Below are 72,089 nucleotides of genomic sequence, written 5' to 3'. Positions count from 1 at the left end.
AGATGCAGAAGTGGGGCAGATCACCCTGATGGAGTGATCTCAGATCAAGGACCTATGCACCCTTCTGCACAGTTTCGACATGGCGACGAATATGTTTAGCGCTGACAATGCCATTATCAGCATGACGATTACAGTCATTTACATGCTGGAGCACACGCTAAACACTATTCGTAGTCAGGGGGTGGGACAACAGGAAGGGGAGGAACTACAGGAGGATTCATATGCGCAAGACACAACAACATCACCAAGGTCCAGACGTTCATCATCACCAACGCGGCAGGCATGGGACCATGGGGGACAGGGATCAACAAGGGCGCATGGTAGCAGGTGAGATGTTGAGGAAGGTGCAGGAGGACATGAAGATATGGAGGACGAACTGTCCATGGACATGGAAGACTCAGCAGATGAGGGGGACCTTGGTCAAATTTCAGTTGAAAGAGGTTGGGGGGAGATGACAGAGGAAGAAAGAACGGTTAGCACCTCTATGCCACAAACACAGCGTGGACTTGGTGCGCATGGCTGCGCAAGACACATGAGTGCCTTCTTGTTGCACTACCTCCAACATGACCCTCGTATTGTCAAAATTAGAAGTGATGATGACTACTGGCTTGCCACACTATTAGATCCCCGGGACAAGTCCAAATTTTGTGACATAATTCCACCCATAGAAAGGGACGCACGTATGCAGGAGTATCAGCAGAAGCTGTTACTCGATCTTAGCTCGGCTTTTCCACCAAACAACCGTGCAGGTGAAGGGAGTGATTCTCCCAGTTGTAACTTGACAAACATGGGACGGCCTCGTCATCTTCAACAGTCTACCCGTACCAGTAGGACCGTATCTGGTGCTGGTAACAGCAATTTTATGGAATCTTTTCATAATTTTTTTAGACCCTCCTTTGCAAGGCCACCAGAGACAACAAGTCTGACACATAGTCAACGGATGGAGAGGATGATACAGGAGTATCTCCAAATGAACATCGATGCAATGACTTTGCAAATGGAGCCTTGCTCCTTTTGTGCTTCAAATCTAGAAAAATGTCAAGAGCTCTCCAGTTACGCCTCGAAGATTTTGTCGTGTCCAGCTGCCAGCGTTGTCTCTGAACGTGTCTTCAGTGCTGCTGGGTGTGTGCTGACAGATAAGCGCACGCGTCTGTCCAGTGACAATGTGGACAGACTGACGTTCATCAAAATGAACAAGTCATGGATCCAGAAGGAATTTACTACCCCTGTGTCATCCTGGGGAGAGTAAATGCTTGTGGATTTGGAATGTGCTTGATGCAAATCAAAACATCCTGTTTGCAACTAGGGCACAAGTGCTGCCACTGATAAGGTGTCTGTGTGGGGCCCAATTTTTGGAAAAAAAGGGAGACTCCGCTTGGAGTAACCCTTGCTTGCTGTGTTTTTTAAAAATGATACAAGATGAACAGATCTGAAGGCAAGATGAAGCCAACATCATGTCTCCGCCTGCACTTTTCTCACAAACCTGCATTTTTCCAGGGACACCCTACTCAACACCGTCTACAGACAGCAGCCAGATCTCTGTCCCTCAGATGTGGTCAAATAAAAGGCCACTTACTGCGACCCATGACAAAGCTAAGTGGTTGACTCTATCCCTCTGTAAGCTGTTGGCTACCGAAATGCTGCCTTTACGCGTAGTGGACACACAGGATTTTACAGACCTTATGTCTGTCGCTGTGCCCCAGTACCAGATGCCCAATCACCACTGCTTCTCCAAGAAAAGCATGCCCGCGCTACACCGGCATGTCGCACACAACATCACCACTTCCTTGAGAAAATCTGTGTGCGACAGGGTGCATTTCAACACAGATACTTTGACCAGTAAGCATAGACAGGGTCATTACATGTCACTGACTGGGCACTGGCAAACTATGGTGAGAGATGGAGAAGGGTCTGCTGTACAAGTCTTGCCGTCCCCACGAGTTGTTTCAATCCTTGTTCTGTATGTAGAAGCGGCTGCTTCTGCCTCTTCAACCTCGTGTGGGTCCTCTACCTTTGCGCAAACCCTGTGTGGTCAGGCCACCCTTCCTTGCAACTGCGCACAAGGACTACCACACACCTCCTTACTATGCTGGCAGCAGAGCTCAATGCCATCAGGCGGTCAAAGTTTTACTTTGAAATGTATGGGAAATGTGAGTCACACCGCTATTACAGAGAATAGTAGTCAGGCAGGGTCAAAACATTAATTGAGGAACAGGAACAGAATGGGACGGCCAGGACTTAATCAGAAAACAAGCAGAGGTGAAATGCGTATCGGCCAACAAGGTACATAAACAGCAAGCAGGAAAAGTAGTCAGGTAACAAGCACACAAAATCATAAAACTGAACTGGGGGTAAAATTAACCAGAGGTTCATAGCTATGTCTGGCAGTGGTCTGCAGACAGGATGGGCATAAAAAAGGGTGTGGTGTCTTCCCATTGGTTGTAGCTGAATGATGGTATTTCATCTGTGAGATACCCACCAGCTACATTCAGCCAGAGATTCTGCATCTGTCAAGGTAATGCAGCCCAGTGGGTGAGCATAACCTGCGTCCACCTGCGCCGCTGGCATCGACTACTCTCCCATCATCAGCACTATTCATGAAAGGAACACGTTGTCACCTGGCGACCGGAGTACAAATTGACGGAGCGGACTCCGTTGGTGACTTAACAGCCGTGTGCGGCAATGATGCAAACCTGGCTGCGGGCCATCCTCAGGGCAATGTGACACACGTGCCTTTTATGGCTCACGTGTTGATCCGAATTCTCCAGCAATTTTTAAAACACCATCACGGCCTACATGGCCTTGTGCAGCGGGCACGCTCGCTATGTGCTCACTTCCATCGTGCGCACACAGCAGCTCAACAACTTTCATCACTCCGGAAGTCTTAGGGTCTGGCAGTTAAACGCCGGAAATGCGATGTTCCGACACGCAGGAATTGGAATCTGCACATGTTGCAGCGTGTGTGGCAGCACCGCAGAGCCCTGCTGAAATACGGTAAGACATATAGCCTGGGATAAGTTGATCCAGAGGTGGTGCAGATCACGCTGCTGGAGTGGTGTCAGATCAAGGACCTATGCACCCTGCTACACAGTTTTGAAATGTCGACGAAGATGTTTAGCACTGGCAATGTCATTCTCAGCGTGACAATTCTGGTCATCTACATGATGGAGCACACTGTAATTATTATTCGGAGTCAGGTGTTGGGACAAGAGGAAGGGGAGGAAGTACAGGAGGAGTCATATGCGGAAGGGATAACAAGATCTACGAGGTCCAGATGGTCAGCGGCACCTATGCGGCAGTCATGGTGAGGGAGAGGGATTAACAAGGGCGCATAGTATCAGCAAAAAGTGTTGATGAAAGTGCAGGAGCCCATGAAGAAATGGAGGACGAACTGGCGATGGGCATGGAAGACTCAGCAGATGAGTGAGAGCTTGCTCACATTTCGGTTGTGCGAGGTTGTGGGTAGAGGGCAGAGGAAGGATGCACGATTCTCACCTCTCTGCCACCAACACACCAAGGACTTGGTCCTCCTGGATGCACAAGACACATGAGCGCCTTCTTGCTGCACTACCTACATGACCCTCGGATTGTATGAATTTGAAGTAATCCTGAATACTGGGTTGCCACACTGTTAGATCCCCGGTACAAGACAAAATTTGGCGAACTAATTCCTGCCATAGAAATAGACGCACGTATACAGGAGTATCTGCAGAATGTGGTACGCAATCTTAGATCTACTTTTCCACTAAACACCAGTGCTGCACAGAGTGAATCTCAACACTTTGTCATGGATAGGAGGAAATGGTCTTTTACTTGTCCACATCGGAGGGACCGAGGGATGGCTGCTGTGCTGAGATGGCGTTGAGTACGGTGTCCCTGCACAGTTGCACTTTTGGTCATATCCCAAAATGAGTTGAAAAAGGACAGATGCTGTTGGAAAGGGGAACAGGTGTGTTGGAAAGGGGAAAAAAATTTTGGTCCGTGGATTTGGTGGTTAAACAACTGTAACATTTGCTGAAGAAACAACATCTGTTACAGTGGGACTGGCAGATTTGGATAAAGTGGTATATAATCTGTGACCGCTATATAACAAAAATTAATAAGAAAAGAAAGAGAAAGGTATATATCACCTTCAGCAGTCAGTGTCCACCGTGCTCCCAGTTGGAAAAGGAGAGGTTGGCAACTTGAAGGTTTGGTGGAGGATACAGAGCTGTGTGGCTATGAAACTAATAGTAGCCTGAACCGAGTTAGACGCCATTCGGATCTGGAGACTGTGAGCCCTGTTAGCGTCACAGGGTCCACATGCCCACCCAGCCCAGGAACTCCCTGTTAACAACACAGGGGCCATTGAGTACGCTGACCGTGTGCGTAGGGGCCACACCTGTGGACAGCAGGCGCATCAGCAGCAGCAGGCCTGTTAATGCCACTGGGCTGCACAAGCAGGACTGTTAGGACAGGAGCTGGTCTTAACCGTTCTGCGTTACCAACTGTGGTGGTGGCCTGCATCCACCACCCTATCCCTGCCTACCTCTGGCCTAAAGCCGCAATGGGTTCAACACATGGAGGTGTGCTCTTTCGGAGCATAATAGAAGACTGCGCACCTCCTTGTTGGCTCCAGCCCCTTTTATAACCTGGGTCCGCCCCAAACCAGGGTGAACCACAATGCACCTCCTGGAGACAAAAGCAGAGTGACACGTCATGAGTGGCATAACTAGCGTCCTATTTGGAAACGCAACTTCAATGATGACCTCATGGCTGCCATGACCCAAACACCTCACCAGTCATCGTCTGACCATCAATAATGCGGTGACAAGTCATAGGTGTGGGCCTCTGCAAGCCATTTGGGAGGACACCTGATGCCCTGTGGTCTATATGGGACCCCCACATCAGGGCCAGGGCCAAAGAGTTCATTACCGGACCTAGTCTCTGATGCAGGAAGTGCCTGAGCATGCTCAGTAGCATGAAATACAGTCTCTGAAAAAAGACTATCAGCTTTAGCATGGTGTCTAGGCACAAAACAGGACTTAGACCCGGCACAGAATGCAAGCACCTGTGCAAAGAGGCTTTTCACACTTAGTGTGGGAGCATGCGCTGTATCCCGAAATGAAGACTTAGCGTCAGGAATGGCACAGTCAGGCTGAGCATACTCACTAGGCGAAACACTGTAATTATGCTGCAGCTGGGGTACATCGGCACACGCATGCGCACTAGCTGCCTCTCCACACTTAGACGTGGAGGGGAAATTTGTCTTGGAGATGCTGTCTATGAACAGAAGGAAAAGCTAAAGGAAGCCTGACTTTCTATCCCTCCGAATTATGAAATGCAGCAATGAATTCCATGAGTTTGCTATAACATTAGCGTAGCTAAATGTGCATGAGGGTGTGATGTAGAGGTGCTAGAAATAGCTTGTCACCAGTGGGGCACTAATGGAATACAACAGCCAGTTCTATGATGCCACAAAATGGCAGTATTTTGTGCTATCATTATAGCTTATTAAAAACAGAGCACGAGGTTGTCATGCAGAGGTGCTGCACATAGATTTGCAGTAGTGTGAATAGACAAAAGTACAATAGCCACGTTTAGGATACAACTAGGTACACTGAGTGTTTGCTACTATAAATGGCTGAGTTTAAAAAAGTTTGAGTGTGCAATGCAGGCAGACGTGCTGCAAATAACGTTCCAATACTGTGAATTGACAAAAGTACAATAGCCACGTTTAGGATACAACTAGGTACACTGAGTGTTTGCTACTATAAATGGCTGAGTTTAAAAAAGTTTGAGTGTGCAATGCAGGCAGACGTGCTGCAAATAACGTTCCAATACTGTGAATTGACAAAAGTACAATAGCCACGTTTAGGATACAACTAGGTACAGTGAGTGTTTGCTAGTATAATGGCTGAGTTTAAAAAAGTTAGAGTGTGCAATGCAGGCAGACGTGCTGCAAATATCGTTCCAATACTGTGAATAGACAAAAGTAAAATAGCCACGTTTAGGATACAACTAGGTACACTGAGTGTTTGCTAGTATAATGGCTGAGTTTAAAAAAGTTAGAGTGTGCAATGCAGGCAGACGTGCTGCAAATAACGTTCCAATACTGTGAATTGACAAAAGTACAATAGCCACGTTTAGGATACAACTAGGTACACTGAGTGTTTGCTACTATAAATGGCTGAGTTTAAAAAAGTTAGAGTGTGCAATGCAGGCAGACGTGCTGCAAATATCGTTCCAATACTGTGAATAGACAAAAGTACAATAGCCACGTTTAGGATACAACTAGGTACACTGAGTGTTTGCTAGTATAATGGCTTAGTAACAATGAGTTGTAGTGTGCAATGCAGGCAGACGTGCTCTGCAAATGTCTTTGCACTAGTGGGACTATAGCAAAGTCCAATAGCCACGTTTAGGATGCCACTAGGTACACTGAGTGTTTGCTAGTAAAATTGCTTAGTTTAAAAAAGTTGGAGTGTGCAATGCAGGCAGATGTGCTCTGCTAATATCTTTGCACTAGTGGGACTATAGCAAAGTCCAATAGCCACGTATAGGATGCCACTAGGTACACTGAGTGTTTGCTAGTATAATGGCTTAGTTAAAATGAGTTTGAGTGTGCAATGCAGGCAGACGCGCTATGCAAATGTCTTTGCACTAGTGGGACTATAGCAAAGTCCAATAGCCACGTATAGGATGCCACTAGGTACACTGAGTGTTTGCTAGTATAATGGCTTGGTTTTAATGAGTTGGAGTGTGCAATGCAGGCAGACGCGCTCTGCAAATGTCTTTGCACTAGTGGGACTATAGCAAAGTCCAATAGCCACGTATAGGATGCCACTAGGTACACTGAGTGTTTGCTAGTATAATGGCTTGGTTAGAATGAGTTGTAGTGTGCAATGCAGGCAGATGTGCTCTGCTAATGTCTTTGCACTAGTGGGACTATAGCAAAGTCCAATAGCCACGTATAGGATGCCACTAGGTACACTGAGTGTTTGCTAGTATAATGGCTTAGTTAAAATGAGTTTGAGTGTGCAATGCAGGCAGACGCGCTATGCAAATGTCTTTGCACTAGTGGGACTATAGCAAAGTCCAATAGCCACGTATAGGATGCCACTAGGTACACTGAGTGTTTGCTAGTATAATGGCTTGGTTAGAATGAGTTGTAGTGTGCAATGCAGGCAGATGTGCTCTGCTAATGTCTTTGCACTAGTGGGACTATAGCAAAGTCCAATAGCCACGTATAGGATGCCACTAGGTACACTGAGTGTTTGCTAGTATAATGGCTTAGTTAAAATGAGTTTGAGTGTGCAATGCCGGCAGACGCGCTATGCAAATGTCTTTGCACTAGTGGGACTATAGCAAAGTCCAATAGCCACGTATAGGATGCCACTAGGTACACTGAGTGTTTGCTAGTATAATGGCTTGGTTAGAATGAGTTGTAGTGTGCAATGCAGGCAGACGCGCTCTGCAAATGTCTTTGCACTAGTGGGACTATAGCAAAGTCCAATAGCCACGTATAGGATGCCACTAGGTACACTGAGTGTTTGCTAGTATAATGGCTTGGTTAGAATGAGTTGTAGTGTGCAATGCAGGCAGACGCGCTCTGCAAATGTCTTTGCACTAGTGGGACTATAGCAAAGTCCAATAGCCACGTATAGGATGCCACTAGGTACACTGAGTGTTTGCTAGTATAATGGCTTAGTTATCAGTTGGAGTGTGCAGAGGACAAGAGGGTACAGTGGCAGGATTGTGGTGCTCTGGGTAGAGGAATGGAAGCCTGCCTTTCTATTCCCTCCTAATGGTGAAATGCAGGTAGGAAATCCCTGACCTGGGCTACACAGACGCTGTTGCTGTTTGCAGGACCTGTCACCTATGGCTCTCTGACCCTGCCGGTTGGAGCCCTTAAAAGGACTGCTATAAAGTGCTCTCCCTAAGCTGTCTAACGCTGTGTATGCAGCGCATACAGCTGTATCGGCTATAGGACTCAGGAAGACGGAGCTGCGACAGTGATGTCTGACACCAAAGACGCAGAAGGCAGATAATGGCGTCCGTGAAGAAAATGTCCGGTTTTATAATGCAGGGACATGTGACATGCAGATCCTATCACACATGCCGTTGCTTCTCTGGCTCAAAGTCCACTTAGCTGTGTGTGTGTCTGGGATTGGCTGACATGCTGGCCCGCCCCACAAGACGCGCGCACTTAGGGAAGGAAGACAAGAAAAAAAAAAAAAAAAAATGGCGATCGCCATTATAGAAACAGCAGTGATCTGAAGGCGCTGTTCACGCACACTATACACTGAAATGTGATAATAGTTTGATTCACAGAGTGACTTACACTATTACAGCAGAAACCAAGCTATGATTTAGCTGTTTTTTGGCTGCTAGAACCGTTCTCGAACGTTTCTAGAACTACCGAGCTTTTGCAAAAAGCTCGAGTTCTAGTTCGATCTAGAACATGCCCCAAAATCACTCGAGCCGCGAACTGGAGAACCACGAACCACGAACCGCGCTCAACTCTAGTAATAATCAGTGTATTGTATATTATCAAATACTCTGTCTTGAAACAAGGATAGCAAAAAATTTTTTATTTGTGGTCTATTAATAAAATTATAAAAACCCATCTAGCGCTGGTTTATTGTGGATTTTTACTTAAAATCCTTTACACAGTTTATTAAAGGCTACTTTACACACTGCGATATCGGTCCCGATATCGCTAGTGTGGATACCCGCCCCCATCTGTTGCGCGACACGGGCAAATCGCTGCCCATGCTGCACAACACCGACCAGACCCGTCACACATACTTACCTGCCCGGCGACGTCGCTGTGACCGGCGAACCGCCTCCTTTCTAAGGGGGCGGTCCGTGCGGCGTCACAGCGACGTCACTGAGCGACCGCCCAATAGCAGCGGAGGGGCGGAGATGAGTGGCCGGAACATCCCGCCCACCTCCTTCCTTCCTCATAGCGGCTGGGAGGCAGGTAAGGAGAGGTTCCTCGTTTCTGCGGTGTCACACGGAGCGATGTGTGCTGCCGCAGGAGCGACGAACTACATCGTTACTGCTGCAGTAACGATAATCGAGAATGGAGACCCATGTCACCGATGAGCGATTTTGCACGTTTTTGCAGCGATGCAAAATCGCTCATCGGTGTCACACGCAGCAACATCGCTAATGCGGCCGGATGTGCGTCACAAATTCCGTGACCCCAACGACTCCGCATTAGCGATGTCGCAGCGTGTAAAGCCCCCTTTAGTGGGAGTGGTGTACAGGGTCTTAGCAGTAAAGAGTATTCCATATTTCTGCCAGATACCCACAGAGATATTGAAATCTGAAAAAAGAGACTTCTGCTCATTGAAGGTAAGAACTGCTCACATAGCGTTCAACTCCACAGCAAACGAGTGCTCTAGCACTGGCATCTCAGCAGGGATATTCCCCTACTACACATGTGTGTCTGGGTCCCTGTGACAGTTTACAGGACATAACTCAGGGCACCTAGACAGAAGGCAGAGGGACTACTTTCTATTTCTGGTGTAGAGCTTAGTACAATATATATATATATATACTATTACATGTGACACATGTACCTTGTATTACCATTATTCGCTGTATATGAACCCCTTTTCTCCGGGCATTATTTGTCTATAGCATTTTTCACGAACCTGAGGCAACTGAGAACCCTTCAGTGAAGGAATTCCACTAACCCTCACAATACCAACCAGGGGCCTCCCTGCAGTAACTCAGGTAGTTGTACCCATTCTCTTTCCGCATTCTATGTGTTCTTCTTCTTTCTTCTTTTTTTTCTTTTTTCTTCTTTTTATTTCTATCATGTAGTTCAGGGGTTTATAGATATATGTCCTGCATCTCATATTTCCTTTAGTGGTGCTTCTTACCTATTCTCATATCATTTACCCTAGTATTTCATGATCCTGAGGCGACTGAGAACCCTTTAATAAAGGAATCCTTTTTCACTTGAATTGTCAAGTGATACTTACCAGTGACTATCACGTAATGTTACAGGTAGTTGCATTTTCTTCCTCTTCTTTCTCTCCTTTCTTCTTTGTCACACGGTCCATTGTGTTATAGCCCACGTGTCATGATAACACTTGTACCATCTTTTCATTTAGATTCCACCTACAATTATTTACCGATTCCAGTTCTGAAATAGGCTTTCATGATCTACTCACTAGAATTCTCAAGTGCATAAGGTACTGAGACATATACATGTTCACACCATTATAAAGAACAAAGTATAAACATTGAGGTTTTTCTCACACCCATGTTCCTGTGTTCTTTGATATGATATGTGTTCATTTCCTTCACTATATAGGATTGCAAGTTTTCCATTTGTACCTTAATGGCAATGACGCTATACAATTGAACACATATAATCCTGTTATCCATATAGGTGTGTATTTACCTGCTTGACTATTTTTGGTTGTTTGATCCAGAATGTTTCTCCAGATAGGTCATGTGGAAATTTTCTTTCCTCAGTACAAATGTTTTCACTATGGCTTTGGAAAAATTTTTTGTATGTGCATCATGGTCATTTGACCCATTGTACTCTCAAGTAGCAATATATTGTACTGTTATGTTGTACTATGTACTAATTACGTGTTTATATGGTTTTGTAACCCTTTATGATCTTAGATAACTTTATCCTTGATAAAGACCTAAAAACAAGGTCGAAACGTTGGATGAATTATCCTTTTGCACAAATAAAGAATTTTCAGCATTCCAAGAGTTCTTTTCTTACGTTATTGATCACTATAGTGTGCCAGAGCTATTTCTATTGAATTGACTCTTATTTTTTCTGAGCACCTGCTATATACACAGTGACCCAGACATATTCAAGTTTCATTCAGAAGGCAGAGGGAAGCCTTAGCAGCTGAGCCTATATCTTGGCTTGTGAGCATTAGAACAGGCCGGCGATTACAGGGTAACATGAAAAATGTCCAGCTTGCATTATGACTAGAACATGACAATATCCTTTTAAGTACTAACCTATGATGCGTTCCTAAGCAGTTGATGTTATATGTTCTACATTTCATTTTCTGCATACTTTACAAGTAGTAGAATTTGCTTTGATATAGGCAACTGGATTTTCACAATGAAAAGGCAAAGGATAACGCCCGAAAAAGACGCCATACATTATGTCAGTGCCATCACTGACAAACCTGGATTGACCATGAAATACATCAATCCCCTTAAAGGTGAGTTAAAACAAGTTTTAACTAAATTGCCTTAATATTGTCATGCATTAGAATGACTGTCTTAGGTAATGATAAATATTTTCTACAGGAAGAGGAGTGTTTGCTGAAACTGAAATCGAAAAAGGGAGTTTTGTTGCAGAATATCGAGGCGAGCTCACGTATGCACTTACGATGGTAGACAACTACTCGAGATTTATGGTTGTGGTACAAGTCAAAGATCTAATGGCCCATACTGCAGCGAAGGTCTTCCAAGCACACTTATGCAGACCTCATGGCTACTCAGAGAGAGTCCTCACAGATCAAGGCACAGCCTTTGAAGCGGAAATCTTCAAGGACTTCTGCAGCTTTTACCGATGCAGGAAGATGCGCACTACACCCTACCATGCTCAAACCAATGGTTATCAACCTGCTCAGGACTTTACCCCATATTCCAGATGTGGCCTTACAAGTGATTTATAGAGGGGTAACAATACGTTGGGATCACCGGATCTAATCTCCCTTTTTATACACCCTAAAATCTTGTTTGCTTTAGAATAAACAATAACATCATAAAGGTATAGCAGTACCGTTTCAAAGTTTCGGTGTCCCAAGCAGCATTCCATCAGCCTCTGGAAGGTTCCTGGCAAATTGCACAGCTCGAAGGGCATGCTTTTGAACTCGCAGAGACCCATCGGGGTGGCAAAGGCGGTCTTCTCCCGGTCTGCCTCAGCAACGGACACTTGCCAATAGCGACTAGTGAGATCAAGGGTAGAAAAATAATTTGCAGTTCTCAATGCAGCTAGCTATTCCTCAATACAGGGGAGTGGTGCTGTCCTTCTTCTTTAACAGGACCAACGGAGCTGCCCAGAGGCTACAACTGTCACGGATAACCCCAGCCTCCTTCATGTTGCTCAACATGTCCTTGGTACACTGGTAATGTGCAGGTAGTTTTGGCTTATATCTCTCTTTGATGGGTGCGTGTGCACTTGTGGGGATGTAGTGTTTGACCCCTTTTATTCTTCAAAAGTCTAGCGGATGTTTGCTGAAGACTTGCTCGTATTCTTGCACTAGCCTGTAGACCCCCTTCTTGTGATGTGAAGGTGTGGAGTCAGTGCCTACGTGTAATTCCTTACACCACTCCTCTGGCTGACTTGGTGAGCTGTCACTGAATGGGTGGGCTGAAGCAATGGTGGATGCTGCTGTTTGGATAGCATGTGTATCTACTGAGAACAGCTTATCAATGGTGGCAAATCGGAGCAGCTTAATCTCTTGCTCTCCGCAGTTCAACACTCTCATGGGCACTCTTCCCTTCCATATTAATGAATAAAACTATGATGTAAATAGCATATAGATACCCCACAAATGCAGATAAAAGTAGGTTATGGGAAAAGGGGGAAGAGAGAAACAGGAAAATAGTGGAATAAAGTATACCTTCCAGGTGGGAGAGGAAATGGCAGCACAGCCAGTGGAGGTGAAGCAAGGGGAGCCTGCAACTAAAGAGTTGAGAGCGTTATCACATGGTGACTGAGCCTGATTGTAACGGGAGCATAGAGGTGCCGATCCTGTCTTACCTGCGTTGGTGTAGAAGTGGGTGTCCTGTGGTGGAGTCAGCTATGTGCAGTGGTGGCCGTGGGTTCTTTTATGTGCGACCGTAGTAATAGCTGCGCCCACTTCCTGTATGGGAGTGGAATGCAGTGAGGGTAATGGAACGCACGCCTGCGCATTTGTGTTTAACGTCGCGCATGTGCAGAACGGAGAAAAGGCTGCGCTCACTTCCTAATGAAAGGGAGTGAGACGCATCTGGGAAGGGAAGGGAAAAGATTAGGGTTTGGGGATGATGAAAGGGCTTTCTACGGGCAAGGATGGCAAAGGGTGGCAGTGACGGAAAGTCAGGCAGCCTGTCCTGTCCTGTCCTGTCCGTCCGTCTTTTTGTATCATGAATTGGAAAGACTGCAAGGGGGAGGGGAGGTGCTTGTGTCCAAAAGGAGGAGTTATTCAGATTCATTGCAGTGGGCGGCGGCTGCAAAAAGCACCATTCTTCTTGTTTTTGCTCTGCAAAACAGCCTTTTCAAGGGTTGGCTTGGGTGACAAAATGTCTTCTGTAGGCGTGGGTTTGTCTCCCTCTCCCTAAGATGTGTCCGGTATAGGCCAGGGTGCCACTCAAGGCCGTAACCAATTCGGGTTATAGCTTCTCGGCCTTTTGGCTAAGATCAAGTGTAGTTTCGGAGGACGCTACCTTGGTCGGTACTGGAAGGTGCCTGGGATTGCACGTCTGCCGGCCTTGAGGAAGTGTGTGCGCCTTCTGGTGACACATAGCCCTCTTGTGCCTGGACGGTTCCCAGGCAACGGGAGGCGATCACCTTTGTTATTTTGAAGTCCTACTGATAAACAGAAAAAAAAAAAAATTAAATCTGTTCTTATCAGTTTAATATCTGATACGTCCCCTCTCTGGGGACCATATATTAAATGGATTTTTAGAACAAGGAGATGGAAAAAATCTTGCTCTGTCCACTGCACGCATTGACCTGGTATTGCAGTACCTCCAGGACCGGTGCACCCCTTCTTAACCCAGTTTCCAAAAGCAGAACTCAATTCACCTGATTCAAATGAGCCCCATTAGTGAATTGAAAGAAAGCAAAAACTTTATATGCACCTCAATTTGGCCAATTCACTTTTCACACTTTCACCCTTTTTTTTATCTTTCACACCTTTTACTTGCTTTATTGATGCAAAAAGCTGTGCCAAATAGCAAACTCATCTCCACTCAACTTGACCAACTCTGCTATGTCCCGTGCAGTATCTTATTCTCAGTCTTATCTAGATCATTTGCAATTGAATAGAATAGATCCCTTTTGGCTGCTTATGACTGTGTAAAATATGTAGTTTTACTGGGCTGGGATGAGAGAATCCATTGAAGCATGGTGTAGGGATTGTGGTTCCTGTGTGCTAAGAAGAGAGGCTGGCACCAGCCAGAAAGCCCCATTGCAGCCAATAATCACTTAATAACTTTTTCAACTTGTCATCATATGGGAGGCCTTCCATTCCTTGTAGTAGTCTAGTTGCCCACCTTTGAACTGACTCTAACTTCTGAATGTCCTTATTAAAATGTGGAGCCCAAAACTGGTTCCCATATTCCAGATGTAGCCTTACAAGTGATTTATAGAGGTGTAACAATACGTTGGGATCACGGGATCTAATCTCCCTTTTTATACACCCTAAAATCTTGTCCCAAGCAGCATTCCATCAGCCTCTGGAAGGTTCCTGGCGCATTGCACAGCTCGAAGGGCATGCTTTTGAACTCGCAGAGACCCATAGGGGTGGCGAAGGCGGTCTTCTCCCGGTCTGCCTCAGCAACGGACACTTGCCAATAGTGACTAGTGAGATCAAGGGTAGAAAAATAATTTGCAGTTCTCAATGCAGCTAGCGATTCCTCAATACGGGGAGTGGTGCCGTCCTTCTTTTTTAACAGGATCAACAGAGCTGCCCAAAGGCTACAACTGTCACGGATAACCCCAGCCGCCTTCATGTTGCTCAACATGTCCTTGGTACACTGGCAATGTGAAGGTGGTATTGGCTTATAGCTCTCTTTGATGGGTGGGTGTGCACCTGTGGGGATGTGGTGTTGGACCCCTTTTATTCCCCCAAAATCTAGCGGGCTTCCCACCGGTAACCCGCTCCCCAGCTTGGATGGATGCTGAGGGAGCCCCTTTTGCCCGCAGGCTCTGGCCCTGGGAACTGTAGCCTTGGCGGTGACTGTGCTTCCCTCTACGGTGTGAGCTGTTGCCTTCAATCGGGTCTTGACTGGTGGGAAACCCTGGAGGTTCCTGTCGCTAACGGATTTGACCGGTTTTACGGCGACTCCTAGCCTGGTCGGGGTCCGTAGGCCCTGCCGGATGGTGCTGGCTTCTCTTCACTCCCCGATCTGGTACCGGCGGGCCACCGCCCATCCCCGGTCCGTACGGTTCACTCCAATCAGCCTCTCCTGCAGAAGGTCACCACCGTCTGCCAACCTTGCTGAGTGCCCGGGCCACACACCCGGACACGGTCAGTCTCCTCTCCTCTTCACTTCTCTAACTCCAAAACTGATCTCTAATCTGACTCCTTTTCCCGCCTCCAGGACTGTGAACTCCTCGGTGGGTGGGATCAACCGCCTGGCCCACCCCCTGGTGTGGACATCAGCCCCTGGAGGAAGGCAACTAGGATTTGTGTTTAGCTTCGGTGTGCCTAGCCGGAGTGTAGAGTGTGTTGGTGTAGTACCTGTGACGACCTGGCTTGTCCAGGGCGCCACATTCCCCTATAGTAAAATGCAGACCGTCCGCGGGCTGCCCGTCCATCACCGGTTTTATTTTCACAACTGAAAAAGAATAAAACGGTAAAACATGTAAAAGCATCATAAACATTTTACAACGGTACAGCTTCCGCTCTTCTCCCACCCAAACAACCTGGCCCTGATGCTGCCCCTAAGAAGCGGGCAGCACCCCTTGACCCCAGTCCAGCACCAAGTTGCCCGAGCGGGTTCTGTGTCTTTCAGGGGGCCCACGTCCAAGGGGACCCCTGAACCCCCGGAGGATCGCCACCGGTTACGGTAGTGGCGGGCCTAGGCCATCCCTTTCCTCCAGGCCCATCCTCCCAAATCAGCCTCTCCGGAGGCGGTAACGGTGTCAAGCCAACAAACATTTTTATTTACATTGCACTAAGTTTGTGGTTGCCCTGCAAGTTCTCGGGCTTGTCCGTAAGCAGTTCCTTACGCAATGGTTGCACAGTCCCTACGGGGACAACAGTTGCCGGCAACGGCCGGTTTAATCACGGTTCAATCAGGTAAACTTCTTTGGTTGATCATCTTTACTTATCATTTAAAACTTTCAAACTGGTACACTCAACACATAAAGCCCCCCCCTTTTAAAGAGTAGTTTCCCTGTACCTAAGTGGGGGTCTACCTAGGTTGGGGCGAGTGGACCTTCGGGGTCCGGTGTCAGTGGTGACAGGCAGTGGGGCAGAGGGAACAGTCAGTTCCTCCTCCCTGCTATCATGTGGGGCAGGCGGAGGCGTAGGGGAGCTGGGTACAGGTACATCCCTGGGCACTGGCTCGCGGTTAACCGTTTCCATCATTTCTGCATCCACGGGTTGTGGGAACAGTATCACTGGAAGGATCACCGCACCGTTCTGTGTAGGCCAGTCTGCTGGAAAATCACCCATCATGGTGTGGATTACCTCTTTTTCCTTCTCCACTGGACTGGGAACTGGAGCCTCATCCGCTACTCTCAATGCTGGTGGGCACTTCTTCAGGTGGTCTCGGGAAACCGTGGCCAAAGTCCCCCCCTGGTCACGGCTGATCTGGTAGGCCTTCCCATTCTCCCATCCTGTGGGCTGGACTACATACGGGGTTTTTTCCCATTGATCATCCAGCTTGTGGGCCCTTCTTTTCCGCTTCAGCACTACATCCCCAGGTTGGAAGGAACCGGCAGGCGCCTTCTTGTTGAAGCACTGCTCCTGTTGTCCCCGACTCCGGCACAAGTTCTTTTCAACATACTCCTGGACCTGTCGGTACTGTGTCCTCCGCCGAGTGTCCCATTCAGCTGTCGACAGGAGTGCTTCTGAAGCTTCCAAGCCCATTTCCAGATCCACTGGTAGCCGGCCGGGACGAGCTCTCATCAGGTATGCTGGAGTGCATTTCGTAGAGCTGGAAGGGATGTTGTTGTACATATCGACCAGGTCAGGTAGCTTCTCCAGCCACAGGTTCCGCTCTTCCAGTGGTAACGTCTTGAGGAGGCCCAGGACCAAGTGGTTCATCTTTTCACAAATGCCATTGGTTTGGGCGTGGTAAGGCGTGGTCCGGATTTTCTTGCAGCCGTACAACTGGCAGAATTCCTGGAATACCTCTGCTTCAAAGGCCGGACCCTGGTCGGTAAGCACCCTCTCCGGGTACCAATGCGGTCAACAGAAATAAGCCTGGAAAGCCTTAGCAGCGGTGCGGCCGGTTAAGTCCTTAACTGGGACAACCACCAGGAACCTCGAGTAGTGGTCTACGATGGTCAGAGCGTAGGTGTACCCACTTCGGCTGGGGGTGAGCTTTACATGGTCAAGGGCAACCAGCTCCAGCGGTTGGTGTGTAATGATCGGGTGTAGGGGTGCCTTCTGGCTGGCCTCGTCCTTCCTTCTCAATGCGCAAGGGCCACATTCTCGGCACCAGGCCTCCACAGATTCCCGCATTCCACTCCAATAGAACCGCTCTCTTAACAACATCTCTAGCTTCTTCCACCCGAAGTGCACTGCACCATCATGGTATGCTTGCAGGACGGTGGGCACGTTAGCCTGGGGAATCACCAGCTGGCGGATCTTCTCGTGAGTCTTTGGATTAATCAGCTCGCGATACAACTTCCCCTGGTGTAGGTATAGCCGGGTCCGTTCTTGCCACAGACGTTGGGCTTCGGCAGGGGCAGCAGGGTCTATCCCAGCAGAACCCTGTTCCACTAGAGTCTTGACCAGGCGGACAGCAGGTGCCTGGTCCTGAGCTTCCTGCCAGTCCTGTCGGGGCAGCGGATCCAGGTTCACCCGTTGTTGGTAGACGTGCACCTTCTCAGTGAATGGCCGGTGAAATGCAGGCAACTCGATCTCTTCGAGGTCATCATCCTCTGGCCCCTCTTCCGACAGGTGGGGCATCCGGGAGAGTGCATTGGCATTGACGTTGGTACGGCCGGCCCGGTACTTGATGGTGAAATCGTAGTTGGCTAACCTGGTCACCCACCGCTGCTCCAACGCGCCCAGCTTGGCCGTATCTAGATGGGTCAGCAGGTTATTGTCTGTGTACGCGGTGAACTTGGCTGCTGCCAGGTAATGGCGGAACCGCTCGGTGATAGCCCACACCAGTGCCAAGAGCTCAAGCTTGAAGGAGATGTAGTTCTCAGGGTTCCTCTCAGTCGGTCGGAGTTTTCGGCTAGCATAAGCTATTACCTTTTCCCTTCTGTCTTGGACCTGGGATAGAACAGCCCCCAAGCCCACATTGCTGGCGTCGGTGTAGAGGATGAATGGGCGGCTGTAGTCAGGGTACGCTAGGATTTCCTCTCCGGTCAGGGCTGTTCTCAGCTGGCGGAAGGATTCCTCATGCTTTTCTTCCCACACCAATGGGGCTACTAGGGATCTACCACCCTTGGTCTGTCCTACGAGGAGGTCTTGCATGGGGGCAGCCATCTTTGTGTACCCCTTAATGAAGCGACGGTAATATCCCACCAGGCCCAGAAACTGCCTCACTTCCCTCACTGTGGTCGGTCTCGGCCAGTCTTGGATGGCGGTGATCTTCTCGGGGTTGGGGGCGACACCTTCCGCACCAACCACATGTCCTAGGTACTGCACTCTGGGTTTCAGCAGATGACACTTTGAGGGCTTCAACTTCATCCCATACTTGGCAAGGGACGCGAACACCTCGGCTAGGTGCTCCAGGTGGGCTTCATACGTCTGTGAGTACACAATCACATCATCCAAGTACAGCAAAACGGTCCCATAGGCAGTCTTCTCTCGGTCTTCCGGTGCCACGGCCACCTGCCAGTACCCGCTGGTGAGGTCAAGGGTGGAGAAGTAGTTAGCGGTTCTCAGCGAGGCCAGGGACTCTTTGATGCGGGGCAGAGGGTAAGCATCCTTATGCGTTATCTGGTTAATCTTCCGGTAATCCACACACATCCGCATGGTGCCATCCTTCTTCTTAACCAGCACCAACGGAGCGGCCCAGGGACTACAGCTGTCCCTAATAACCCCTGCCTCCTTCATGTTCCTCAACATGTCTTTGGCGCATTGGTAGTGCGCAGGGGGAATAGGCCTGTATCTCTCTTTAATAGGGGAGTGTGTACCGGTAGGGATGTGGTGTTGAACCCCTTTAATCTGCCCAAAATCTAGAGGGTGCTTGCTAAAAACCCGCTCATACTCCTGTACCACCCGGTATACCCCTTCCTTGTGGTGTATGGGGGTATCATCAGTGCCGACATGTAGCTCTCGATACCACTCGCCTAACTCCCCCAGGGATGAGTGGGAACCGGCAGCAGGCGGTGTGACCGGGGGAACGGCTTCATGGATCGTGTGGGGATCTAGAGTGAGCAATTTGGCAAGGGTAGCGTACCGGGTGGTGCATGAATGCACACATATTGGTTTTATAATCTTATTGTATTACTTTATATTCTTATTTCACTTGTGCATATCTCCACCATAATCCTGGCTAAGAAATATAGCTTTTTTTGGGGTACACAGGTAGTAAGGTCTTCTTTCTATTTCTTTAGGGGTGATATAGCCTGGTGGAACTCTAGACCTCTAACATTATATATGCACCCTTTTTCTTTATGGTTCTTGGACACCTTATAACATTCTTCCATACATATATATCTTTCTCATAAATTATAAATAATTAGGCATTTTTATATATTTTATTTACATTTTCATAAATAACTTTTTACAAAGCATGGGGGACATTCTCACATACATATAATTTTCATGTACGCATTCTGAAAATTTACGCATAAACCGTACACACTCCTTTTTGTAACAATTTCTATAACTCATTCGCTGAACTCTCATCCCGGATATTCATTCTTACACCGAATTTCCTGTTATAACACAACATTCATGATTTTTATTCAATTTATTTTTATTTTTTAGGTTTATTAGTAGTGATGAGCGAGTACTAAAAAGCTCGGGTGCTCGAAGCTCGGGCCGAGCCTCCCAAGATACTCGTGTACTCGGCCCGAGCACCGAGCCCAATGTTATCCTATGGGAGACCCGAGTATTTTTGTGAAATGACCACCGGCAGCATGTAGAAACCCTAAAAATGGCACAAAAGTCTCCGAAGAGTGCTCAAATGACATGGCAACAGCATGGGGAAGACCCCTTGAAGCATTTATCACTCAAAAGTCACAGCTGTGAATAATTTTGTCCGCGTTTTACGCCATTTTTACGGACTCACCAGAAAACCTTCCAAAATGACACCAAAATGATTTTTCATAGCGGAAATGTTAAGGGCACATACCCAATAGTGAGATAGAGCTAATGTATGTTACTTTTTGAGATCAATACATGAAAGATTTTACGTAAAACATTGTGTGGCACTCCGATGTCCCTGAGAAGAGACGTACATAAAGGCCTCTGAGTCTAATGTGCCCATTTTGAGGAACTGAGTCTTTGTAGTATTTTCCTTTGCCAGGGCAGTCCAAAATTGTGAGGTTCACCAATGCCCCTGCATACAGACGTGCATGATGGCCTGTAAACCTGAAGTGCCCATTGTAAGGAAGTGGGTCTATTGTAGTATAGCCCTTAGGCAGGGCAGCCAAAAATTGGGAGGCTCCACGTTGTCCCTGGATAGAGACGTGCATGAGGGCCTCAAAACATTAAGTGTCCAGTGTCAGGAAGTGGGTGTATTATAGTATAGCCCTTAGGCAGGGCAGCCAAAAATTGGGAGGCTCCACGTTGTCCCTGGATAGAGACGTGCATGAGGGCCTGTAAACCTGAAGTGCCCATTGGAAGGAAGTGGGTCTTTTGAGGCTCCACGTTGTCCCTGGATAGAGACGTGCATGAGGGCCTGTAAACCTGAAGTGCCCATTGGAAGGAAGTGGGTCTTTTGTAGTATAGCCCTTTGGCAGGGCAGCCAATAATTGGGAGGCTCCACGTTGTCCCTGGATAGAGACATGCATGAGGGCCTCAAAACATTAAGTGTCCATTGTCAGGAAGTGGGTGTATTATAGTATAGCCCTTAGGCAGGGCAGCCAAAAATTGGGAGGCTCCACGTTGTCCCTGGATAGAGACGTGCATGAGGGCCTGTAAACCTGAAGTGCCCATTGGAAGGAAGTGGGTCTTTTGTAGTATAGCCCTTTGGCAGGGCAGCCAAAAATTGGGAGGCTCCACGTTGTCCCTGGATAGAGACGTGCATGAGGGCCTCAAAACATTAAGTGTCCATTGTCAGGAAGTGGGTGTATTATAGTATAGCCCTTAGGCAGGGCAGCCAAAAATTGGGAGGCTCCACGTTGTCCCTGGATAGAGACGTGCATGAGGGCCTCAAAACATTAAGTGTCCATTGTCAGGAAGTGGGTCTTTTGTAGTATAGCCCTTTGGCAGGGCAGCCAAAAATTGGGAGGCTCCACGTTGTCCCTGGATAGAGACGTGCATGAGGGCCTCAAAACATTAAGTGTCCATTGTCAGGAAGTGGGTGTATTATAGTATAGCCCTTAGGCAGGGCAGCCAAAAATTGGGAGGCTCCACGTTGTCCCTGGATAGAGACGTGCATGAGGGCCTCAAAACATTAAGTGTCCATTGTCAGGAAGTGGGTCTTTTGTAGTATAGCCCTTTGGCAGGGCAGCCAAAAATTGGGAGGCTCCACGTTGTCCCTGGATAGAGACGTGCATGAGGGCCTCAAAACATTAAGTGTCCATTGTCAGGAAGTGGGTGTATTATAGTATAGCCCTTTGGCAGGGCAGCCAAAAATTGGGAGGCTCCACGTTGTCCCTGCATAGAGACGTGCATGAGGGCCTCAAAACATTGTTCCCATTGCAAAGGAGCGGGTCTCCTGTCGTTGTAATGTCCATTCTGCAAAGAATGGGCGAAAAAATTTACCACTGGGGGTATACCTGAAACAAAGGCCTAACTCTTGTAACGGTCATCATGGTGGCGCATGAGGAGAAGGAGGAGCAGTCCAGCGATTATCCAAAGTCCAGAAGTGTGTACCCATGGGTGACTGGAGGTACATGGCAAATTCCCGTTACAAACTTTAAATTCCGCTCTCATTTGCTGGTGGTGTGGTGAAGTCTGGCCCAATCCAACCCTTGTTCATCTTGATCAGAGTCAGCCTGTCAGCATTTTCAGTTGACAGGCGGGTGCGTTTATCTGTAATGATTCCACCTGCGGCACTAAAAACACGCTCTGACAAAACGCTAGCGGCAGGGCAGGCCAGGACTTCCAAGGCGTAGAGAGCCAATTCATGCCACGTGTCCACCTTGGATACCCAATAATTGTAAGGCACAGAGGAATGTCGGAGTACAGTTGTTCGATCTGCAAGGTACTCCTTGAGCATCTGGGCAAACTTAGGATTTCTTGTGGCACTACCCCGCACCTCAGGGGCTGTGGTACGTGAGGGGCTGAGAAAACTGTCCCACATCTTAAAGACTGTTCCCCTACCTCTGGCGGATTGGACTTGTGCCTCTCTCGGCTGTACGCCTTGGTTGTCCACTGATTCCTGACCTATGCCGCTAGCGTTTTGTGAGGGGAATGCTTTGCCTACTTCCGTGACTATGGCCTTCCGGAACTGCTGCATTTTGGTTGACCTCTCCGCCTCGGGAATAAGAGACATAAAGTTCTCCTTGTAGCATGGGTCTAACAGTGTTACCAACCAGTAATGATTGTCGGCCAAGATGTTCTTAACGCGAGGGTCACGAGACAGGCAGCTTACCATAAAGTCAGCCATGTGCGCCAGACTCTTAACAGCCAGGACTTCAGTAGCCTGACCAACACGTTGACTGAACATGCTGTCCTCCTCCTCCTCCTCCTCCTCCTCCTCATCTACCCTGTCCTCTGGCCAGCCACGCTGAACCGAGGATATGACTGGTGTGCATGTCATATCCTCAATTTGGCCGGAGATTTGCTCCATGTCTTCATCCTCCTCCTCGTCATAGTCCTCCACTGCACGTTGTGATGAGACGAGGCTGGGCTGTGTGTTATCACCCACACCCACTACTGTTTCTTGCTGCAACTCATCGCGCTCCGCCTGCAATGCATCATGTTTGGTTTTGAGCAGAGACCGTTTTAGAAGGCAGAGTAGCGGTATGGTGACGCTAATAATGGCGTCATCACCACTCACCATCTTGGTGGAGTCCTCAAAGTTTTGGAGGATGGTACATAGGTCGGACATCCATCTCCACTCCTCAGGTGTTATGTGTGGAGTTTGACCCATTTCCCGACGGCTTAGGTGATGCAGGTACTCAACAACTGCCCTCTTCTGCTCACATATCCTGACCAACATGTGCAGAGTTGAATTCCAACGCGTGGGGACATCACACACCAGTCTGTGAGCCGGAAGATACAAACTGCGCTGAAAGCCGGCAAGGCCGGCTGAAGCAGTAGGTGACTTTCGAAAATGTGCAGACAGGCGGCGAACTTTTACCAGCAGATCAGACAGCTCTGGGTATGACTTTAGAAACCGCTGAACCACGAGGTTGAGCACATGGGCCACGCATGGAACATGTGTCAGCTGGCCTCGCCTCAAAGCCGCCACCAGGTTCCGGCCATTGTCACACACAACCTTTCCTGGCTTTAGGTTCAGAGGTGTGAGCCAGTGATCTGCCTGCTGTTTCAGAGCTGTCCACAGCTCTTCTGCATTGTGGGGTTTGTCACCTATGCAGATTAGCTTCAGCACAGCCTGTTGCCGCTTCGCCGAGGCAGTGCTGCAGTGCTTCCAGCTTGGGACTGGTGTGGAGGGTACAGTGGATGAGGATGCGCAGGAGGAGGAGGAGGCTGAAGAGCATGACATTCCGGAGCTGTAGAGTGTGGGTGAAACACTGACTGAGGTAGGGCCTGCAAACCTTGGTGTGGGAAGGACGTGTTCCGTCCCTCGCTCAGACTGGGTCCCAGCTTCCACAATATTAACCCAGTGTGCCGTCAACGAGATGTAGCGGCCTTGCCCACAAGCACTTGTCCACGTGTCTGTGGTTAGGTGGACTTTGGGTGAAACAGCGTTGTTCAGGGCACGTGTGATGTTTTGTGACACGTGGTTATGCAACGCGGGGACGGCACACCGGGAGAAATAGTGGCGGCTGGGGACCGAGTAACGTGGGACAGCTGCCGCCATCAGGTCGCGGAATGCTTCTGTCTCCACCAGCCTAAAAGGCAACATTTCCAGCGCAAGCAGTCGCGAAATGTTAGCATTTAGAACTGTGGCATGTGGGGTGTTGGCAGTGTATTTGCGCCTGCGTTCAAAGGTTTGCTGAATGGATAACTGAACGCTGCGCTGGGACAAGGACGTGCTTGATGATGGTGTTATTTCTGAGTAGGCAACTGCAGGTGCAGGACCGGAGGAGGCTTGTTCGCAGGCAGCATGGACAGGGGATTGGCTCGCATGCACAACCAGCGAAGACGTAGCAGTGACATTAGCAAGCACTGCTCCTCGACTCTGTTGTACTTCCCACAAAGTCGGGTGCTTGGCTGACATGTGCCTGATCATGCTGGTGGTGGTCAGGCTGCTAGTTTTGGTACCCCTGCTGATGCTGGCACGGCAGGTGTTGCAAATGGCCTTTTTAGAATCATCTGGATCCAACTTAAAAAACTGCCAGACTCGGGAAGACCTAACATTTGTACAGGCACCTTGTGTCGTGTTGTTGTTCCGGGGAACGGTTGCCTGACTTCTGCCTGGAGCCACCACCCTGCTTCTTACTGCCTGTTGGGATGCTACGCCTCCCTCCCCCTGTGCACTGCTGTCCTCGCTCTGCATATCCTCCTGCCAGGTTGGGTCAGTTACTGGATCATCCACCACGTCGTCTTCCTCTTCCGCACACTGCTCCTCCTCCTGACTTCCTGACAATTGTGTCTCATCATCGTCCACCCCTTGTTGAGACACGTTGCCAACTTCGTGAGAACGTGGCTGCTCAAATATTTGGCCATCTGTACATACGATCTCCTCATGACCCACTTCAACATGAGCTGGCGAGAGGCCAGAATGTGCGAATGGAAACGTGAACAGCTCTTCCGAGTGTCCAAGTGTGGGATCATTAATGTCCGAGGACGTGTACTCAGCCTTGTGGTAGGAAGGAGGATCAGGTTCTGAAATGTGCGGTGCAGTATCACGGCTACTGACACTTGACCGTGTGGAAGACAGAGTGTTTGTGGTGGTGCCAATCTGACTGGAAGCATTATCCGCTATCCAACTAACAACCTGTTGACACTGGTCTTGGTTCAAGAGCGGTGTACTGCTGCGGTCCCCAAGAATTTGGGACAGGACGTGCGAGCGACTAGATGTGGCCCTTTGTTGTGGCAAAATTAGAGCTTGCCCACGACCTCGGCCTCTGCCTGCACCACCATCACGTCCACTTCCTTGTTCCTTGCCAACGCCCTTGCGCATTTTGCAATGCTGTGCTGACGTGTATTCACTAGACTTGGGCGTTATATCAAAGTTTGTGCAAATTGTGCACCTGTACGCTGCCACCGACAGGCACACACGTGCGGTTTTTAAATGCAAGCACGGACGCACTAAGAACCTAACAGGTTTTAGGAGCAAAAATTAATGACGAGAACTCTGACACTATCAGCCACTGCTGACTGACGTGTATTATACACTACACTTGTGCGTTATATAATAGTTTGGTAAAAACGCACACAAGTGCACCTGTACGCTGCCACCGACAGGCACACACGTGCGGTTTTTAAATGCAAGCACGGACGCACTAAGAACCTAACACAGGTTTTAGGAGCAAAAATTAATGACACTATCTGACACTATCAGGACTGTTTTAGACTGTGTACACCAGCCCCAGATATGATGAAGGCTGGTATACGGTCACCACTAGGAATGGCTATATACCCTGCCTGCCTGCCTGCCTGCCTGCCTGTATACTGCTACAATAGTCCTGACAAGGACTCTTTTGGTCACTAGCCTGTATTCCAACCTGGCTATACCCTGCCTGTATACAGCAACAATAGTCCTGAGAAGGACTCTGCTACTGTACTCCGACCTGGCTATACCCTGCCTGCCTGTATACAACTAGAATAGTCCTGAGAAGGACTTTTGGTCACACTGTTTGCAGCCCTGCTACGGAAATAGCTATAAAGGGCCGCAAACCTTTCCCTGAAGCAGCGACCCTCTCCCTGCACTGACTGTCTGGATAGCTGTGAGCAGAGCACAGCGCGCCCGCCGGTATAAAGGCTCGGTCACGCTGTGCAGGCCGGCCAATCACTGCAATTCCACAACTAACAGGGCTGTGGCATTGCAGTGGTCTGCCAGCCAATCCCTGCATGAGGGCTGGCTCTCAAAAGAGCGCCAACATGCAGGGATGAAGACCACGAGTACAGCACGAGTATCGCGAGATTACTCGGTCCCCGTCGAGTAGACCGAGTACAGTGATACTCGTGCGAGTACCGAGTAGTAACAAGCATGCTCGCTCATCACTATTTATTAGTAAAATGGCTTACACTCCCCTTTTTTCCACTTTTTTCTTCACTACTTTTATAAAGAAATTTTTCCTTTCTTTATTCTTAATGCAATTTTATATAGCAACACCACCATTTTTTGCCACGAACATAATTTTTCTTGTCCGTCATCCCGTTCACCCTTACAGGGTTGTGGACAGATGCACTTGTCACTACACTTCTAAGACTCAATACAGGGTCTGGAGCTCAATGCTCCCTTTTTGTTTTTTTTTTCTTCTTTTTTTTCTTTTTTTCATTTTGTCCTTCTTCTTCTTCTTTTTCTGATTTTTGTCTCAAAAAGCTGATGAAATTTGAAACACTATACCCCAGTGATTTTATAAATGTTTCTCAATATATCACTTGAGAACTTTTATGGCCGGTATTGTAACAGTTGACCATCCCGGCAGTATTTGAAATACAGCAGTCAGTCCTCTGACGTAGCTCCATATGTGTATATATAGAGGTTCTTCCTCCTTTGATTGCATACTGTTCTTTTTTTGCCCTGATGAAGGCGACAGTGATCTCTGAAACACATTGACCGGAAAAAAGAATAAAGAGATGAAATAATTAACATCAGTTTCCTTTGGTGACAGCGCGGCACGCACCCGATTTTCCTCCTATACGTTATTGCTCTTCTACTAGGGGCTGCGGCTGTCGCCATTTGTAACGTGCATTTAGGGGTTGTGACTGGCACAACCTTAATAGGTGAGTGCAACTACTATTAATTATTTGTTACCTTACCAGGTAAGACCCTAATTTGTGCGTCTGCTCCAGAGTTATTTCCCTGATTATTAATATCTGACAGGCAGTGATTGATCCTGCATTCTCACCTTCCTCTCTGTTGCACATTCTTATTGTTCCTATATGCTCTCTATTTCCATCAGACTTTTTTTGTCCTTCGGTGGGGCTCTAACATATGTGCACCATTTATTATTTATTTTTATGGATTCCTTTCTTTTTTCATGCTAGCGTTCATTATGCAGTAGTCATTCATGATATATCTTATATTTGTGAATCCATTAGGGCTCTATATGTCTGGTGCATCACATTGGGTCTTTTCAGTGCACAATAGGCACCTTTTTCTGTTATGCTCTGCTGCCACCTTATGGACATCCTATCAGTGATGCCAGAAAAAAATGGACATGTCTCCGTGCAGCAATCACGGACACGCGGGTACGCCGCACGGAGACACGTGCAGTGAAAAATCACTGATGTGTGAGCAGACCCATTCATTATAATGGATCTGCGTATCTCAGTGATTCTGTTATGTTTAAAAAAAAGCACAAACGTACCAGAATCACTGACGTGTGAAACAGGCCTTATAGTGTTTTGATTTATGTATGTATTATACAACTTCTGTGGATCTTGTATGAGTGACTTTTCTTCATTTTATTGGATTGTTTTAAAATATTGAAATAAAGTCACGCTTCCTATGCATCCTTTTGTATTCTGATTGGCTACTATAATACAGTTTTTAGGCACTGAGATCGATACCAGAGGCATGGTCTTCCGCTTACCAGAGGATAAGCTCAAAAGGCTAAGGGACATAATAGAAGGGTTTAGTGCTGTTAATAAGGTGGCATTAAGATAAATGAAATATATCTTCTCGGTCTTCTCGTTTTCTTGCTGAGTTGTGCCAATGGACAGAGTTTTTTCTAGACATTTGCTATTGGAAACTCAGGGAACCAAAGCTCCTGGATAGAGTTGAGCGCGGTTCGTGGTTCGTGGTTCTCCAGTTCTAGGCTCGAGTGATTTTGGGGCATGTTCTAGATCGAACTAGAACTCGAGCTTTTTGCAAAAGCTCGATAGTTCTAGAAACGTTCGAGAACGGTTCTAGCAGCCAAAAAACAGCTAAATCATAGCTTGGTTTCTGCTGTAATAGTGTAAGTCACTCTGTGAATCAAACTATTATCACATTTCAGTGTATAGTGTGCGTGAACAGCGCCTTCAGATCACTGCTGTTTCTATAATGGCGATCGCCATTTTTTTTTTTTTTTTCTTGTCTTCCTTCCCTAAGTGCGCGCGTCTTGTGGGGCGGGCCAGCATGTCAGCCAATCACAGACACACACACAGCTAAGTTGACTTTGAGCCAGAGAAGCAACGGCATGTGTGATAGGATCTGCATGTCACATGTCCCTGCATTATAAAACCGGACATTTTCTTCACGGACGCCATTATCTGCCTTCTGCGTCTTTGGTGTCAGACATCACTGTCGCAGCTCCGTCCTCCTGAGTCCTATAGCCGATACAGCTGTATGCGCTGCATACACAGCGTTAGACAGCATAGGGAGAGCACTTTATAGCAGTCCTTTTAAGGGCTCAAACCGGCAGGGTCAGAGAGCCATAGGTGACAGGTCCTGCAAACAGCAACAGCATCTGTGTAGCCAAGGTCAGGGATTTCCTCCCTGCATTTCACCATTAGGAGGGAATAGAAAGGCAGGCTTCCATTCCTCTACCCAGAGCACCACAATCCTGCCACTGTACCCTCCTGTCCTCTGCACACTCCAACTCATTATAACTAAGCCATTATACTAGCAAACACTCAGTGTACCTAGTGGCATCCTATCTGTGGCTATTGGACTTTGCTATAGTCCCACTAGTGCAAAGACATTTGCAGAGCACGTCTGCCTGCATTGCACACTCCAACTTTTTTAAACTAAGCAATTTTACTAGCAAACACTCAGTGTACCTAGTGGCATCCTATACGTGGCTATTGGACTTTGCTATAGTCCGACTAGTGCCAAGACATTTGCAGAGCGCATCTGCCTGCGTTGCACACTCCAACTAATTTTAACTTAGCCATTATACTAGCAAACACTCAGTGTACCTAGTGGCATCCTATACGTGGCTATTGGACTTTGCTATAGTCCCACTAGTGCCAAGACATTTGCAGAGCGCATCTGCCTGCGTTGCACACTCCAACTAATTATAAGTAAGCCATTATACTAGCAAACACTCAGTGTACCTAGTGGCATCCTATCTGTGGCTATTGGACTTTGCTATAGTCCCACTAGTGCAAAGACATTTGCAGAGCACGTCTGCCTGCATTGCACACTCCCACTTTTTTAAACTAAGCAATTTTACTAGCAAACACTCAGTGTACCTAGTGGCATCCTATACGTGGCTATTGGACTTTGCTATAGTCCCACTAGTGCCAAGACATTTGCAGAGCGCATCTGCCTGCGTTGCACACTCCAACTAATTATAAGTAAGCCATTATACTAGCAAACACTCAGTGTACCTAGTGGCATCCTATCTGTGGCTATTGGACTTTGCTATAGTCCCACTAGTGCAAAGACATTTGCAGAGCACGTCTGCCTGCATTGCACACTCCAACTTTTTTAAACTAAGCAATTTTACTAGCAAACACTCAGTGTACCTAGTGGCATCCTATACGTGGCTATTGGACTTTGCTATAGTCCCACTAGTGCCAAGACATTTGCAGAGCGCATCTGCCTGCGTTGCACACTCCAACTAATTATAAGTAAGCCATTATACTAGCAAACACTCAGTGTACCTAGTGGCATCCTATCTGTGGCTATTGGACTTTGCTATAGTCCCACTAGTGCCAAGACATTTGCAGAGCGCATCTGCCTGCGTTGCACACTCCAACTAATTATAAGTAAGCCATTATACTAGCAAACACTCAGTGTACCTAGTGGCATCCTATACGTGGCTATTGGACCTTGCTATAGTCCCACTAGTGCCAAGACATTTGCAGAGCGCATCTGCCTGCGTTGCACACTCCAACTAATTATAAGTAAGCCATTATACTAGCAAACACTCAGTGTACCTAGTGGCATCCTATACGTGGCTATTGGACCTTGCTATAGTCCCACTAGTGCCAAGACATTTGCAGAGCGCATCTGCCTGCGTTGCACACTCCAACTAATTATAAGTAAGCCATTATACTAGCAAAAACTCAGTGTACCTAGTGGCATCCTATACGTGGCTATTGGACTTTGCTATAGTCCCACTAGTGCAAAGACATTTGCAGAGCACGTCTGCCTGCATTGCACACTCCAACTTTTTTAAACTAAGCAATTTTACTAGCAAACACTCAGTGTACCTAGTGGCATCCTATACGTGGCTATTGGACTTTGCTATAGTCCCACTAGTGCCAAGACATTTGCAGAGCGCATCTGCCTGCGTTGCACACTCCAACTAATTATAAGTAAGCCATTATACTAGCAAACACTCAGTGTACCTAGTGGCATCCTATCTGTGGCTATTGGACTTTGCTATAGTCCCACTAGTGCAAAGACATTTGCAGAGCACGTCTGCCTGCATTGCACACTCCAACTTTTTTAAACTAAGCAATTTTACTAGCAAACACTCAGTGTACCTAGTGGCATCCTATACGTGGCTATTGGACTTTGCTATAGTCCGACTAGTGCCAAGACATTTGCAGAGCGCATCTGCCTGCGTTGCACACTCCAACTAATTTTAACTTAGCCATTATACTAGCAAACACTCAGTGTACCTAGTGGCATCCTATACGTGGCTATTGGACTTTGCTATAGTCCCACTAGTGCCAAGACATTTGCAGAGCGCATCTGCCTGCGTTGCACACTCCAACTAATTATAAGTAAGCCATTATACTAGCAAACACTCAGTGTACCTAGTGGCATCCTATCTGTGGCTATTGGACTTTGCTATAGTCCCACTAGTGCAAAGACATTTGCAGAGCACGTCTGCCTGCATTGCACACTCCCACTTTTTTAAACTAAGCAATTTTACTAGCAAACACTCAGTGTACCTAGTGGCATCCTATACGTGGCTATTGGACTTTGCTATAGTCCCACTAGTGCCAAGACATTTGCAGAGCGCATCTGCCTGCGTTGCACACTCCAACTAATTATAAGTAAGCCATTATACTAGCAAACACTCAGTGTACCTAGTGGCATCCTATCTGTGGTATTGGACTTTGCTATAGTCCCACTAGTGCAAAGACATTTGCAGAGCACGTCTGCCTGCATTGCACACTCCAACTTTTTTAAACTAAGCAATTTTACTAGCAAACACTCAGTGTACCTAGTGGCATCCTATACGTGGCTATTGGACTTTGCTATAGTCCCACTAGTGCCAAGACATTTGCAGAGCGCATCTGCCTGCGTTGCACACTCCAACTAATTATAAGTAAGCCATTATACTAGCAAACACTCAGTGTACCTAGTGGCATCCTATCTGTGGCTATTGGACTTTGCTATAGTCCCACTAGTGCCAAGACATTTGCAGAGCGCATCTGCCTGCGTTGCACACTCCAACTAATTATAAGTAAGCCATTATACTAGCAAACACTCAGTGTACCTAGTGGCATCCTATACGTGGCTATTGGACCTTGCTATAGTCCCACTAGTGCCAAGACATTTGCAGAGCGCATCTGCCTGCGTTGCACACTCCAACTAATTATAAGTAAGCCATTATACTAGCAAACACTCAGTGTACCTAGTGGCATCCTATACGTGGCTATTGGACCTTGCTATAGTCCCACTAGTGCCAAGACATTTGCAGAGCGCATCTGCCTGCGTTGCACACTCCAACTAATTATAAGTAAGCCATTATACTAGCAAAAACTCAGTGTACCTAGTGGCATCCTATACGTGGCTATTGGACTTTGCTATAGTCCCACTAGTGCAAAGACATTTGCAGAGCACGTCTGCCTGCATTGCACACTCCAACTTTTTTAAACTAAGCAATTTTACTAGCAAACACTCAGTGTACCTAGTGGCATCCTATACGTGGCTATTGGACTTAGCTATAGTCCCACTAGTGCCAAGACATTTGCAGAGCGCATCTGCCTGCGTTGCACACTCCAACTAATTTTAACTTAGCCATTATACTAGCAAACACTCAGTGTACCTAGTGGCATCCTATACGTGGCTATTGGACTTTGCTATAGTCCCACTAGTGCCAAGACATTTGCAGAGCGCATCTGCCTGCGTTGCACACTCCAACTAATTATAAGTAAGCCATTATACTAGCAAACACTCAGTGTACCTAGTGGCATCCTATACGTGGCTATTGGACCTTGCTATAGTCCCACTAGTGCCAAGACATTTGCAGAGCGCATCTGCCTGCGTTGCACACTCCAACTAATTATAAGTAAGCCATTATACTAGCAAACACTCAGTGTACCTAGTGGCATCCTATACGTGGCTATTGGACTTTGCTATAGTCCCACTAGTGCCAAGACATTTGCAGAGCGCATCTGCCTGCGTTGCACACTCCAACTAATTATAAGTAAGCCATTATACTAGCAAACACTCAGTGTACCTAGTGGCATCCTATACGTGGCTATTGGACCTTGCTATAGTCCCACTAGTGCCAAGACATTTGCAGAGCGCATCTGCCTGCGTTGCACACTCCAACTAATTATAAGTAAGCCATTATACTAGCAAACACTCAGTGTACCTAGTGGCATCCTATACGTGGCTATTGGACTTTGCTATAGTCCCACTAGTGCCAAGACATTTGCAGAGCGCATCTGCCTGCGTTGCACACTCCAACTAATTATAAGTAAGCCATTATACTAGCAAACACTCAGTGTACCTAGTGGCATCCTATACGTGGCTATTGGACCTTGCTATAGTCCCACTAGTGCCAAGACATTTGCAGAGCGCATCTGCCTGCGTTGCACACTCCAACTAATTATAAGTAAGCCATTATACTAGCAAACACTCAGTGTACCTAGTGGCATCCTATCTGTGGCTATTGGACTTTGCTATAGTCCCACTAGTGCCAAGACATTTGCAGAGCGCATCTCCCTGCGTTGCACACTCCAACTAATTATAAGTAAGCCATTATACTAGCAAACACTCAGTGTACCTAGTGGCATCCTATACGTGGCTATTGGACTTTGCTATAGTCCCACTAGTGCCAAGACATTTGCAGAGCGCATCTGCCTGCGTTGCACACTCCAACTAATTATAAGTAAGCCATTATACTAGCAAACACTCAGTGTACCTAGTGGCATCCTATACGTGGCTATTGGACTTTGCTATAGTCCCACTAGTGCCAAGACATTTGCAGAGCGCATCTGCCTGCGTTGCACACTCCAACTAATTTTAACTTAGCCATTATACTAGCAAACACTCAGTGTACCTAGTGGCATCCTATGCGTGGCTATTGGACTTTGCTATAGTCCCACTAGTGCCAAGACATTTGCAGAGCGCATCTGCCTGCGTTGCACACTCCAACTCATTATAACTAAGTTGCATTGTCAGGGATATTTATTCTTTATTATTCTGCTGTTAATAAAGCTAGACCACCACTGCAATCTTCACCACCTCTCAATTTTTACTACCACATTTTCAGTCCACAATCTTGGCGCCCACAGTCCTAGAAGATGAAGAGCGCGCGGATGCACTGGAAGGGGCGGGCGGTGGATGGTTCGCTCTTGCAGCATTGCAGCACAGTGAGCTTCCCACCGGGACCTATGATATTTATTCATGTGACGATTCATGGAAGAAGTTGTCAAACTGCTGAGTATAATGGCTAAGTTAAAATTAGTTGGAGTGTGCAACGCAGGCAGATGCGCTCTGCAAATGTCTTGGCACTAGTGGGACTATAGCAAAGTCCAATAGCCACGTATAGGATGCCACTAGGTACACTGAGTGTTTGCTAGTATAATGGCTTACTTATAATTAGTTGGAGTGTGCAACGCAGGCAGATGCGCTCTGCAAATGTCTTGGCACTAGTGGGACTATAGCAAAGTCCAATAGCCACGTATAGGATGCCACTAGGTACACTGAGTGTTTGCTAGTATAATGGCTTACTTATAATTAGTTGGAGTGTGCAACGCAGGCAGATGCGCTCTGCAAATGTCTTGGCACTAGTGGGACTATAGCAAAGTCCAATAGCCACAGATAGGATGCCACTAGGTACACTGAGTGTTTGCTAGTATAATGGCTTACTTATAATTAGTTGGAGTGTGCAACGCAGGCAGATGCGCTCTGCAAATGTCTTGGCACTAGTGGGACTATAGCAAGGTCCAATAGCCACGTATAGGATGCCACTAGGTACACTGAGTGTTTGCTAGTATAATGGCTTACTTATAATTAGTTGGAGTGTGCAACGCAGGCAGATGCGCTCTGCAAATGTCTTGGCACTAGTGGGACTATAGCAAAGTCCAATAGCCACGTATAGGATGCCACTAGGTACACTGAGTGTTTGCTAGTATAATGGCTTACTTATAATTAGTTGGAGTGTGCAACGCAGGCAGATGCGCTCTGCAAATGTCTTGGCACTAGTGGGACTATAGCAAGCTCCAATAGCCACGTATAGGATGCCACTAGGTACACTGAGTGTTTGCTAGTATAATGGCTTACTTATAATTAGTTGGAGTGTGCAACGCAGGCAGATGCGCTCTGCAAATGTCTTGGCACTAGTGGGACTATAGCAAAGTCCAATAGCCACGTATAGGATGCCACTAGGTACACTGAGTGTTTGCTAGTATAATGGCTAAGTTAAAATTAGTTGGAGTGTGCAACGCAGGCAGATGCGCTCTGCAAATGTCTTGGCACTAGTGGGACTATAGCAAAGTCCAATAGCCACGTATAGGATGCCACTAGGTACACTGAGTGTTTGCTAGTAAAATTGCTTAGTTTAAAAAAGTTGGAGTGTGCAATGCAGGCAGACGTGCTCTGCAAATGTCTTTGCACTAGTGGGACTATAGCAAAGTCCAATAGCCACAGATAGGATGCCACTAGGTACACTGAGTTTTTGCTAGTATAATGGCTTACTTATAATTAGTTGGAGTGTGCAACGCAGGCAGATGCGCTCTGCAAATGTCTTGGCACTAGTGGGACTATAGCAAGGTCCAATAGCCACGTATAGGATGCCACTAGGTACACTGAGTGTTTGCTAGTATAATGGCTTACTTATAATTAGTTGGAGTGTGCAACGCAGGCAGATGCGCTCTGCAAATGTCTTGGCACTAGTGGGACTATAGCAAGGTCCAATAGCCACGTATAGGATGCCACTAGGTACACTGAGTGTTTGCTAGTATAATGGCTTACTTATAATTAGTTGGAGTGTGCAACGCAGGCAGATGCGCTCTGCAAATGTCTTGGCACTAGTGGGACTATAGCAAAGTCCAATAGCCACAGATAGGATGCCACTAGGTACACTGAGTGTTTGCTAGTATAATGGCTTACTTATAATTAGTTGGAGTGTGCAACGCAGGCAGATGCGCTCTGCAAATGTCTTGGCACTAGTGGGACTATAGCAAGGTCCAATAGCCACGTATAGGATGCCACTAGGTACACTGAGTGTTTGCTAGTATAATGGCTTACTTATAATTAGTTGGAGTGTGCAACGCAGGCAGATGCGCTCTGCAAATGTCTTGGCACTAGTGGGACTATAGCAAGGTCCAATAGCCACGTATAGGATGCCACTAGGTACACTGAGTGTTTGCTAGTATAATGGCTTACTTATAATTAGTTGGAGTGTGCAACGCAGGCAGATGCGCTCTGCAAATGTCTTGGCACTAGTGGGACTATAGCAAAGTCCAATAGCCACAGATAGGATGCCACTAGGTACACTGAGTGTTTGCTAGTATAATGGCTTACTTATAATTAGTTGGAGTGTGCAACGCAGGCAGATGCGCTCTGCAAATGTCTTGGCACTAGTGGGACTATAGCAAAGTCCAATAGCCACGTATAGGATGCCACTAGGTACACTGAGTGTTTGCTAGTAAAATTGCTTAGTTTAAAAAAGTTGGAGTGTGCAATGCAGGCAGACGTGCTCTGCAAATGTCTTTGCACTAGTGGGACTATAGCAAAGTCCAATAGCCACAGATAGGATGCCACTAGGTACACTGAGTGTTTGCTAGTATAATGGCTTACTTATAATTAGTTGGAGTGTGCAACGCAGGCAGATGCGCTCTGCAAATGTCTTGGCACTAGTGGGACTATAGCAAAGTCCAATAGCCACGTATAGGATGCCACTAGGTACACTGAGTGTTTGCTAGTAAAATTGCTTAGTTTAAAAAAGTTGGAGTGTGCAATGCAGGCAGACGTGCTCTGCAAATGTCTTTGCACTAGTGGGACTATAGCAAAGTCCAATAGCCACAGATAGGATGCCACTAGGTACACTAAGTGTTTGCTAGTATAATGGCTTAGTTATAATGAGTTGGAGTGTGCAGAGGACAGGAGGGTACAGTGGCAGGATTGTGGTGCTCTGGGTAGAGGAATGGAAGCCTGCCTTTCTATTCCCTCCTAATGGTGAAATGCAGGGAGGAAATCCCTGACCTTGGCTACACAGATGCTGTTGCTGTTTGCAGGACCTGTCACCTATGGCTCTCTGACCCTGCCGGTTTGAGCCCTTAAAAGTACTGCTATAAAGTGCTCTCCCTATGCTGTCTAACGCTGTGTATGCAGCGCATACAGCTGTATCGGCTATAGGACTCAGGAGGACGGAGCTGCGACAGTGATGTCTGACACCAAAGACGCAGAAGGCAGATAATGGCGTCCGTGAAGAAAATGTCCGGTTTTATAATGCAGGGACATGTGACATGCAGATCCTATCACACATGCCGTTGCTTCTCTGGCTCAAAGTCAACTTAGCTGTGTGTGTGTCTGTGATTGGCTGACATGCTGGCCCGCCCCACAAGACGCGCGCACTTAGGGAAGGAAGACAAGAAAAAAAAAAAAAAAATGGCGATCACCATTATAGAAACAGCAGTGATCTGAAGGCGCTGTTCACGCACACTATACACTGAAATGTGATAATAGTTTGATTCACAGAGTGACTTACACTATTACAGCAGAAACCAAGCTATGATTTAGCTGTTTTTTGGCTGCTAGAACCGTTCTCGAACGTTTCTAGAACTATCGAGCTTTTGCAAAAAGCTCGAGTTCTAGTTCGATCTAGAACATGCCCCAAAATCACTCGAGCCTAGAACTGGAGAACCACGAACCACGAACCGCGCTCAACTCTATCCAGGAGCTTTGGTTCCCTGAGTTTCCAATAGCAAATGTCTAGAAAAAACTCTGTCCATTGGCACAACTCAGCAAGAAAACGAGAAGACCGAGAAGATATATTTCATTTATCTTAATGCCACCTTATTAACAGCACTAAACCCTTCTATTATGTCCCTTAGCCTTTTGAGCTTATCCTCTGGTAAGCGGAAGACCATGCCTCTGGTATCGATCTCAGTGCCTAAAAACTGTATTATAGTAGCCAATCAGAATACAAAAGGATGCATAGGAAGCGTGACTTTATTTTAATATTTTAAAACAATCCAATAAAATGAAGAAAAGTCACTCATACAAGATCCACAGAAGTTGTATAATACATACATAAATCAAAACACTATAAGGCCTGTTTCACACGTCAGTGATTCTGGTACGTTTGTGCTTTTTTTTAAACATAACAGAATCACTGAGATACGCAGATCCATTATAATGAATGGGTCTGCTCACACATCAGTGATTTTTCACTGCACGTGTCTCCGTGCGGCGTACCCGCGTGTCCGTGATTGCTGCACGGAGACATGTCCATTTTTTTCTGGCATCACTGATAGGATGTCCATAAGGTGGCAGCAGAGCATAACAGAAAAAGGTGCCTATTGTGCACTGAAAAGACCCAATGTGATGCACCAGACATATAGAGCCCTAATGGATTCACAAATATAAGATATATCATGAATGACTACTGCATAATGAACGCTAGCATGAAAAAAGAAAGGAATCCATAAAAATAAATAATAAATGGTGCACATATGTTAGAGCCCCACCGAAGGACAAAAAAAGTCTGATGGAAATAGAGAGCATATAGGAACAATAAGAATGTGCAACAGAGAGGAAGGTGAGAATGCAGGATCAATCACTGCCTGTCAGATATTAATAATCAGGGAAATAACTCTGGAGCAGACGCACAAATTAGGGTCTTACCTGGTAAGGTAACAAATAATTAATAGTAGTTGCACTCACCTATTAAGGTTGTGCCAGTCACAACCCCTAAATGCACGTTACAAATGGCGACAGCCGCAGCCCCTAGTAGAAGAGCAATAACGTATAGGAGGAAAATCGGGTGCGTGCCGCGCTGTCACCAAAGGAAACTGATGTTAATTATTTCATCTCTTTATTCTTTTTTCCGGTCAATGTGTTTCAGAGATCACTGTCGCCTTCATCAGGGCAAAAAAAGAACAGTATGCAATCAAAGGAGGAAAAACCTCTATATATACACATATGGAGCTACGTCAGAGGACTGACTGCTGTATTTCAAATACTGCCGGGATGGTCAACTGTTACAATACCGGCCATAAAAGTTCTCAAGTGATATATTGAGAAACATTTATAAAATCACTGGGGTATAGTGTTTCAAATTTCATCAGCTTTTTGAGACAAAAATCAGAAAAAGAAGAAGAAGAAGGACAAAATGAAAAAAAGAAAAAAAAGAAGAAAAAAAAAACAAAAAGGGAGCATTGAGCTCCAGACCCTGTATTGAGTCTTAGAAGTGTAGTGACAAGTGCATCTGTCCACAACCCTGTAAGGGTGAACGGGATGACGGACAAGAAAAATTATGTTCGTGGCAAAAAATGGTGGTGTTGCTATATAAAATTGCATTAAGAATAAAGAAAGGAAAAATTTCTTTATAAAAGTAGTGAAGAAAAAAGTGGAAAAAAGGGGAGTGTAAGCCATTTTACTAATAAATAGTGATGAGCGAGCATGCTTGTTACTACTCGGTACTCGCACGAGTATCACTGTACTCGGTCTACTCGACGGGGACCGAGTAATCTCGCGATACTCGTGCTGTACTCGTGGTCTTCATCCCTGCATGTTGGCGCTCTTTTGAGAGCCAGCCCTCATGCAGGGATTGGCTGGCAGACCACTGCAATGCCACAGCCCTGTTAGTTGTGGAATTGCAGTGATTGGCCGGCCTGCACAGCGTGACCGAGCCTTTATACCGGCGGGCGCGCTGTGCTCTGCTCACAGCTATCCAGACAGTCAGTGCAGGGAGAGGGTCGCTGCTTCAGGGAAAGGTTTGCGGCCCTTTATAGCTATTTCCGTAGCAGGGCTGCAAACAGTGTGACCAAAAGTCCTTCTCAGGACTATTCTAGTTGTATACAGGCAGGCAGGGTATAGCCAGGTCGGAGTACAGTAGCAGAGTCCTTCTCAGGACTATTGTTGCTGTATACAGGCAGGGTATAGCCAGGTTGGAATACAGGCTAGTGACCAAAAGAGTCCTTGTCAGGACTATTGTAGCAGTATACAGGCAGGCAGGCAGGCAGGCAGGCAGGGTATATAGCCATTCCTAGTGGTGACCGTATACCAGCCTTCATCATATCTGGGGCTGGTGTACACAGTCTAAAACAGTCCTGATAGTGTCAGACTTCTCAGCAATTGTCGCTCCTAAAACCTGTTAGGTTCTTAGTGCGTCCGTGCTTGCATTTAAAAACCGCACGTGTGTGCCTGTCGGTGGCAGCGTACAGGTGCACTTGTGTGCGTTTTTACCAAACTATTATATAACGCACAAGTGTAGTGTATAATACACGTCAGTCAGCAGTGGCTGATAGTGTCAGAGTTCTCGTCATTAATTTTTGCTCCTAAAACCTGTGTTAGGTTCTTAGTGCGTCCGTGCTTGCATTTAAAAACCGCACGTGTGTGCCTGTCGGTGGCAGCGTACAGGTGCACTTGTGTGCGTTTTTACCAAACTATTATATAACGCACAAGTGTAGTGTATAATACACGTCAGTCAGCAGTGGCTGATAGTGTCAGAGTTCTCGTCATTAATTTTTGCTCCTAAAACCTGTGTTAGGTTCTTAGTGTGTCCGTGCTTGCATTTAAAAACCGCACGTGTGTGCCTGTCGGTGGCAGCGTACAGGTGCACTTGTGTGCGTTTTTACCAAACTATTATATAACGCACAAGTGTAGTGTATAATACACGTCAGTCAGCAGTGGCTGATAGTGTCAGAGTTCTCGTCATTAATTTTTGCTCCTAAAACCTGTGTTAGGTTCTTAGTGCGTCCGTGCTTGCATTTAAAAACTGCACGTGTGTGCCTGTCGGTGGCAGCGTACAGGTGCACTTGTGTGCGTTTTTACCAAACTATTATATAACGCACAAGTGTAGTGTATAATACACGTCAGTCAGCAGTGGCTGATAGTGTCAGAGTTCTCGTCATTAATTTTTGCTCCTAAAACCTGTGTTAGGTTCTTAGTGTGTCCGTGCTTGCATTTAAAAACCGCACGTGTGTGCCTGTCGGTGGCAGCGTACAGGTGCACTTGTGTGCGTTTTTACCAAACTATTATATAACGCACAAGTGTAGTGTATAATACACGTCAGTCAGCAGTGGCTGATAGTGTCAGAGTTCTCGTCATTAATTTTTGCTCCTAAAACCTGTGTTAGGTTCTTAGTGCGTCCGTGCTTGCATTTAAAAACCGCACGTGTGTGCCTGTCGGTGGCAGCGTACAGGTGCACTTGTGTGCGTTTTTACCAAACTATTATATAACGCACAAGTGTAGTGTATAATACACGTCAGTCAGCAGTGGCTGATAGTGTCAGAGTTCTCGTCATTAATTTTTGCTCCTAAAACCTGTGTTAGGTTCTTAGTGTGTCCGTGCTTGCATTTAAAAACCGCACGTGTGTGCCTGTCGGTGGCAGCGTACAGGTGCACTTGTGTGCGTTTTTACCAAACTATTATATAACGCACAAGTGTAGTGTATAATACACGTCAGTCAGCAGTGGCTGATAGTGTCCGAGTTCTCGACATTAATTTTTGCTCCTAAAACCTGTGTTAGGTTCTTAGTGCGTCCGTGCTTGCATTTAAAAACCGCACGTGTGTGCCTGTCGGTGGCAGCGTACAGGTGCACTTGTGTGCGTTTTTACCAAACTATTATATAACGCACAAGTGTAGTGTATAATACACGTCAGTCAGCAGTGGCTGATAGTGTCAGAGTTCTCGTCATTAATTTTTGCTCCTAAAACCTGTTAGGTTCTTAGTGCGTCCGTGCTTGCATTTAAAAACCGCACGTGTGTGCCTGTCGGTGGCAGCGTACAGGTGCACAATTTGCACAAACTTTGATATAACGCCCAAGTCTAGTGAATACACGTCAGCACAGCATTGCAAAATGCGCAAGGGTGTTGGCAAGGAACAAGGAAGTGGACGTGATGGTGGTGCAGGCAGAGGCCGAGGTCGTGGGCAAGCTCTAATTTTGCCACAACAAAGGGCCACATCTAGTCGCTCGCACGTCCTGTCCCAAATTCTTGGGGACCGCAGCAGTACACCGCTCTTGAACCAAGACCAGTGTCAACAGGTTGTTAGTTGGATAGCGGATAATGCTTCCAGTCAGATTGGCACCACCACAAACACTCTGTCTTCCACACGGTCAAGTGTCAGTAGCCGTGATACTGCACCGCACATTTCAGAACCTGATCCTCCTTCCTACCACAAGGCTGAGTACACGTCCTCGGACATTAATGATCCCACACTTGGACACTCGGAAGAGCTGTTCACGTTTCCATTCGCACATTCTGGCCTCTCGCCAGCTCATGTTGAAGTGGGTCATGAGGAGATCGTATGTACAGATGGCCAAATATTTGAGCAGCCACGTTCTCACGAAGTTGGCAACGTGTCTCAACAAGGGGTGGACGATGATGAGACACAATTGTCAGGAAGTCAGGAGGAGGAGCAGGGTGCGGAAGAGGAAGACGACGTGGTGGATGATCCAGTAACTGACCCAACCTGGCAGGAGGATATGCAGAGCGAGGACAGCAGTGCACAGGGGGAGGGAGGCGTAGCATCCCAACAGGCAGTAAGAAGCAGGGTGGTGGCTCCAGGCAGAAGTCAGGCAACCGTTCCCCGGAACAACAACACGACACAAGGTGCCTGTACAAATGTTAGGTCTTCCCGAGTCTGGCAGTTTTTTAAGTTGGATCCAGATGATTCTAAAAAGGCCATTTGCAACACCTGCCGTGCCAGCATCAGCAGGGGTACCAAAACTAGCAGCCTGACCACCACCAGCATGATCAGGCACATGTAAGCCAAGCACCCGACTTTGTGGGAAGTACAACAGAGTCGAGGAGCAGTGCTTGCTAATGTCACTGCTACGTCTTCGCTGGTTGTGCATGCGAGCCAATCCCCTGTCCATGCTGCCTGCGAACAAGCCTCCTCCGGTCCTGCACCTGCAGTTGCCTACTCAGAAATAACACCATCATCAAGCACGTCCTTGTCCCAGCGCAGCGTTCAGTTATCCATTCAGCAAACCTTTGAACGCAGGCGCAAATACACTGCCAACACCCCACATGCCACAGTTCTAAATGCTAACATTTCGCGACTGCTTGCGCTGGAAATGTTGCCTTTAAGGCTGGTGGAGACAGAAGCATTCCGCGACCTGATGGCGGCAGCTGTCCCACGTTACTCGGTCCCCAGCCGCCACTATTTCTCCCGGTGTGCCGTCCCCGCGTTGCATAACCACGTGTCACAAAACATCACACGTGCCCTGAACAACGCTGTTTCACCCAAAGTCCACCTAACCACAGACACGTGGACAAGTGCTTGTGGGCAAGGCCGCTACATCTCGTTGACGGCACACTGGGTTAATATTGTGGAAGCTGGGACCCAGTCTGAGCGAGGGACGGAACACGTCCTTCCCACACCAAGGTTTGCAGGCCCTACCTCAGTCAGTGTTTCACCCACACTCTACAGCTCCGGAATGTCATGCTCTTCAGCCTCCTCCTCCTCCTGCGCATCCTCATCCACTGTACCCTCCACACCAGTCCCAAGCTGGAAGCACTGCAGCACTGCCTCGGCGAAGCGGCAACAGGCTGTGCTGAAGCTAATCTGCATAGGTGACAAACCCCACAATGCAGAAGAGCTGTGGACAGCTCTGAAACAGCAGGCAGATCACTGGCTCACACCTCTGAACCTAAAGCCAGGAAAGGTCGTGTGTGACAATGGCCGGAACCTGGTGGCGGCTTTGAGGCGAGGCCAGCTGACACATGTTCCATGCGTGGCCCATGTGCTCAACCTCGTGGTTCAGCGGTTTCTAAAGTCATACCCAGAGCTGTCTGATCTGCTGGTAAAAGTTCGCCGCCTGTCTGCACATTTTCGAAAGTCACCTACTGCTTCAGCCGGCCTTGCCGGCTTTCAGCGCAGTTTGCATCTTCCGGCTCACAGACTGGTGTGTGATGTCCCCACGCGTTGGAATTCAACTCTGCACATGTTGGTCAGGATATGTGAGCAGAAGAGGGCAGTTGTTGAGTACCTGCATCACCTAAGCCGTCGGGAAATGGGTCAAACTCCACACATAACACCTGAGGAGTGGAGATGGATGTCCGACCTATGTACCATCCTCCAAAACTTTGAGGACTCCACCAAGATGGTGAGTGGTGATGACGCCATTATTAGCGTCACCATACCGCTACTCTGCCTTCTAAAACGGTCTCTGCTCAAAACCAAACATGATGCATTGCAGGCGGAGCGCGATGAGTTGCAGCAAGAAACAGTAGTGGGTGTGGGTGATAACACACAGCCCAGCCTCGTCTCATCACAACGTGCAGTGGAGGACTATGACGAGGAGGAGGATGAAGACATGGAGCAAATCTCCGGCCAAATTGAGGATATGACATGCACACCAGTCATATCCTCGGTTCAGCGTGGCTGGCCAGAGGACAGGGTAGATGAGGAGGAGGAGGAGGAGGAGGAGGAGGACAGCATGTTCAGTCAACGTGTTGGTCAGGCTACTGAAGTCCTGGCTGTTAAGAGTCTGGCGCACATGGCTGACTTTATGGTAAGCTGCCTGTCTCGTGACCCTCGCGTTAAGAACATCTTGGCCGACAATCATTACTGGTTGGTAACACTGTTAGACCCACGCTACAAGGAGAACTTTATGTCTCTTATTCCCGAGGCGGAGAGGTCAACCAAAATGCAGCAGTTCCGGAAGGCCATAGTCACGGAAGTAGGCAAAGCATTCCCCTCACAAAACGCTAGCGGCATAGGTCAGGAATCAGTGGACAACCAAGGCGTACAGCCGAGAGAGGCACAAGTCCAATCTGCCAGAAGTAGGGGAACAGTCTTTAAGATGTGGGACAGTTTTCTCAGCCCCTCACGTACCACAGCCCCTGAGGTGCGGGGTAGTGCCACAAGAAATCCTAAGTTTGCCCAGATGCTCAAGGAGTACCTTGCAGATCGAACAACTGTACTCCGACATTCCTCTGTGCCTTACAATTATTGGGTATCCAAGGTGGACACGTGGCATGAATTGGCTCTCTACGCCTTGGAAGTCCTGGCCTGCCCTGCCGCTAGCGTTTTGTCAGAGCGTGTTTTTAGTGCCGCAGGTGGAATCATTACAGATAAACGCACCCGCCTGTCAACTGAAAATGCTGACAGGCTGACTCTGATCAAGATGAACAAGGGTTGGATTGGGCCAGACTTCACCACACCACCAGCAAATGAGAGCGGAATTTAAAGTTTGTAACGGGAATTTGCCATGTACCTCCAGTCACCCATGGGTACACACTTCTGGACTTTGGATAATCGCTGGACTGCTCCTCCTTCTCCTCATGCGCCACCATGATGACCGTTACAAGAGTTAGGCCTTTGTTTCAGGTATACCCCCAGTGGTAAATTTTTTCGCCCATTCTTTGCAGAATGGACATTACAACGACAGGAGACCCGCTCCTTTGCAATGGGAACAATGTTTTGAGGCCCTCATGCACGTCTCTATGCAGGGACAACGTGGAGCCTCCCAATTTTTGGCTGCCCTGCCAAAGGGCTATACTATAATACACCCACTTCCTGACAATGGACACTTAATGTTTTGAGGCCCTCATGCACGTCTCTATCCAGGGACAACGTGGAGCCTCCCAATTTTTGGCTGCCCTGCCAAAGGGCTATACTACAAAAGACCCACTTCCTGACAATGGACACTTAATGTTTTGAGGCCCTCATGCACGTCTCTATCCAGGGACAACGTGGAGCCTCCCAATTTTTGGCTGCCCTGCCTAAGGGCTATACTATAATACACCCACTTCCTGACAATGGACACTTAATGTTTTGAGGCCCTCATGCACGTCTCTATCCAGGGACAACGTGGAGCCTCCCAATTTTTGGCTGCCCTGCCAAAGGGCTATACTACAAAAGACCCACTTCCTGACAATGGACACTTAATGTTTTGAGGCCCTCATGCACGTCTCTATCCAGGGACAACGTGGAGCCTCCCAATTTTTGGCTGCCCTGCCAAAGGGCTATACTACAAAAGACCCACTTCCTGACAATGGACACTTAATGTTTTGAGGCCCTCATGCACGTCTCTATCCAGGGACAACGTGGAGCCTCCCAATTTTTGGCTGCCCTGCCTAAGGGCTATACTATAATACACCCACTTCCTGACAATGGACACTTAATGTTTTGAGGCCCTCATGCACGTCTCTATCCAGGGACAACGTAGAGCCTCCCAATTTTTGGCTGCCCTGCCAAAGGGCTATACTATAATACACCCACTTCCTGACAATGGACACTTAATGTTTTGAGGCCCTCATGCACGTCTCTATCCAGGGACAACGTGGAGCCTCCCAATTTTTGGCTGCCCTGCCAAAGGGCTATACTACAAAAGACCCACTTCCTTCCAATGGGCACTTCAGGTTTACAGGCCCTCATGCACGTCTCTATCCAGGGACAACGTGGAGCCTCCCAATTTTTGGCTGCCCTGCCTAAGGGCTATACTATAATACACCCACTTCCTGACAATGGACACTTAATGTTTTGAGGCCCTCATGCATGTCTCTATCCAGGGACAACGTGGAGCCTCCCAATTTTTGGCTGCCCTGCCAAAGGGCTATACTACAAAAGACCCACTTCCTTCCAATGGGCACTTCAGGTTTACAAGCCCTCATGCACGTCTCTATCCAGGGACAACGTGGAGCCTCCCAATTTTTGGCTGCCCTGCCAAAGGGCTATACTACAAAAGACCCACTTCCTTCCAATGGGCACTTCAGGTTTACAGGCCCTCATGCACGTCTCTATCCAGGGACAACGTGGAGCCTCCCAATTTTTGGCTGCCCTGCCTAAGGGCTATACTATAATACACCCACTTCCTGACACTGGACACTTAATGTTTTGAGGCCCTCATGCACGTCTCTATCCAGGGACAACGTGGAGCCTCCCAATTTTTGGCTGCCCTGCCTAAGGGCTATACTACAATAGACCCACTTCCTTACAATGGGCACTTCAGGTTTACAGGCCATCATGCACGTCTGTATGCAGGGGCATTGGTGAACCTCACAATTTTGGACTGCCCTGGCAAAGGAAAATACTACAAAGACTCAGTTCCTCAAAATGGGCACATTAGACTCAGAGGCCTTTATGTACGTCTCTTCTCAGGGACATCGGAGTGCCACACAATGTTTTACGTAAAATCTTTCATGTATTGATCTCAAAAAGTAACATACATTAGCTCTATCTCACTATTGGGTATGTGCCCTTAACATTTCCGCTATGAAAAATCATTTTGGTGTCATTTTGGAAGGTTTTCTGGTGAGTCCGTAAAAATGGCGTAAAACGCGGACAAAATTATTCACAGCTGTGACTTTTGAGTGATAAATGCTTCAAGGGGTCTTCCCCATGCTGTTGCCATGTCATTTGAGCACTCTTCGGAGACTTTTGTGCCATTTTTAGGGTTTCTACATGCTGCCGGTGGTCATTTCACAAAAATACTCGGGTCTCCCATAGGATAACATTGGGCTCGGTGCTCGGGCCGAGTACACGAGTATCTTGGGAGGCTCGGCCCGAGCTTCGAGCACCCGAGCTTTTTAGTACTCGCTCATCACTACTAATAAACCTAAAAAATAAAAATAAATTGAATAAAAATCATGAATGTTGTGTTATAACAGGAAATTCGGTGTAAGAATGAATATCCGGGATGAGAGTTCAGCGAATGAGTTATAGAAATTGTTACAAAAAGGAGTGTGTACGGTTTATGCGTAAATTTTCAGAATGCGTACATGAAAATTATATGTATGTGAGAATGTCCCCCATGCTTTGTAAAAAGTTATTTATGAAAATGTAAATAAAATATATAAAAATGCCTAATTATTTATAATTTATGAGAAAGATATATATGTATGGAAGAATGTTATAAGGTGTCCAAGAACCATAAAGAAAAAGGGTGCATATATAATGTTAGAGGTCTAGAGTTCCACCAGGCTATATCACCCCTAAAGAAATAGAAAGAAGACCTTACTACCTGTGTACCCCAAAAAAAGCTATATTTCTTAGCCAGGATTATGGTGGAGATATGCACAAGTGAAATAAGAATATAAAGTAATACAATAAGATTATAAAACCAATATGTGTGCATTCATGCACCACCCGGTACGCTACCCTTGCCAAATTGCTCACTCTAGATCCCCACACGATCCATGAAGCCGTTCCCCCGGTCACACCGCCTGCTGCCGGTTCCCACTCATCCCTGGGGGAGTTAGGCGAGTGGTATCGAGAGCTACATGTCGGCACTGATGATACCCCCATACACCACAAGGAAGGGGTATACCGGGTGGTACAGGAGTATGAGCGGGTTTTTAGCAAGCACCCTCTAGATTTTGGGCAGATTAAAGGGGTTCAACACCACATCCCTACCGGTACACACTCCCCTATTAAAGAGAGATACAGGCCTATTCCCCCTGCGCACTACCAATGCGCCAAAGACATGTTGAGGAACATGAAGGAGGCAGGGGTTATTAGGGACAGCTGTAGTCCCTGGGCCGCTCCGTTGGTGCTGGTTAAGAAGAAGGATGGCACCATGCGGATGTGTGTGGATTACCGGAAGATTAACCAGATAACGCATAAGGATGCTTACCCTCTGCCCCGCATCAAAGAGTCCCTGGCCTCGCTGAGAACCGCTAACTACTTCTCCACCCTTGACCTCACCAGCGGGTACTGGCAGGTGGCCGTGGCACCGGAAGACCGAGAGAAGACTGCCTATGGGACCGTTTTGCTGTACTTGGATGATGTGATTGTGTACTCACAGACGTATGAAGCCCACCTGGAGCACCTAGCCGAGGTGTTCGCGTCCCTTGCCAAGTATGGGATGAAGTTGAAGCCCTCAAAGTGTCATCTGCTGAAACCCAGAGTGCAGTACCTAGGACATGTGGTTGGTGCGGAAGGTGTCGCCCCCAACCCCGAGAAGATCACCGCCATCCAAGACTACATAAGGTACATAAAAGGTACATAAAATGAGAATAATGGGGATAGGGGAAATATGTGTAACTGGGTTAAAAACTGGCTCAGTGATAGGAAACAAAGGGTGGTTATTAATGGTACGTACTCGGACTGGGTCTCAGTTCATAGTGGGGTACCACAGGGGTCAGTATTGGGCCCGCTTCTTTTCAACATATTTATAAATGACCTTGTTGGGGGCATGCGGAGTAGAATTTCAATATTTGCAGATGATACTAAACTCTGCAGGGTAATCAATACAGAGGAGGATAATTTTATATTACAGGGAGATTTATGTAAATTGGAGGATTGGGCTGAGAAGTGGCAATTGAAGTTTAATGTAGATAAATGTAAGGTCATGCACTTGGGTAGAGGAAATAACATTTATGATTATGTACTTAATTGTAGAACACTGGGTAAAACAGACACAGAAAAAGACTTGGGTGTATGGGTGGATGGTAAACTTCACTTTAGTGGACAGTGTCAGGCAGCTGCTGCCAGGGCTAATAAAATAATGGGATGTATTAAAAGAGGTATAAGTGTTCATGAAAAAAATATAGTTCTACCTCTGTACAAGTCACTAGTGCGACCGCACGTAGAATACTGTGTACAATTCTGGTCACCGATATATAAGAAGGACATAGCTGAACTGGAGAGGGTGCAAAGAAGAGCGACCAAGATTATTAGAGGAATGGGGGGGATGCAATACGAAGACAGGTTATTAAACTTGGGGTTATTTAGTCTGGAAAAACGAAGGCTTAGGGGAGATCTAATCACAATGTATAAATATATGAGGGGACAGTACAGAGACCTTTCCAAAGATCTATTTACACCTAGGCCTGCGACTGGAACACGGGGGCATCCGCTACGTCTTGAGGAAAGAAGGTTTAATCATAATCACAGACGAGGATTCTTTACTGTACGAGCAGTGAGACTATGGAATTCTCTGCCGCATGATGTTGTAATGAGTGATTCACTACTAACATTTAAGCAGAGCCTGGATGCCTTTCTTGAAAAATTTAATATAACCAGTTATGTATATTAGATTTTATGACAGGGTATTGATCCAGGGAACTAGTCTGATTGCTGGATGTGGAGTCAGGAAGGAAATTTTTTCCCCATTGGAACTTGTTTGCCACATTGGGGTTTTTTGCCTTCCTCTGGATCAACATGTTAGGCTACGGGTTGAACTAGATGGACTTAGAGTCTCCCTTCAACCTTAAAACTATGATACTATGATGACTGGCCGAGACCGACCACAGTGAGGGAAGTGAGGCAGTTTCTGGGCCTGGTGGGATATTACCGTCGCTTCATTAAGGGGTACACAAAGATGGCTGCCCCCATGCAAGACCTCCTCGTAGGACAGACCAAGGGTGGTAGATCCCTAGTAGCCCCATTGGTGTGGGAAGAAAAGCATGAGGAATCCTTCCGCCAGCTGAGAACAGCCCTGACCGGAGAGGAAATCCTAGCGTACCCTGACTACAGCCGCCCATTCATCCTCTACACCGACGCCAGCAATGTGGGCTTGGGGGCTGTTCTATCCCAGGTCCAAGACAGAAGGGAAAAGGTAATAGCTTATGCTAGCCGAAAACTCCGACCGACTGAGAGGAACCCTGAGAACTACATCTCCTTCAAGCTTGAGCTCTTGGCACTGGTGTGGGCTATCACCGAGCGGTTCCGCCATTACCTGACAGCAGCCAAGTTCACCGCGTACACAGACAATAACCTGCTGACCCATCTAGATACGGCCAAGCTGGGCGCGTTGGAGCAGCGGTGGGTGACCAGGTTAGCCAACTACGATTTCACCATCAAGTACCGGGCCGGCCGTACCAACGTCAATGCCAATGCACTCTCCCGGATGCCCCACCTGTCGGAAGAGGGGCCAGAGGATGATGACCTCGAAGAGATCGAGTTGCCTGCATTTCACCGGCCATTCACTGAGAAGGTGCACGTCTACCAACAACGGGTGAACCTGGATCCGCTGCCCCGACAGGACTGGCAGGAAGCTCAGGACCAGGCACCTGCTGTCCGCCTGGTCAAGACTCTAGTGGAACAGGGTTCTGCTGGGATAGACCCTGCTGCCCCTGCCGAAGCTCAACGTCTGTGGCAAGAACGGACCCGGCTATACCTACACCAGGAGAAGTTGTATTGCGAGCTGATTAATCCAAAGACTCACGAGAAGATCCGCCAGCTGGTGATTCCCCAGGCTAATGTGCACACCGTCCTGCAAGCATACCATGATGGTGCAGTGCACTTCGGGTGGAAGAAGCTAGAGATGTTGTTAAGAGAGCGGTTCTATTGGAGTGGAATGCGGGAATCTGTGGAGGCCTGGTGCCGAGAATGTGGCCCTTGCGCATTGAGAAGGAAGGACGAGGCCAGCCAGAAGGCACCCCTACACCCGATCATTACACACCAACCGCTGGAGCTGGTTGCCCTTGACCATGTAAAGCTCACCCCCAGCCGAAGTGGGTACACCTACGCTCTGACCATCGTAGACCACTACTCGAGGTTCCTGGTGGTTGTCCCAGTTAAGGACTTAACCGGCCGCACCGCTGCTAAGGCTTTCCAGGCTTATTTCTGTTGACCGCATTGGTACCCGGAGAGGGTGCTTACCGACCAGGGTCCGGCCTTTGAAGCAGAGGTATTCCAGGAATTCTGCCAGTTGTACGGCTGCAAGAAAATCCGGACCACGCCTTACCACGCCCAAACCAATGGCATTTGTGAAAAGATGAACCACTTGGTCCTGGGCCTCCTCAAGACGTTACCACTGGAAGAGCGGAACCTGTGGCTGGAGAAGCTACCTGACCTGGTCGATATGTACAACAACATCCCTTCCAGCTCTACGAAATGCACTCCAGCATACCTGATGAGAGCTCGTCCCGGCCGGCTACCAGTGGATCTGGAAATGGGCTTGGAAGCTTCAGAAGCACTCCTGTCGACAGCTGAATGGGACACTCGGCGGAGGACACAGTACCGACAGGTCCAGGAGTATGTTGAAAAGAACTTGTGCCGGAGTCGGGGACAACAGGAGCAGTGCTTCAACAAGAAGGCGCCTGCCGGTTCCTTCCAACCTGGGGATGTAGTGCTGAAGCGGAAAAGAAGGGCCCACAAGCTGGATGATCAATGGGAAAAAACCCCGTATGTAGTCCAGCCCACAGGATGGGAGAATGGGAAGGCCTACCAGATCAGCCGTGACCAGGGGGGGACTTTGGCCACGGTTTCCCGAGACCACCTGAAGAAGTGCCCACCAGCATTGAGAGTAGCGGATGAGGCTCCAGTTCCCAGTCCAGTGGAGAAGGAAAAAGAGGTAATCCACACCATGATGGGTGATTTTCCAGCAGACTGGCCTACACAGAACGGTGCGGTGATCCTTCCAGTGATACTGTTCCCACAACCCGTGGATGAAGAAATGATGGAAACGGTTAACCGCGAGCCAGTGCCCAGGGATGTACCTGTACCCAGCTCCCCTACGCCTCCGCCTGCCCCACATGATAGCAGGGAGGAGGAACTGACTGTTCCCTCTGCCCCACTGCCTGTCACCACTGACACCGGACCCCGAAGGTCCACTCGCCCCAACCTAGGTAGACCCCCACTTAGGTACAGGGAAACTACTCTTTAAAAGGGGGGGGCTTTATGTGTTGAGTGTACCAGTTTGAAAGTTTTAAATGATAAGTAAAGATGATCAACCAAAGAAGTTTACCTGATTGAACCGTGATTAAACCGGCCGTTGCCGGCAACTGTTGTCCCCGTAGGGACTGTGCAACCATTGCGTAAGGAACTGCTTACGGACAAGCCCGAGAACTTGCAGGGCAACCACAAACTTAGTGCAATGTAAATAAAAATGTTTGTTGGCTTGACACCGTTACCGCCTCCGGAGAGGCTGATTTGGGAGGATGGGCCTGGAGGAAAGGGATGGCCTAGGCCCGCCACTACCGTAACCGGTGGCGATCCTCCGGGGGTTCAGGGGTCCCCTTGGACGTGGGCCCCCTGAAAGAGACAGAACCCGCTCGGGCAACTTGGTGCTGGACTGGGGTCAAGGGGTGCTGCCCGCTTCTTAGGGGCAGCATCAGGGCCAGGTTGTTTGGGTGGGAGAAGAGCGGAAGCTGTACCGTTGTAAAATGTTTATGATGCTTTTACATGTTTTACCGTTTTATTCTTTTTCAGTTGTGAAAATAAAACCGGTGATGGACGGGCAGCCCGCGGACGGTCTGCATTTTACTATAGGGGAATGTGGCGCCCTGGACAAGCCAGGTCGTCACAGGTACTACACCAACACACTCTACACTCCGGCTAGGCACACCGAAGCTAAACACAAATCCTAGTTGCCTTCCTCCAGGGGCTGATGTCCACACCAGGGGGTGGGCCAGGCGGTTGATCCCACCCACCGAGGAGTTCACAGTCCTGGAGGCGGGAAAAGGAGTCAGATTAGAGATCAGTTTTGGAGTTAGAGAAGTGAAGAGGAGAGGAGACTGACCGTGTCCGGGTGTGTGGCCCGGGCACTCAGCAAGGTTGGCAGACGGTGGTGACCTTCTGCAGGAGAGGCTGATTGGAGTGAACCGTACGGACCGGGGATGGGCGGTGGCCCGCCGGTACCAGATCGGGGAGTGAAGAGAAGCCAGCACCATCCGGCAGGGCCTACGGACCCCGACCAGGCTAGGAGTCGCCGTAAAACCGGTCAAATCCGTTAGCGACAGGAACCTCCAGGGTTTCCCAGCAGTCAAGACCCGATTGAAGGCAACAGCTCACACCGTAGAGGGAAGCACAGTCACCGCCAAGGCTACAGTTCCCAGGGCCAGAGCCTGCGGGCAAAAGGGGCTCCCTCAGCATCCATCCAAGCTGGGGAGCGGGTTACCGGTGGGAAGCCCGCTAGATTTTGGGGGAATAAAAGGGGTCCAACACCACATCCCCACAGGTGCACACCCACCCATCAAAGAGAGCTATAAGCCAATACCACCTTCACATTGCCAGTGTACCAAGGACATGTTGAGCAACATGAAGGCGGCTGGGGTTATCCGTGACAGTTGTAGCCTTTGGGCAGCTCTGTTGATCCTGTTAAAAAAGAAGGACGGCACCACTCCCCGTATTGAGGAATCGCTAGCTGCATTGAGAACTGCAAATTATTTTTCTACCCTTGATCTCACTAGTCACTATTGGCAAGTGTCCGTTGCTGAGGCAGACCGGGAGAAGACCGCCTTCGCCACCCCTATGGGTCTCTGCGAGTTCAAAAGCATGCCCTTCGAGCTGTGCAATGCGCCAGGAACCTTCCAGAGGCTGATGGAATGCTGCTTGGGACAAGATTTTAGGGTGTATAAAAAGGGAGATTAGATCCCGTGATCCCAACGTATTGTTACACCTCTATAAATCACTTGTAAGGCTACATCTGGAATATGGGAACCAGTTTTGGGCTCCACATTTTAAAAAGGACATTCAGAAGTTAGAGTCAGTTCAAAGGTGGGCAACTAGACTACTACAAGGAATGGAAGGCCTCCCATATGATGACAAGTTGAAAAAGTTATTAAGTGATTATTGGCTGCAATGGGGCTTTCTGGCTGGTGCCAGCCTCTCTTCTTAGCACACAGGAACCACAATCCCTACACCATGCTTCAATGGATTCTCTCATCCCAGCCCAGTAAAACTACATATTTTACACAGTCATAAGCAGCCAAAAGGGATCTATTCTATTCAATTGCAAATGATCTAGATAAGACTGAGAATAAGATACTGCACGGGACATAGCAGAGTTGGTCAAGTTGAGTGGAGATGAGTTTGCTATTTGGCACAGCTTTTTGCATCAATAAAGCAAGTAAAAGGTGTGAAAGATAAAAAAAAGGGTGAAAGTGTGAAAAGTGAATTGGCCAAATTGAGGTGCATATAAAGTTTTTGCTTTCTTTCAATTCACTAATGGGGCTCATTTGAATCAGGTGAATTGAGTTCTGCTTTTGGAAACTGGGTTAAGAAGGGGTGCACCGGTCCTGGAGGTACTGCAATACCAGGTCAATGCGTGCAGTGGACAGAGCAAGATTTTTTCCATCTCCTTGTTCTAAAAATCCATTTAATATATGGTCCCCAGAGAGGGGACGTATCAGATATTAAACTGATAAGAACAGATTTAATTTTTTTTTTTTTCTGTTTATCAGTAGGACTTCAAAATAACAAAGGTGATCGCCTCCCGTTGCCTGGGAACCGTCCAGGCACAAGAGGGCTATGTGTCACCAGAAGGCGCACACACTTCCTCAAGGCCGGCAGACGTGCAATCCCAGGCACCTTCCAGTACCGACCAAGGTAGCGTCCTCCGAAACTACACTTGATCTTAGCCAAAAGGCCGAGAAGCTATAACCCGAATTGGTTACGGCCTTGAGTGGCACCCTGGCCTATACCGGACACATCTTAGGGAGAGGGAGACAAACCCACGCCTACAGAAGACATTTTGTCACCCAAGCCAACCCTTGAAAAGGCTGTTTTGCAGAGCAAAAACAAGAAGAATGGTGCTTTTTGCAGCCGCCGCCCACTGCAATGAATCTGAATAACTCCTCCTTTTGGACACAAGCACCTCCCCTCCCCCTTGCAGTCTTTCCAATTCATGATACAAAAAGACGGACGGACAGGACAGGACAGGACAGGCTGCCTGACTTTCCGTCACTGCCACCCTTTGCCATCCTTGCCCGTAGAAAGCCCTTTCATCATCCCCAAACCCTAATCTTTTCCCTTCCCTTCCCAGATGCGTCTCACTCCCTTTCATTAGGAAGTGAGCGCAGCCTTTTCTCCGTTCTGCACATGCGCGACGTTAAACACAAATGCGCAGGCGTGCGTTCCATTACCCTCACTGCATTCCACTCCCATACAGGAAGTGGGCGCAGTTATTACTACGGTCGCACATAAAAGAACCCACGGCCACCACTGCACATAGCTGACTCCACCACAGGACACCCACTTCTACACCAACGCAGGTAAGACAGGATCGGCACCTCTATGCTCCCGTTACAATCAGGCTCAGTCACCATGTGATAACGCTCTCAACTCTTTAGTTGCAGGCTCCCCTTGCTTCACCTCCACTGGCTGTGCTGCCATTTCCTCTCCCACCTGGAAGGTATACTTTATTCCACTATTTTCCTGTTTCTCTCTTCCCCCTTTTCCCATAACCTACTTTTATCTGCATTTGTGGGGTATCTATATGCTATTTACATCATAGTTTTATTCATTAATATGGAAGGGAAGAGTGCCCATGAGAGTGTTGAACTGCGGAGAGCAAGAGATTAAGCTGCTCCGATTTGCCACCATTGATAAGCTGTTCTCAGTAGATACACATGCTATCCAAACAGCAGCATCCACCATTGCTTCAGCCCACCCATTCAGTGACAGCTCACCAAGTCAGCCAGAGGAGTGGTGTAAGGAATTACACGTAGGCACTGACTCCACACCTTCACATCACAAGAAGGGGGTCTACAGGCTAGTGCAAGAATACGAGCAAGTCTTCAGCAAACATCCGCTAGACTTTTGAAGAATAAAAGGGGTCAAACACTACATCCCCACAAGTGCACACCCACCCATCAAAGAGAGATATAAGCCAAAACTACCTGCACATTACCAGTGTACCAAGGACATGTTGAGCAACATGAAGGAGGCTGGGGTTATCCGTGACAGTTGTAGCCTCTGGGCAGCTCCGTTGGTCCTGTTAAAGAAGAAGGACAGCACCACTCCCCTGTATTGAGGAATAGCTAGCTGCATTGAGAACTGCAAATTATTTTTCTACCCTTGATCTCACTAGTCGCTATTGGCAAGTGTCCGTTGCTGAGGCAGACCGGGAGAAGACCGCCTTTGCCACCCCGATGGGTCTCTGCGAGTTCAAAAGCATGCCCTTCGAGCTGTGCAATTTGCCAGGAACCTTCCAGAGGCTGATGGAATGCTGCTTGGGACACCGAAACTTTGAAACGGTACTGCTATACCTTTATGATGTTATTGTTTATTCTAAAGCAAACAAGATTTTAGGGTGTATAAAAAGGGAGATTAGATCCGGTGATCCCAACGTATTGTTACCCCTCTATAAATCACTTGTAAGGCCACATCTGGAATATGGGGTAAAGTCCTGAGCAGGTTGATAACCATTGGTTTGAGCATGGTAGGGTGTAGTGCGCATCTTCCTGCATCGGTAAAAGCTGCAGAAGTCCTTGAAGATTTCCGCTTCAAAGGCTGTGCCTTGATCTGTGAGGACTCTCTCTGAGTAGCCATGAGGTCTGCATAAGTGTGCTTGGAAGACCTTCGCTGCAGTATGGGCCATTAGATCTTTGACTTGTACCACAACCATAAATCTCGAGTAGTTGTCTACCATCGTAAGTGCATACGTGAGCTCGCCTCGATATTCTGCAACAAAACTCCCTTTTTCGATTTCAGTTTCAGCAAACACTCCTCTTCCTGTAGAAAATATTTATCATTACCTAAGACAGTCATTCTAATGCATGACAATATTAAGGCAATTTAGTTAAAACTTGTTTTAACTCACCTTTAAGGGGATTGATGTATTTCATGGTCAATCCAGGTTTGTCAGTGATGGCACTGACATAATGTATGGCGTCTTTTTCGGGCGTTATCCTTTGCCTTTTCATTGTGAAAATCCAGTTGCCTATATCAAAGCAAATTCTACTACTTGTAAAGTATGCAGAAAATGAAATGTAGAACATATAACATCAACTGCTTAGGAACGCATCATAGGTTAGTACTTAAAAGGATATTGTCATGTTCTAGTCATAATGCAAGCTGGACATTTTTCATGTTACCCTGTAATCGCCGGCCTGTTCTAATGCTCACAAGCCAAGATATAGGCTCAGCTGCTAAGGCTTCCCTCTGCCTTCTGAATGAAACTTGAATATGTCTGGGTCACTGTGTATATAGCAGGTGCTCAGAAAAAATAAGAGTCAATTCAATAGAAATAGCTCTGGCACACTATAGTGATCAATAACGTAAGAAAAGAACTCTTGGAATGCTGAAAATTCTTTATTTGTGCAAAAGGATAATTCATCCAACGTTTCGACCTTGTTTTTAGGTCTTTATCAAGGATAAAGTTATCTAAGATCATAAAGGGTTACAAAACCATATAAACACGTAATTAGTACATAGTACAACATAACAGTACAATATATTGCTACTTGAGAGTACAATGGGTCAAATGACCATGATGCACATACAAAAAATTTTTCCAAAGCCATAGTGAAAACATTTGTACTGGGGAAAGAAAATTTCCACATGACCTATCTGGAGAAACATTCTGGATCAAACAACCAAAAATAGTCAAGCAGGTAAATACACACCTATATGGATAACAGGATGATATGTGTTCAATTGTATAGCGTCATTGCCATTAAGGTACAAATGGAAAACTTGCAATCCTATATAGTGAAGGAAATGAACACATATCATATCAAAGAACACAGGAACATGGGTGTGAGAAAAACCTCAATGTTTATACTTTGTTCTTTATAATGGTGTGAACATGTATATGTCTCAGTACCTTATGCACTTGAGAATTCTAGTGAGTAGATCATGAAAGCCTATTTCAGAACTGGAATCGGTAAATAATTGTAGGTGGAATCTAAATGAAAAGATGGTACAAGTGTTATCATGACACGTGGGCTATAACACAATGGACCGTGTGACAAAGAAGAAAGGAGAGAAAGAAGAGGAAGAAAATGCAACTACCTGTAACATTACGTGATAGTCACTGGTAAGTATCACTTGACAATTCAAATGAAAAAGGATTCCTTTATTAAAGGGTTCTCAGTCGCCTCAGGATCATGAAATACAAGGGTAAATGATATGAGAATGGGTAAGAAGCACCACTAAAGGAAATATGAGATGCAGGACATATATCTATAAACCCCTGAACTACATGATAGAAATAAAAAGAAGAAAAAAGAAAAAAAAGAAGAAAGAAGAAGAACACATAGAATGCGGAAAGAGAATGGGTACAACTACCTGAGTTACTGCAGGGAGGCCCCTGGTTGGTATTGTGAGGGTTAGTGGAATTCCTTCACTGAAGGGTTCTCAGTTGCCTCAGGTTCGTGAAAAATGCTATAGACAAATAATGCCCGGAGAAAAGGGGTTCATATACAGCGAATAATGGTAATACAAGGTACATGTGTCACATGTAATAGTATATATATATATATTGTACTAAGCTCTACACCAGAAATAGAAAGTAGTCCCTCTGCCTTCTGTCTAGGTGCCCTGAGTTATGTCCTGTAAACTGTCACAGGGACCCAGACACACATGTGTAGTAGGGGAATATCCCTGCTGAGATGCCAGTGCTAGAGCACTCGTTTGCTGTGGAGTTGAACGCTATGTGAGCAGTTCTTACCTTCAATGAGCAGAAGTCTCTTTTTTCAGATTTCAATATCTCTGTGGGTATCTGGCAGAAATATGGAATACTCTTTACTGCTAAGACCCTGTACACCACTCCCACTAAAGGGGGCTTTACACGCTGCGACATCGCTAATGCGGAGTCGTTGGGGTCACGGAATTTGTGACGCACATCCGGCCGCATTAGCGATGTTGCTGCGTGTGACACCGATGAGCGATTTTGCATCGCTGCAAAAACGTGCAAAATCGCTCATCGGTGACATGGGTCTCCATTCTCGATTATCGTTACTGCAGCAGTAACGATGTAGTTCGTCGCTCCTGCGGCAGCACACATCGCTCCGTGTGACACCGCAGAAACGAGGAACCTCTCCTTACCTGCCTCCCAGCCGCTATGAGGAAGGAAGGAGGTGGGCGGGATGTTCCGGCCACTCATCTCCGCCCCTCCGCTGCTATTGGGCGGTCGCTCAGTGACGTCGCTGTGACGCCGCACGGACCGCCCCCTTAGAAAGGAGGCGGTTCGCCGGTCACAGCGACGTCGCCGGGCAGGTAAGTATGTGTGACGGGTCTGGTCGGTGTTGTGCAGCATGGGCAGCGATTTGCCCGTGTCGCGCAACAGATGGGGGCGGGTATCCACACTAGCGATATCGGGACCGATATCGCAGTGTGTAAAGTAGCCTTTAATAAACTGTGTAAAGGATTTTAAGTAAAAATCCACAATAAACCAGCGCTAGATGGGTTTTTATAATTTTATTAATAGACCACAAATAAAAAATTTTTTGCTATCCTTGTTTCAAGACAGAGTATTTGATAATATACAATACACTGATTATTACTAAAACCAAGGACCACATAAAACAAGGACCACATAAAATAAAAAATGAAAGTAATGAGAATAAAATTCTTTTGTATAACCAATTAACTTCGAGGTGATACAATATTCACATTGATTTAGTTTTACCAGTCTAATGTAATGCCCCGGCCGGTGGCATATATTTTGTTTGGTTAATAATTTAGACTTATACAATGAAAGATGTACTATACCACCCCTGGCTAACTTACAAGTTTTAAGTTGTACAATATAAGTTTGCGACGTTATATTCATATATAGGAAGGCAAACAATATTGGCAATTTAGTGGCACCCACCATACGTAATCTTACAGCACCTAATAAGGGAGGATTATTTGGCCTGAAAGGTTTTTTTCCATGCAAAAGCTGTATAGTATGTAAGAATACAAAAAATATTTCACGGAAATCCTTCTTACAGGGGCAGTCAGAAGTCATGATTAGAGAATTTATTACATGTCAATCAAAGGGAGTAGTATATTGCATTCAATGTCCCTGTCAGAAAAAATACATTGAGAGAACTATTAGACCCCTATGGAAAAGGGTGGGTGAGCACATTAGAAGTGTTAAAAATAAATGTACTAAGCACCCCCTATCCAGACATTATGTGTTAAAACATGGAGGGTCCTTTAAAGGATCCCAAGTATGGCGCGTACAAAAAATAACTAAGGATTGGAGAGGTGGCGATTTCATTAAAAAAATGTCACGAGCAGAAAGCCAATGGATTTTTGAATTGAACACCTTGAAACCATATGGACTCAATAATGATATAGAACTGTTTGCTTTTAATTAATTTATATTTTTATAGGTAGAGGAGTAATAGGTACTGATAATAATACGGAGAGAAGGAAAAAAAAAAAAAAAAAAGCGATTGTCATGGAGATATATGTGTATATATGCATAATATATATTAAAATTGGTGCTTCACTTGCCCAAGGTTGATGTAGATATAAGGGGCTTTTCATATTATAGCAAATTTATATTACACCTTTATGATGTCCTTTTGTTAAATTTATTGTTGAAAAAAAGCATATGCATATATACACATTGTCTTCCCAGTATATGATGATACAAGCAAGGCTATATATAGGTCTTTTTAGAAAAACCTTTAGAAAAACCTTTGCACATAATTATATTATATGGCTATTATGAACGGTCTTTCACAAATTGATATATGTAGTGGTCATTGAATGTTGGTTGAATTTAAACATTGTTTAATTTTATGCAAATTATAACCAATTAAATATATGCATAAATAGTGCTCTAGGCAACAGCTGAGTTATCCTTGAGGAAGGGGGCCGTTACACGCCCCCGAAACGCGCGTCGGATCAGGACTCTGTTTTTGCCTACCTCACCTGTGCGGTGATAACCTGCCAAGTAATCTCTCCCTCGTGTGGAATCAACCGGCTTCCACTGGACACGGTACGGATTGCCTGCTGGAGAGGTTGAGAGGTTACCGCTGACATTTCCTTTGTCTGCAACCAGGATACATTGGTACCTCCAGCGGTTCTGCATTGCTCGTTTGGAAGCGGATCGGAGCCTTGTGTGGTGCTAACCTGCCAAGCAACTTCCTCCTGTGTGGAATCAGTCAGCTGACACTGGATACTGTCTGGACTGCCCGCTGGAGAGGCTGAGTAGTTACCGCTGATCTTATTGTTGTCCGCAGCCAACATCTTGGTGCTTTCAGTGGCTTCGTACTGCTTGATTTCGAAAGTACATTTGGGAGAATACGGGACCGGCTGGTTTGTGGCCTTGTGAAGTGTTATAAAGGCTCTGTAAAGAGGGATGTCGGTAACCATACATCTCCCCCAGAGCCAGCACTAGTCGCGGCCACTGGCCTCAAAACGTCCGCTCTGGAAGTCTAACAGGTCAATCCTGTACATAGCGGTTCCAGCCTAATCAACGGAGAAATCCGGGGTGTTTTTTGCGGTCAAGTTGTTGTGAGGTTTATTCCCCCAGGCCCTGGGGGCGAATATAACGTCGCAAACTTATATTGTACAACTTAAAACTTGTAAGTTAGCCAGGGGTGGTATAGTACATCTTTCATTGTATAAGTCTAAATTATTAACCAAACAAAATATATGCCACCGGCCGGGACATTACATTAGACTGGTAAAACTAAATCAATGTGAATATTGTATCACCTCGAAGTTAATTGGTTATACAAAAGAATTTTATTCTCATTACTTTCATTTTTTATTTTATGTGGTCCTTGTTTTATGTGGTCCTTGGTTTTAGTAATAATCAGTGTATTGTATATTATCAAATACTCTGTCTTGAAACAAGGATAGCAAAAAATTTTTTATTTGTGGTCTATTAATAAAATTATAAAAACCCATCTAGCGCTGGTTTATTGTGGATTTTTACTTAAAATCCTTTACACAGTTTATTAAAGGCTACTTTACACACTGCGATATCGGTCCCGATATCGCTAGTGTGGATACCCGCCCCCATCTGTTGCGCGACACGGGCAAATCGCTGCCCATGCTGCACAACACCGACCAGACCCGTCACACATACTTACCTGCCCGGCGACGTCGCTGTGACCGGCGAACCGCCTCCTTTCTAAGGGGGCGGTCCGTGCGGCGTCACAGCGACGTCACTGAGCGACCGCCCAATAGCAGCGGAGGGGCGGAGATGAGTGGCCGGAACATCCCGCCCACCTCCTTCCTTCCTCATAGCGGCTGGGAGGCAGGTAAGGAGAGGTTCCTCGTTTCTGCGGTGTCACACGGAGCGATGTGTGCTGCCGCAGGAGCGACGAACTACATCGTTACTGCTGCAGTAACGATAATCGAGAATGGAGACCCATGTCACCGATGAGCGATTTTGCACGTTTTTGCAGCGATGCAAAATCGCTCATCGGTGTCACACGCAGCAACATCGCTAATGCGGCCGGATGTGCGTCACAAATTCCGTGACCCCAACGACTCCGCATTAGCGATGTCGCAGCGTGTAAAGCCCCCTTTAGTGGGAGTGGTGTACAGGGTCTTAGCAGTAAAGAGTATTCCATATTTCTGCCAGATACCCACAGAGATATTGAAATCTGAAAAAAGAGACTTCTGCTCATTGAAGGTAAGAACTGCTCACATAGCGTTCAACTCCACAGCAAACGAGTGCTCTAGCACTGGCATCTCAGCAGGGATATTCCCCTACTACACATGTGTGTCTGGGTCCCTGTGACAGTTTACAGGACATAACTCAGGGCACCTAGACAGAAGGCAGAGGGACTACTTTCTATTTCTGGTGTAGAGCTTAGTACAATATATATATATATACTATTACATGTGACACATGTACCTTGTATTACCATTATTCGCTGTATATGAACCCCTTTTCTCCGGGCATTATTTGTCTATAGCATTTTTCACGAACCTGAGGCAACTGAGAACCCTTCAGTGAAGGAATTCCACTAACCCTCACAATACCAACCAGGGGCCTCCCTGCAGTAACTCAGGTAGTTGTACCCATTCTCTTTCCGCATTCTATGTGTTCTTCTTCTTTCTTCTTTTTTTTCTTTTTTCTTCTTTTTATTTCTATCATGTAGTTCAGGGGTTTATAGATATATGTCCTGCATCTCATATTTCCTTTAGTGGTGCTTCTTACCCATTCTCATATCATTTACCCTAGTATTTCATGATCCTGAGGCGACTGAGAACCCTTTAATAAAGGAATCCTTTTTCACTTGAATAGTCAAGTGATACTTACCAGTGACTATCACGTAATGTTACAGGTAGTTGCATTTTCTTCCTCTTCTTTCTCTCCTTTCTTCTTTGTCACACGGTCCATTGTGTTATAGCCCACGTGTCATGATAACACTTGTACCATCTTTTCATTTAGATTCCACCTACAATTATTTACCGATTCCAGTTCTGAAATAGGCTTTCATGATCTACTCACTAGAATTCTCAAGTGCATAAGGTACTGAGACATATACATGTTCACACCATTATAAAGAACAAAGTATAAACATTGAGGTTTTTCTCACACCCATGTTCCTGTGTTCTTTGATATGATATGTGTTCATTTCCTTCACTATATAGGATTGCAAGTTTTCCATTTGTACCTTAATGGCAATGACGCTATACAATTGAACACATATCATCCTGTTATCCATATAGGTGTGTATTTACCTGCTTGACTATTTTTGGTTGTTTGATCCAGAATGTTTCTCCAGATAGGTCATGTGGAAATTTTCTTTCCTCAGTACAAATGTTTTCACTATGGCTTTGGAAAAATTTTTTGTATGTGCATCATGGTCATTTGACCCATTGTACTCTCAAGTAGCAATATATTGTACTGTTATGTTGTACTATGTACTAATTACGTGTTTATATGGTTTTGTAACCCTTTATGATCTTAGATAACTTTATCCTTGATAAAGACCTAAAAACAAGGTCGAAACGTTGGATGAATTATCCTTTTGCACAAATAAAGAATTTTCAGCATTCCAAGAGTTCTTTTCTTACGTTATTGATCACTATAGTGTGCCAGAGCTATTTCTATTGAATTGACTCTTATTTTTTCTGAGCACCTGCTATATACACAGTGACCCAGACATATTCAAGTTTCATTCAGAAGGCAGAGGGAAGCCTTAGCAGCTGAGCCTATATCTTGGCTTGTGAGCATTAGAACAGGCCGGCGATTACAGGGTAACATGAAAAATGTCCAGCTTGCATTATGACTAGAACATGACAATATCCTTTTAAGTACTAACCTATGATGCGTTCCTAAGCAGTTGATGTTATATGTTCTACATTTCATTTTCTGCATACTTTACAAGTAACTCACAATTTTGCCTCTTGTAACATACTCCCACCACCACTGTGGTAAAGCTTCAATTACAAATTCAAACGCACAAAAATCTGTTATAGATATACAGATTTTCAGAAAAGCTCAAGAGAGTCAGAAATAAAAAATACTTTTTCTTTATTTAGATATTTTCACTATTAAAATTACATATATACAAAACTCCACTGTATAGTACCCATGGACTGGTCAAAACAGGTCAGAAAAATCATAAGCCCGCATTAACAAATGGATTAAGAATTCATAATGCCCTATACTTGAAATAAACATATATAAGGCTCTAATGAAAATTCAAACTTCTTTTTTCCAAATGCAGGGTTATTCAGTAAACAGTAGACATAGTTACATCATGTGGTAAGTGATACTAAAGTGCACATACCATTATAACATTATCCTATACTACTCTGGGATTCACAATCTATTTAATACACTCCCAAGTTATTGTGGATAGGAACCGGGTTGTAATACTATTGGGGTTGCACCATAATATGCCACCCAGCTTTCAATGAGAGCAGTAAACCCACTGAACCACCACAGAGATAACTAATGTCCGTTACCTGTTAGGGAGACCTGAATTCCACGTCCTGCGACCCCAACACGTGTTGGGGTCGCAGGACGTGGAATTCAGGTCTCCCTAACAGGTAACGGACATTAGTTATCTCTGTGGTGGTTCAGTGGGTTTACTGCTCTCATTGAAAGCTGGGTGGCATATTATGGTGCAACCCCAATAGTATTACAACCCGGTTCCTATCCACAATAACTTGGGAGTGTATTAAATAGATTGTGAATCCCAGAGTAGTATAGGATAATGTTATAATGGTATGTGCACTTTAGTATCACTTACCACATGATGTAACTATGTCTACTGTTTACTGAATAACCCTGCATTTGGAAAAAAGAAGTTTGAATTTTCATTAGAGCCTTATATATGTTTATTTCAAGTATAGGGCATTATGAATTCTTAATCCATTTGTTAATGCGGGCTTATGATTTTTCTGACCTGTTTTGACCAGTCCATGGGTACTATACAGTGGAGTTTTGTATATATGTAATTTTAATAGTGAAAATATCTAAATAAAGAAAAAGTATTTTTTATTTCTGACTCTCTTGAGCTTTTCTGAAAATCTGTATATCTATAACAGATTTTTGTGCGTTTGAATACTTTACAAGTAGTAGAATTTGCTTTGATATAGGCAACTGGATTTTCACAATGAAAAGGCAAAGGATAACGCCCGAAAAAGACGCCATACATTATGTCAGTGCCATCACTGACAAACCTGGATTGACCATGAAATACATCAATCCCCTTAAAGGTGAGTTAAAACAAGTTTTAACTAAATTGCCTTAATATTGTCATGCATTAGAATGACTGTCTTAGGTAATGATAAATATTTTCTACAGGAAGAGGAGTGTTTGCTGAAACTGAAATCGAAAAAGGGAGTTTTGTTGCAGAATATCGAGGCGAGCTCACGTATGCACTTACGATGGTAGACAACTACTCGAGATTTATGGTTGTGGTACAAGTCAAAGATCTAATGGCCCATACTGCAGCGAAGGTCTTCCAAGCACACTTATGCAGACCTCATGGCTACTCAGAGAGAGTCCTCACAGATCAAGGCACAGCCTTTGAAGCGGAAATCTTCAAGGACTTCTGCAGCTTTTACCGATGCAGGAAGATGCGCACTACACCCTACCATGCTCAAACCAATGGTTATCAACCTGCTCAGGACTTTACCCCATATTCCAGATGTGGCCTTACAAGTGATTTATAGAGGGGTAACAATACGTTGGGATCACCGGATCTAATCTCCCTTTTTATACACCCTAAAATCTTGTTTGCTTTAGAATAAACAATAACATCATAAAGGTATAGCAGTACCGTTTCAAAGTTTCGGTGTCCCAAGCAGCATTCCATCAGCCTCTGGAAGGTTCCTGGCAAATTGCACAGCTCGAAGGGCATGCTTTTGAACTCGCAGAGACCCATCGGGGTGGCAAAGGCGGTCTTCTCCCGGTCTGCCTCAGCAACGGACACTTGCCAATAGCGACTAGTGAGATCAAGGGTAGAAAAATAATTTGCAGTTCTCAATGCAGCTAGCTATTCCTCAATACAGGGGAGTGGTGCTGTCCTTCTTCTTTAACAGGACCAACGGAGCTGCCCAGAGGCTACAACTGTCACGGATAACCCCAGCCTCCTTCATGTTGCTCAACATGTCCTTGGTACACTGGTAATGTGCAGGTAGTTTTGGCTTATATCTCTCTTTGATGGGTGGGTGTGCACTTGTGGGGATGTAGTGTTTGACCCCTTTTATTCTTCAAAAGTCTAGCGGATGTTTGCTGAAGACTTGCTCGTATTCTTGCACTAGCCTGTAGACCCCCTTCTTGTGATGTGAAGGTGTGGAGTCAGTGCCTACGTGTAATTCCTTACACCACTCCTCTGGCTGACTTGGTGAGCTGTCACTGAATGGGTGGGCTGAAGCAATGGTGGATGCTGCTGTTTGGATAGCATGTGTATCTACTGAGAACAGCTTATCAATGGTGGCAAATCGGAGCAGCTTAATCTCTTGCTCTCCGCAGTTCAACACTCTCATGGGCACTCTTCCCTTCCATATTAATGAATAAAACTATGATGTAAATAGCATATAGATACCCCACAAATGCAGATAAAAGTAGGTTATGGGAAAAGGGGGAAGAGAGAAACAGGAAAATAGTGGAATAAAGTATACCTTCCAGGTGGGAGAGGAAATGGCAGCACAGCCAGTGGAGGTGAAGCAAGGGGAGCCTGCAACTAAAGAGTTGAGAGCGTTATCACATGGTGACTGAGCCTGATTGTAACGGGAGCATAGAGGTGCCGATCCTGTCTTACCTGCGTTGGTGTAGAAGTGGGTGTCCTGTGGTGGAGTCAGCTATGTGCAGTGGTGGCCGTGGGTTCTTTTATGTGCGACCGTAGTAATAGCTGCGCCCACTTCCTGTATGGGAGTGGAATGCAGTGAGGGTAATGGAACGCACGCCTGCGCATTTGTGTTTAACGTCGCGCATGTGCAGAACGGAGAAAAGGCTGCGCTCACTTCCTAATGAAAGGGAGTGAGACGCATCTGGGAAGGGAAGGGAAAAGATTAGGGTTTGGGGATGATGAAAGGGCTTTCTACGGGCAAGGATGGCAAAGGGTGGCAGTGACGGAAAGTCAGGCAGCCTGTCCTGTCCTGTCCTGTCCGTCCGTCTTTTTGTATCATGAATTGGAAAGACTGCAAGGGGGAGGGGAGGTGCTTGTGTCCAAAAGGAGGAGTTATTCAGATTCATTGCAGTGGGCGGCGGCTGCAAAAAGCACCATTCTTCTTGTTTTTGCTCTGCAAAACAGCCTTTTCAAGGGTTGGCTTGGGTGACAAAATGTCTTCTGTAGGCGTGGGTTTGTCTCCCTCTCCCTAAGATGTGTCCGGTATAGGCCAGGGTGCCACTCAAGGCCGTAACCAATTCGGGTTATAGCTTCTCGGCCTTTTGGCTAAGATCAAGTGTAGTTTCGGAGGACGCTACCTTGGTCGGTACTGGAAGGTGCCTGGGATTGCACGTCTGCCGGCCTTGAGGAAGTGTGTGCGCCTTCTGGTGACACATAGCCCTCTTGTGCCTGGACGGTTCCCAGGCAACGGGAGGCGATCACCTTTGTTATTTTGAAGTCCTACTGATAAACAGAAAAAAAAAAAATTAAATCTGTTCTTATCAGTTTAATATCTGATACGTCCCCTCTCTGGGGACCATATATTAAATGGATTTTTAGAACAAGGAGATGGAAAAAATCTTGCTCTGTCCACTGCACGCATTGACCTGGTATTGCAGTACCTCCAGGACCGGTGCACCCCTTCTTAACCCAGTTTCCAAAAGCAGAACTCAATTCACCTGATTCAAATGAGCCCCATTAGTGAATTGAAAGAAAGCAAAAACTTTATATGCACCTCAATTTGGCCAATTCACTTTTCACACTTTCACCCTTTTTTTTATCTTTCACACCTTTTACTTGCTTTATTGATGCAAAAAGCTGTGCCAAATAGCAAACTCATCTCCACTCAACTTGACCAACTCTGCTATGTCCCGTGCAGTATCTTATTCTCAGTCTTATCTAGATCATTTGCAATTGAATAGAATAGATCCCTTTTGGCTGCTTATGACTGTGTAAAATATGTAGTTTTACTGGGCTGGGATGAGAGAATCCATTGAAGCATGGTGTAGGGATTGTGGTTCCTGTGTGCTAAGAAGAGAGGCTGGCACCAGCCAGAAAGCCCCATTGCAGCCAATAATCACTTAATAACTTTTTCAACTTGTCATCATATGGGAGGCCTTCCATTCCTTGTAGTAGTCTAGTTGCCCACCTTTGAACTGACTCTAACTTCTGAATGTCCTTATTAAAATGTGGAGCCCAAAACTGGTTCCCATATTCCAGATGTAGCCTTACAAGTGATTTATAGAGGTGTAACAATACGTTGGGATCACGGGATCTAATCTCCCTTTTTATACACCCTAAAATCTTGTCCCAAGCAGCATTCCATCAGCCTCTGGAAGGTTCCTGGCGCATTGCACAGCTCGAAGGGCATGCTTTTGAACTCGCAGAGACCCATAGGGGTGGCGAAGGCGGTCTTCTCCCGGTCTGCCTCAGCAACGGACACTTGCCAATAGTGACTAGTGAGATCAAGGGTAGAAAAATAATTTGCAGTTCTCAATGCAGCTAGCGATTCCTCAATACGGGGAGTGGTGCCGTCCTTCTTTTTTAACAGGATCAACAGAGCTGCCCAAAGGCTACAACTGTCACGGATAACCCCAGCCGCCTTCATGTTGCTCAACATGTCCTTGGTACACTGGCAATGTGAAGGTGGTATTGGCTTATAGCTCTCTTTGATGGGTGGGTGTGCACCTGTGGGGATGTGGTGTTGGACCCCTTTTATTCCCCCAAAATCTAGCGGGCTTCCCACCGGTAACCCGCTCCCCAGCTTGGATGGATGCTGAGGGAGCCCCTTTTGCCCGCAGGCTCTGGCCCTGGGAACTGTAGCCTTGGCGGTGACTGTGCTTCCCTCTACGGTGTGAGCTGTTGCCTTCAATCGGGTCTTGACTGCTGGGAAACCCTGGAGGTTCCTGTCGCTAACGGATTTGACCGGTTTTACGGCGACTCCTAGCCTGGTCGGGGTCCGTAGGCCCTGCCGGATGGTGCTGGCTTCTCTTCACTCCCCGATCTGGTACCGGCGGGCCACCGCCCATCCCCGGTCCGTACGGTTCACTCCAATCAGCCTCTCCTGCAGAAGGTCACCACCGTCTGCCAACCTTGCTGAGTGCCCGGGCCACACACCCGGACACGGTCAGTCTCCTCTCCTCTTCACTTCTCTAACTCCAAAACTGATCTCTAATCTGACTCCTTTTCCCGCCTCCAGGACTGTGAACTCCTCGGTGGGTGGGATCAACCGCCTGGCCCACCCCCTGGTGTGGACATCAGCCCCTGGAGGAAGGCAACTAGGATTTGTGTTTAGCTTCGGTGTGCCTAGCCGGAGTGTAGAGTGTGTTGGTGTAGTACCTGTGACGACCTGGCTTGTCCAGGGCGCCACATTCCCCTATAGTAAAATGCAGACCGTCCGCGGGCTGCCCGTCCATCACCGGTTTTATTTTCACAACTGAAAAAGAATAAAACGGTAAAACATGTAAAAGCATCATAAACATTTTACAACGGTACAGCTTCCGCTCTTCTCCCACCCAAACAACCTGGCCCTGATGCTGCCCCTAAGAAGCGGGCAGCACCCCTTGACCCCAGTCCAGCACCAAGTTGCCCGAGCGGGTTCTGTCTCTTTCAGGGGGCCCACGTCCAAGGGGACCCCTGAACCCCCGGAGGATCGCCACCGGTTACGGTAGTGGCGGGCCTAGGCCATCCCTTTCCTCCAGGCCCATCCTCTCAAATCAGCCTCTCCGGAGGCGGTAACGGTGTCAAGCCAACAAACATTTTTATTTACATTGCACTAAGTTTGTGGTTGCCCTGCAAGTTCTCGGGCTTGTCCGTAAGCAGTTCCTTACGCAATGGTTGCACAGTCCCTACGGGGACAACAGTTGCCGGCAACGGCCGGTTTAATCACGGTTCAATCAGGTAAACTTCTTTGGTTGATCATCTTTACTTATCATTTAAAACTTTCAAACTGGTACACTCAACACATAAAGCCCCCCCCTTTTAAAGAGTAGTTTCCCTGTACCTAAGTGGGGGTCTACCTAGGTTGGGGCGAGTGGACCTTCGGGGTCCGGTGTCAGTGGTGACAGGCAGTGGGGCAGAGGGAACAGTCAGTTCCTCCTCCCTGCTATCATGTGGGGCAGAAGGAGGCGTAGGGGAGCTGGGTACAGGTACATCCCTGGGCACTGGCTCGCGGTTAACCGTTTCCATCATTTCTTCATCCACGGGTTGTGGGAACAGTATCACTGGAAGGATCACCGCACCGTTCTGTGTAGGCCAGTCTGCTGGAAAATCACCCATCATGGTGTGGATTACCTCTTTTTCCTTCTCCACTGGACTGGGAACTGGAGCCTCATCCGCTACTCTCAATGCTGGTGGGCACTTCTTCAGGTGGTCTCGGGAAACCGTGGCCAAAGTCCCCCCCTGGTCACGGCTGATCTGGTAGGCATTCCCATTCTCCCATCCTGTGGGCTGGACTACATACGGGGTTTTTTCCCATTGATCATCCAGCTTGTGGGCCCTTCTTTTCCGCTTCAGCACTACATCCCCAGGTTGGAAGGAACCGGCAGGCGCCTTCTTGTTGAAGCACTGCTCCTGTTGTCCCCGACTCCGGCACAAGTTCTTTTCAACATACTCCTGGACCTGTCGGTACTGTGTCCTCCGCCGAGTGTCCCATTCAGCTGTCGACAGGAGTGCTTCTGAAGCTTCCAAGCCCATTTCCAGATCCACTGGTAGCCGGCCGGGACGAGCTCTCATCAGGTATGCTGGAGTGCATTTCGTAGAGCTGGAAGGGATGTTGTTGTACATATCGACCAGGTCAGGTAGCTTCTCCAGCCACAGGTTCCGCTCTTCCAGTGGTAACGTCTTGAGGAGGCCCAGGACCAAGTGGTTCATCTTTTCACAAATGCCATTGGTTTGGGCGTGGTAAGGCGTGGTCCGGATTTTCTTGCAGCCGTACAACTGGCAGAATTCCTGGAATACCTCTGCTTCAAAGGCCGGACCCTGGTCGGTAAGCACCCTCTCCGGGTACCAATGCGGTCAACAGAAATAAGCCTGGAAAGCCTTAGCAGCGGTGCGGCCGGTTAAGTCCTTAACTGGGACAACCACCAGGAACCTCGAGTAGTGGTCTACGATGGTCAGAGCGTAGGTGTACCCACTTCGGCTGGGGGTGAGCTTTACATGGTCAAGGGCAACCAGCTCCAGCGGTTGGTGTGTAATGATCAGGTGTAGGGGTGCCTTCTGGCTGGCCTCGTCCTTCCTTCTCAATGCGCAAGGGCCACATTCTCGGCACCAGGCCTCCACAGATTCCCGCATTCCACTCCAATAGAACCGCTCTCTTAACAACATCTCTAGCTTCTTCCACCCGAAGTGCACTGCACCATCATGGTATGCTTGCAGGACGGTGGGCACGTTAGCCTGGGGAATCACC

General features: G+C 47.0%; 3 pseudogenes; 2 read left to right on the top strand and 1 right to left on the bottom strand.

Moving 5' to 3' along the window:
* Positions 1–13,529: 13,529 nt before the first annotated feature.
* LOC142287670 (U2 spliceosomal RNA) lies at positions 13,530–13,736 on the top strand (annotated as a pseudogene).
* A 40,693-nt stretch (positions 13,737–54,429) lies between these two features.
* Positions 54,430–54,636, bottom strand: LOC142287669 (U2 spliceosomal RNA; annotated as a pseudogene).
* A 13,484-nt stretch (positions 54,637–68,120) lies between these two features.
* LOC142287663 (U2 spliceosomal RNA) lies at positions 68,121–68,326 on the top strand (annotated as a pseudogene).
* The last annotated feature ends 3,763 nt before the right edge of the window (positions 68,327–72,089 follow it).

The sequence above is a fragment of the Anomaloglossus baeobatrachus genome, unplaced genomic scaffold, assembly GCF_048569485.1.
Source record: "Anomaloglossus baeobatrachus isolate aAnoBae1 unplaced genomic scaffold, aAnoBae1.hap1 Scaffold_74, whole genome shotgun sequence".
Taxonomy (NCBI): Eukaryota; Metazoa; Chordata; class Amphibia; order Anura; family Aromobatidae; genus Anomaloglossus; species Anomaloglossus baeobatrachus.
The sequence above is the reverse complement of the archived record's forward strand: the minus strand, read 5'-3'. Positions and strand labels throughout refer to the sequence as shown.